Below are 72,089 nucleotides of genomic sequence, written 5' to 3'. Positions count from 1 at the left end.
CCACAGGACAACTATTAGTCATGTTCTCCACAAATCTGACCTTTATGGAAGAGTGACAAGAAAAAGACATTGGTGAAAGAAAGTCATAAGAAGTCCTGTTTGCAGTTTGTGAGAAGCCATGTGGAGGACACAGCAAACATGTGGAAGAAGGTGCTCTGGTCAGATGAGACCAAAATTTAACTTTTTGGCCTAAAAACAAAACGCTATGGGGTTGATTTACTAAAGGCAAATAGACTGTGCACTTTTGAAAGTGCAGTTGCGCCCTGCATGAGCAGTTGTTCCAGAACTTAGTAAATGAGGGAGAACTCTGCTGACATCCACCATCCAATCATGTGCAAGCAAAAATGCTGTTTTTTTTGTTTTCCTTGCACGTGATTGGGTATTCTTTGCAAAGTGAATCTTTACCTCATTTACTAAGCTCTGGAGCAACTGCACTTGCTGAGGGCAACTGCACTTTCAAAAGTGCACAGTCTATTTGCCTTTAGTAAATCAACCCCTATGTGTGGTGGAAAACTGACACTGCACAACACACCATCCCCACCGTGAAACATGGTGGTGGCAGCATCATATTGTGGGGATGCTTTTCTTCAGCAGGGACAGGGAAGCTGGTCAGAGTTGATGGGAAGATGGATGGAGCCAAATACAGGGCAATTTTAGAAGAAAACCTGTAATGCCACGTACACACGATCGGTTTTCTCGTCGGAAAAAGATATGACGGCGTTTCCGACGGGATTCCGCTCAAGCTTGCCTTGCATACACACGGTCACAAAAAAGTTTGCTGAAATTACGACCGTCAAGAACGCGGTGACGTACGAAACTACGACCAGCCGAGAAAATGACGTTCAGTGCTTCAAATTGTTTCCGAGCATGCGTAGGGATTTTGCGCGTCGGAATTGCCAAAGACGATCGCATTTTCGGATAGGAACTTTTCCCGACCGAAAAACTGAGAGCATGCTCTCAATCTTTTGGTGGCTGGAATTCCGCCAGCAAAAGACTGATGGAGCTTACGCACAGTCGCATATTCCAACGAAAAACTCTCACCGGTCTTTTGCGGGCCGAAATTCCGACTGTGAGTACGCGGCCTTAGAGTCTGCAAGAGATTTGAGACTGGGGCGGAGGTTCACCTTCCAGCAGGACAACGACCCGAAACATACAGCCAGAGCTACAATGGAATGGTTTAGATCAAAGCATATTCATGTGTTAGAATGGCCCAGTCAAAGTCCAGACCTAAATCCAATCGAGAATCTGTGGCAAGACTTGAAAATTGCTGTTCACAGACGCTCTCCATCCAATCTGACAGAGCTTGAGATATTTTACAAAGAAGAATGGGCAGAAATGTCCCTCTCTAGTATTGACTCCGGGGGGGCGCCATACAAATGAACCCCACACTTTTCACATATTTATTTGTAACAAATGTTGAAAACCATTTATAATTTTCCTTCCACTTCACAATTATGTGCCACTTTGTGTTGGTCTATCACATAAAATCCCAATAAAATACATTTACGTTTTTGGTTGTGACATGACAAAATGTGGAAAATTTCAAGGGGTGTGAATACTTTTTTAAGGCACTGTATATTGTGTTTGTGTGCACTAAAAGTGTACTTTTTCCCGAAAATATGCATTGACAAGGGCTGCGCAAATATAAATTAGTTTGACATAATAAACCCCAACTGCCACCATAAATATAATGTTTGGGGGCTGTAAGTAATTATTGATATTAAAAAAATAAATAAAATGCTGATTTTAACAAGTGTGGCAAACAAAAATTGCCCGACAGCACGTGGTTAAAATGTGCAATGGTCATTGCGGGATACTTTACTGGCCGTTCAAGTGTCTGTAAAAAAGTCACTCCTGAAGCCAAGCCTTGAGAAACCCCCTGGGGAATGCCACACCATCACATGAGAATCACAAAACAGGAGTGATCAATGTATATATATATACACACATAGCCACTTCTCTCAGAAGATCGGATTCAACAATGACCACTCAGGTCTTCCTCGCCGTCTTCCTCTGTGTGGGCATCTCTGCAGGTCAGTGTCACATTTATTAATAAAATGATGATTATTATAGCTTAGAAGGCAATAAGGTCAGACCCAAATATAATTATCAGTCTATATGTTACTCTTTTTATGTTTTTTTTTTCTCCACCTTTATTTTCCATATGTGTTTATTTTCATTTGTTTTCTTAAAAGTTTATTTTTTTCCTTATGTGTTTATTTTTATTTTTAGTGTATATGTTTATTTTTTTTTTTATATGCTTATTTTTATTATTTATGTTTTTTTTTCATATAAGTTTCGTTTTCTTCCTTTTTGTGTTTATTCTTATTTTCTCCCGTCAGTGATTCTCAACCAGGGTTCAGTGAAACTCTCGGGTCCCTCCAGCTATTGCTAGGGGTTCCTTGAGCTTTTCCTGGTTTGACCTCCTATTTAATGGTGCCTGCATAGCTCCAGGCCCAATGCCACTTGGTAGAGCCAGCAGCATGGCACCAATCATCTTTTTAGCTGCGGCATTCTGACCACCACCGAAGGGGTTCAAACCTCCTACTGATCATTCACGTAATGAGCATTTTTTCGAATGAACTTCGATGAGTTAGTTTTAGTTGAGAAAGGTTGTCCTACCCTGTTTCCCCTAAAATTAGACCTAGCGTGATTGTCGGTGATAGCTGACATATAAGCCCTACCCCCCAAATAAGCCCTAGTTAAAGTCCTTGTAGGTCTTATTTTGAGGGTAGGGCTTATTTTCGGGGAAACAGGGTAGGGCTTATTTGGGGGGTAGGGCTTATATTGCAGCCATCACTGACAATCACGCTAGGTCTTATTTTCGATGAAACAGGCTTTGTGTTTCATTTTAATCTTTTTCCTTTATGTGTTTATTTTTACTTTTTTTCTTTATGTGTTCGTTTTTATTTTTCCCCTTATGTGTAATTTTTATTTTTCCCCTTTTAGTTTTAGTTAGGGTTTCCCTAGACATTATTTTAGGGGTTCCCCTGGGGTAAAAAGGTCGAGAAAGGCTGCCCTATGGGGGGTTATTTACGAAAGGCAAATCCACTTTGCACTACAAGTGCACTGAAAGATAAATGTGAAAAAGGGGTTCCCCTAAGGGCACTGATGTTTGGCTTAGATAGAAATATGTCAAAATGGCCGAACGGCCAGCTTTAGGACGGGTTCTGGTCGTCCCAAACCTCTTCCATTTAAGGATTATGGAGGCCACTGTGCTCTTAGGAACCTTAAGTGCAGCAGAAATTTTTTTTGTAAACTTGGCCAGATCTGTGCCTTGCCACAATTCTGTCTTTGAGCTCTTCAGGCAGTTCCTTTGACCTCATGATTCTCATTTGCTCTGACATGCACTGTGAGCTGTAAGGTCTTATATAGACAGATATGTGGCTTTCCTAATCAAGTCCAATCAGTATAATCAAATACAGCTGGACTCAAATGAAGGTGTAGAGCCATCTCAAGGATGATCAGAAGAAATGGACAGCACCTGAGTTAAATATATGAGTGTCACAGCAAAGGGTCTGAATACTTAGGACCATGTGATATTTCAGTTTTTCTTTTTTAATAAATCTGCAAAAATGTCAACAATTCTGTGTTTTTCTGTCAATATGGGGTGCTGTGTGTACATTAATGAGGAAAAAAAAAGGAACTTAAATGATTTTAGCAAATGGCTGCAATATAACAAAGAGTGAAAAATTTTAGGGGGTCTGAATACTTTCCGTCCCCACTGTATATGATACTACCATCAGAAGTCTATTTGATTGAGGTTATAATGGCGCAATGAATTGCATTCAGCTGGAGCTGGAGGTGGTTGGCAGGGAGACCTGGGACTGCCCCCTGGGTCGAGTGTGCGCGACGCATTCCCCTGCCGCGCATGCGCGTGCGTCAGCACGCAGGAGAAGCGTCACGCACACCTGACCCACCGACACGAAATACCTCGCCGGTGGACTGAGTGGTAAGATGGAGGTCGTGGGCGGTGTTGTTACACGCCCAAGATAGCCTCCATAGACGCCGCCCGGAATAGGCTCTGTGGCGGCTTTCCGTGCCGGGAACTCACTAAGGGCGGCCACAGCGCCGGGGGCGGCTAGAGGGGAAAACACATTTTTTCAAGACAGAAACGATATTTTAGATGTGGATGGAGCAAAGGGTAATCCATCCACATTGTATAATGAATGTATTATCTGATGCCCAACTAAACATTGGCGTGAGACCAGCAAAACCAGTTTACAGTTGACAGCAATATGGTTACAAAAAACGTGAGATAACATAACATATTGTTTTATAAATAGTAGCTTTGATCAGACAAGTTTAATTATATACCATAATATATATGCATCAATAATGAAAGGAAGTACCAAAATGGGAAAATAGGCAGACATAAATGGGTAGTTGATTTGCCGCTTATCTCTTTGGAATAATGGCTATGTATCTGTAGTATAATATACTCACAATCAGTGGCATCGCTAGGGGGTGGCTTTTGGGGCTATAGCCCCGAATCTGGAGCCCATAGCCCCGAGTCTCTGCAGGGGTCCCCAAGGGGAGGGGAGGCTCTCTGGGGACCCTGATTTAAGTGAGGGGCTCTCTGGGGACCCTGATTTAAGTGGGGGGCTCTCTGGGGACCCCAATGTAAGGGGGAGGCTCTCTGGGGACCCTGATGCAAGGGGAAGGGTCTCTGGGGACCCTGATTTTAAGGAGGAGGCTCTCTGGGGACCCTGATTTAAGGGGGAGGCTCTCTGGGGACCCTAATGTAATGGGGGCTCTCTGGGAACCCTGATGTAAGTGGGGGGCTCTCTGGGGACCCTGATGCAAGGGGGAGGCTCTCAAGGGACCCTGATGTAAGGGGGGGTACTCTGGGGACCCTGATGTAAGTGGGGGGCTTTCTGGTGATACATACACATACACATGTATATTACTGTATATACATGTGTATGCCCGCCCAAGCGTATTACTTTCTTTACTACGCTGCTATGGGCTCTAGCCCCAGATCTTTTGTAGACCTAGCAACGCCCCTGCTTACAATCAACTAACATTTGATAATAGGGCATGGGTGTGTATCCGCATGTGCACGAACTTAGTCATGCACACACGGACGCACAGACCAGTCCATAGGTGCTAGAAATACCAAAAGGAGAATATAGATCTTTTGAGAGGGATATACAGAGCAAGAGGTGCGAGAAAGCTAGCAGTTGAATATAGTGTCACTAAACGTGTTTCTAGATATGTATGGAAAAATATGACAATACCCTATATACTGGAAAGGAAACTTAAAGAAAGTAACAACAATAGTGCAGCATGTTTTAACAGAGAAATCAGTAGGAAAAAAGCATCCTTAGGATATAACGAAGAGGATGAAATTTTATCCTTATTTTTCCATTCCACCAGAACTAAATCCCTCAAGGAATGATTTGAAGCATATAGCTTCGTTTAGGCCTGGGGGCAGAGTGGCTTTCAATAAATAGATCCATCTCAATTCCCTTTGGAGGAGGGTCTTGTTCCAGTACCCCCCCCCCCCCCCCTGGGATTGGGATGTACCCGATTGAGAATAAGGAATTTAACTTTGGGAAAAATCCCGCCGTGTACTAGGGACACGTGACGTCCTAGAGGTAGATCAGGGTCACAAGTTTGCATACTAAGGATGTGTCTGTACGCTCTCCTCCAAAATTCTAATGTCGTCTTTCCAATGTAAAAACAATTGCAGCTGCACTGTAACATGTACACCACTCCTGGGGTTCTACAATTAGCGAAATGTCTAGAGTAGAATGTTTTGCCGTTAGGAAGACTGGGGTTTCTCTGCGTAAGCATGTATTTGCAGTAGTGGCAAGAGCCACATATATAGGTCCCTTTATATTTGCAGTGTGTTTTAGTTGTTTCACTTCTGAATTCGCTGCTGACAATTTGGTCACTGAATCGAAGTAGCTCTCCTGAAAGTAAAGAATGGTCTTGCCGGGACAAATTGACCCAGAGATGGATATGTCGTTTCTTAAATAAAATTTGTTTATTATTATACTGTTGTACATTTTGACATATTTCTATCTAAGCCAAACATCAGTGCAACAAAAGTCCTCTTTTTCACATTTGTCTTGCATATTGGATGCGGCACTGCTTTAATGATGTAGGTAAGCCTCTGTTCACTGTAGTTCAGAGTGGATTTCCCTTTAGTAAATCAACCCCTATGTGTTTTAATTAATTTTTCCTCTTATTAGTTTATTCTTTTATTTTTTTTTGTGTCCTTATTTGTTTATTTTTTATTTTTCCCCTTATGTGTTTATTTTTGCATTTTTTTTTATTGTTATATTTTTCCTTTTTCTCTTCATTCCTTTTCTTTTCTTTTCTTTTTTCTTTTTATCTCTCGTTTTATTTGATTTCTTTTTTTTTCTGTAGGAAATTATTATGTCCTATCAAATCACAGGCTAGTGCTGTATTTGGTTTTCAGAAGCTATCACTTTTTTAATAATGTACTTGGTGTAAAAGGGAAGGGCTATTACTAAAATTTGCTACGGATTTTTACTTTCTTGCAGAGGCCAATGTATCTTCAACATCCAACACATTTGGGTGTTTTGGATGGTTGGTCCCAGCACTGTAACAGCAGCCTAAGCAGACCATGCTACTGCTATGGGGCCTGGGATAGGAAGGGGGCCCCCTATTAGAGAGGCTGGTCCAGGAATACTAAGCTGTGAAGTCTCCAGTGTAGAAGAGATGAAATCAGACCTCGGGATCATCGCTAGTCACAGATCTGTGCAGTAGGAAGCATGTGATTGGCTGCCTTAGTAGTGCAGATTTAGTGTACATATATTTGAAGCATTTTCCATGCCCAGTACAAATTCTCTTATGCTGTGCCCCTCATCTCTAGGCGTGGGAAAGTACTGGGAATTTACGCTCGGCATGGGGAATGCCTGAAAAAATCCCCATGTGCGCGAACCCTTATTGTCCTCTGAGCTTCTTCTACAGACGAAATTTAACCCCATATGTCCAACGTTGTCAATATTAGCAAAGTCTCTCCTGATAGGACAGCTGAGGATTGTATTTCTTCAAAAAAGGATAAAGATGCCAAAGTTTGAAGAAGATTGTATTAGGGATATAGAATCATTGTGTGTGAGAGCATTATTATTATTATTATTATTATTCAGAATTTATATAGGAGGGCCATGGTCCTGAGAGCTTACAATCTAAAAGGGAGGAAGAAGTGATACAAAAAGGTAATAACTGGGAGGGATAAGAGTTGTTGAAGAAAATAAAAGTACTAGCGATATGCACGACAGAAAAAACGCGTTTCTTTTCGGATTCGTTCGTTAAGTTAATCATTTCGTTTCATCATATTTGTTATGTTAGAATGATTGATTCATTTTCAAAATTAATTTAGTATATTCAGAATCGGTTAGTATATTCCTTATTTTCCAATCGATTTGCGTTTCGAAAGACGGCTATATTTGTTCTATTTTATTTTATTCTATTCTAACTTATTTTATTTTTTTTTATTCCATTCTTTTCTATTCTATTTGAATTGATTCGAATTTCAGAAGTTGGCTATATTCGTTCTAGTTTATTATATTTGAATATATTTTTATTTTAGATTCAACTCTATTCTTTAATTTTATTCTGATCCATTCTTTTATTTTATTTTCTATTTTAATATATTCTATACTATTCTTTTCTATTTTATTGTTTCCCATTCTATAAAGCAGCCTAAGGGCTCTTTCTCACGGGGCGGATCAGTGATGTTCAAATTCATTTGTTAAGTAATAATTTCGTTTCATCATATTCGTTACGTTAGAATGATTTGTTTTTTAATTAATTTGGTATATTTGGCTTCAGTTTAGTATATATATATATATTTTTTCTAATCGATTAGAATTTTGGAAGCGGCTATATTTGTTCTATTTTATTTTATTCTATTCTATTTTAATCTATTCTATTTTTTTCCTATTCTATTCTTTTCTATTTTACTCAAATCAGTTCAAATTTCAGAAGACAACTATATTTGTTCTACTTTATTCTATTCTTTTTTTTTTTTCTCATTAGAAATTTTGATTTATTTTAGGTACACAAATAGTAGAAATATTCTATTCTAATCTATTTTATTTTTTTCTATTTTATTTTATTCAATTATTTTAATTTTGTATTCTATTTTATTATGTCCCATTCTATTCTTTTCTATACTATTTTATTTTATTCTATTCCATTCTTTACTTTTATTTTCTATTCTAGTGTTTTATTTTCTATTATATTCTGTTTTATTCTATCCTATAAAGCGGCCCAAGCAGGCATCATCATCTTATTTCACTTCTATATCTTACTGTATTTATTGCATTTTTTTAATTGGGTTTCAGACTCTTTTTTGAATTTGAATTCATTTTCTAATTTGTTATTTCGTTACGTTATTTAGTTTCAGTTTCTTTTAAAAGCATTACTATTGTGAATCGGAAATTCGAATGCATCCAAATCTCCAAATAGGGCATATGTCATCTGAATTTCAACTCATAACGAAACGAATTGCACATGTCTAAAAAGTACAGTCTATTAGGCAGACGTGGTAAAGGCCTCTTTAAAAAGACATTTTTTTGGCGATCAGCTAAAGGTGGACAGAGTGGTAGATAGACAGATTGGAGTAAGGAATTCCAGAAGATGGGAGAGGCTCTGGAGAAGTCCTGGAGGAGGTGATGAGGGAGCTAGAGAGCAGGAGGTCTTGAGAGTAGTAGAGAGGATGGTTTGGTTCATTCTTTTGGGTTGGGTTGATAATGCAGCTCAGGGCAGAGTTGTAGATGGCTTCATATGTTGTTGTCATTATTTTGAACTTTATTTGCTAAACCAATTGAGGGATTGGCAGAGGTGGGTAGTAGACAATGAGTATATTGGACAATGAGTGGTTGGGGTAAAATATAAGTCTAGAGGTAGCATTCATGATAGATTGAAGTGAGGATAGTCTGGGTAGAGGTAGGCCAAGGAATTGAGTAACTTGATGGTGTCATTGGTTGAGAAGAGACGCATTTTGGAAATATTATAGTGACAGCGAGATCAAAGTCCAGGATTACACCAAGCACCGGGGTATGAAGACAAGGTTGTGGCTATTGTTCTCAATAGAAAAGTTGAGAAAGGAGGCAAAGATGTGAGGAAAAATGATGAGCTCAGTTTTTCATGAGGTGGAAATAGGAAGTGGTATGATATCCATACGGATATGTCCGTAAATTAGTGATGCGTGAGATGAAGAGAGATATGTGTGGCTGTCAGCAGCACAGAGATGGCATTGGAAGCCATAGGGGGCAATCAAGTGACCCAAGGAGGAGGTGTAGATAGAGAATATAAGGTGTCTGAGAACGGAGCTTTGGGTGACCTCTATGGAAAGAGGATGATGATAGAGTAGAGTTGAGATAGATAGGAGGAGAACCAGGAAAGAACAAAGTTTTGGAGTCCAAAGGAGTTGAGTTTTTTGAAGAGGGGCGGGTGCTCAACTGTATCAAAGACTGCAGGGAGGTCTAATAGTATGAGCATGGAGTAATGGCCATTAGATTTAGCAGTTAGTGAGTTGTTAGTGAGTTTTAGGAGGGCAGGGGTAATTGCCCTTTATTTGTTGTCCCTCCTTCGATAATGTAGTGGGTGGAGTTAGTGCCCTTTTTTATACCAATTGTGGGTGGGGCCCTGGCAGAGTTCAGGTTATAGGATCAGGACTACCCTGACCAACAACATGTAGGACTGTGTTCAGTGCAAGGGACAAGGGGGCTGGTTGGGCTGAACTGCCAGGAGTGGCAGCTATGGACATGTTAGGGCACGGTTTCTCAACCAGGGTTCCTCCAGTGGTTGCTAGGGGTTCCTTGAGCAATGAACAATTTTTACCTCTCAGATAAGTTCCCCCTTGACACCATTGATCTTTTTAGCTATCTGTAAAGGGGGAATTTTTTCCAATGACCACAAGTGTAACGAGCCTTCTTCCCACTGACCATCACACTAATGTATCATGAGCTGTAGATATATTTATTTTTTAGCTGAGATTCTGGAACGTTATTTCAAGGGTTCCTCTTTGTTGAAAAGGTTGCTTTAGGGTGAAGATGGAGGAACCTTGCCACCCCTGACCTTCATTTAGCAGGCCCTGTGGCTTGACTCAGGATGGCTTCAGGGCCCGAGGAGCACCCTAAGTTTGAGAGAGGAACACCCTATGTGTGAACCACCTGCAGGAAGTATCAGGTAACATCAGGGAATATGGCTGCAATGGTTCCATGACTATATAGAGTGTTCTGTGCTATAGACTAGTCTTGTTAATGACTGTTGTACTGTAAAGAAGGAGAAATGTCATTGTGCCAGTGGGACCTCATGGAGTTTCCATAGAGTTTTGTGGGCAAAAAGACAGACTTCAAGCCTGTTATCAGGGGCTCAGACACTTGTAGACTAGGCTTTCTAGAAGCTTGGAGGTAAGCAGGAGTAAGGAGATGAGTCTTCAGATTGTTAAGTTTGGTGGGGGCCAATGAGGGCTTTTTAAGTATTGGAGTCACCAGAGGGTAGGGGAAAATCCCAAAAGAAAGGGAGAGACTAAAGATGTTAAAGAGTTAGGAAGCATAGTGTAGAGAGGGTAGTTGAGAGGGGAAAGGGTCCAGGGGGCAGGTGGTGTGGTGGTTGTCAGTAACAAGATCAAAAGAGGAAATAAAGAGTTTATAGGTATACATCAGTCCCCGAACAAGGTCATCCAGCGCTCAGAGCAAAGGTACCAAACTGCACCCACAAACCCCCCCCCCCCCTATTCATGATGTACATGCTTAGGGGATCCTATGTCCAGCAGTCACTCCCTTGTCAAAATCACTGCCTCTGCCACTACTCCTGTCAGCTTTATAACAGAAGGAAGGTGCTCCCATCCCTACACTAGAAAAAACGTAAAACCTCCTTGGTGGGTGGGACTTTGAAAGTGACCAGAAACAATAATTTTATTGTATAAAAAAGGTTTATTACAAAAATAGTATATTCAATAATAGAAACTGATCATAGAGGACAAAAGTATACAATAGCTTTTATATGGATTACAATACATATACAAACACATGTAGGCTGTCTGATGAACCCGACGTTTCCGGCTTGATGCCCTTCTTCAGGGGTTTTATAACATACAGAGCCAGGTGTCTATTAAAGAAGCATATATATCAGTAAAGAAAAACATTATACAAACAATATATGTACATCAAAGAATGAAAAGCACACAAAATAGAGAGCATAGGTAACGTACCAAAGAATATCATTAACCTATAAAAATGTAAGAGTTAAGAAGGTCTGATAAAACAGAGACGTTGAATAACAACTGCTCCCAAGTAGCCCCGACAGTCTATGCGAATATCTCAGCGAAGGTCCAAAAAAGGCCCCTAGCAAAAAATCAGATCGGATGATCTGAAATGAAAAAACAGGGTATGTTACTATATTGCCAACAGGATTATATTGGGATTTTGAATATGTGAGGCATACTCAGCATACATACCTGAATGGAAATCATACAAAGAGATGTCACCCAGAACAGGAAAAACACATCCTATATTTGCAAGTCCCAAAACTTGGCTGGAAAATTTCTATGGATATCCAGCCCAGGGAGTCTGCCTGTAGGGATGTATACGGACGGTAATGTAGGGGGTGAAATCATACATAAAAAAAATAGGATAGAAAGGCACTGAGAATTCCCAAGTGTTACAGCTTACCTTTATTCGGCTGCACGCCGAGTATGCCGGTAGTCAGAGCCGTTGCAGCTGTGTTTGCATGCTGCAGACGGCTCTGATAAATACCCTGGTGGCATCTGCGCATGCGCACTGGCGCAGCGACATCGCGGCGCATGGCAAGCATCACACAGGTGGCCCGGACCAACTGTTCTCCAAGCGCAGGACGCCGCCCCAATTGAACATGCTGGCGCCCTGCGCTTAGGGAACACCAGCGCACAGGTAACAGCCAAAACAGCAATGAGCTCAGAAAGAGCCAGATCATGCCAAAGCTGTGATAAATAGAGGGGGCATTCCACGCTCAAAGGCACCGACTGTCCCCCCAGTAAACGGTAAACCATTGCGCCCAGGGCAGCTTCCCCTCCCACCCACCCCTTGTCCTGGCCCTGACCTTGGTAGACATGGTATGTTTGGTGGAGATATCTATTTTCAAGCTGTTCTGTGAAGCCATCAGAGGTTTATTAGAGAACCTTAGTGAACAAACATCATCATGAAGGCCAAGGAACACACCAGACAGGTCAGGGATAAAGTTGTGGAGAAGTTTAAAGCAGGGTTAGGTTATAAAGAAATATCCCAAGCTTTGAACATCTCACGGAGCTCTGTTCAATCCATCATCCAAAAATGGAAAGAGTATGGCTCAACTGCAAACCTACCAAGACATGGCCGTCCACCTAAACTGACAGGCCGGGCAAGGAGATCATTCATCAGAGAAGCAGCCAAGAGGTCCATGGTAACTCTGGAGGACCTACAGAGATCCACAGCTCAGGTGGAAGAATCTGTCCACAGGACAACTATTAGTCGTGTTCTCCACAAATCTGACCTTTATGGAAGAGTGGCAAATAGAAAGACATTGTTGAAAAAAAGACAAAAGAAGTCCTGTTTGTAGTTTGTGAGAAGCCATGTGGGGGACACAGCAAACATGTGGAAGAAGGTGCTCTGGTCAGATGAGACCAACATGTAACTTTTTGGCCTAAAAACAAAACGCTTTGGGGTTGATTTACTAAAGGAAAAAAGACTGTTCACTTTGCAAAGTGCAGTTGCACTCTGCAAGTGCAGTTGCTCCAGAGCTTGGTAAATGAGGTAACGTTTCACTTTGCAAATAGCACCCAATCACGTGCAAGGAAAATAAAAAAGACAGCATTTTTGCTTGCACATGATTGGATAAGAGAAGTCATCAGAGCTTCTGCTCATTTACTAAGCTGTTGAGCAACTGCTCTTGCAAAGTGCACAGTCTATTTGCCTTTAGTAAATCAACCCCTATGTGTGGTGGAAAACTAACACTGCACATCACCTTGAACACACCATCCCCACTGTGAAACATGGTGGTGGCAGCATCATGTGGTGGGGATGCTTTTCTATAGCAGGGAGAGAGAAGCTTATCAGAGTTGATGGGAAGATGGATGGAGCCAAATACAGGGCAATCTTAGAAGAAAACCTGTCAGAGTCTGCAATAGACTTGAGACTGGGGCGGAGGTTCACCTTCCAGCAGGACAACGACCCTAAACATACAGCCAGAGCTACAAGGGAATGGTTTAGATCAAAGCATATTCATGTGTTAGAATGGCCCAGTCACAGTCCAGACCTAAATCCAATCGAGAATCTGTGGCAAGACTTGAAAATTGCTGTTCACAGACGTTCTCCATCCAATCTGACAGAGCTTGAGATATTTTGCAAACAAGAATGGGCAAAAATGTCCCTCTCTAGATTTGCAAAGCTGGTAAAAGACTTGCAGCTGTAATTTCAGAGAAAGGCGGTTCTACAAAGTATTGACTCGGGGGGGGGGGGGGGGGCGCCATACAAATGTACACCACACTTTTCAGATATTTATTTGTAAAAACAGTTGAAAACCATTTATCATTTTCCTTCCACTTCACAATTATGTGCCACTTTGTGTTGGTCTATCATATAAAATCCCAAATAAAATACATTTATGTTTTTGGTTATAACATGACAAAGTGTGGAAAATTTCAAGGGGTATGAATACTTTTTCAAGGCACTGTATATTCCTGAAAATATGCATTGACAAGGGCTGTGCAAATATAGTTTGGTTTGACATAATAAACCCCAACTGCCACCATTTTATTCTCCGGGGCCTCTGCTATCAGGAAATATATAATGTTTGGGGGTTGTAAGCAATTATTGATATAAAAAAAAAATGCTGATTTTAACAAGTATGCCAATAATAAATAAATGCCCCAGATAGCTCACAGATTTTCTCACAGATATGTAGTCACCCGTTTCCAGTGTCTGTAAAGGTCACTCCTGGAGCCAAGCCTTGAGAAACCCCCTGGGGAATGCCACACCATCACGTGAGGATGACAAAACAGGAGTGATCAATGTATAGACATCCACATACCGTATCTTCACATCTCTCAGAAGATCGGATTCAACAATGACCGCTCAGGTCTTCCTCACCGTCTTCCTCTGTGTGGGCATCTCTGCAGGTCAGTGTCACATTTATTAATAAAATGATGATTATTATAGCTTAGAAGGCAATAAGGTCAGACCCAAATATAATTATCAGTCTATATGTTTCTCTTTTTATTTTTATTTTTCTCCACCTTTACTTTCCATATGTATTTATTTTCATTTGTTTTCTAATAAGTTTATTTTTTTCCTTATGTGTTTATTTTTATTTTTAGTGTATATGTTTATTTTTTATGCTTATTTTTATTCCTTATGTTTTTATTTATTTTTTTGCATATAAGTTTAGTTTTTTCCTTTTTGTGTTTATTCTTATTTTCTCCCATCAGTGATTCTCAACCAGGGTTCAGTGAAACTCTCGGGTTCCTCCAGCTATTGCTAGGGGTTCCTTGAGCTTTTCCTAATTTGACTTCCTATTTAATGGTGCCTGCATAGCTCCAGGCCCAATGCCACTTGGTAGAGCCAGCAGCATGACACCACTGATCTTTTTAGCTGCCTGTAAGGGGGGCATTCTGGCCACCACTGAAGGGGTTCAAACCTCCTACTGACCATTAAAGTAATGAGCATTTTTTCGAATGAAGTTCGATGAGTTTGTTTTAGTTCAGAAAGACTGTCCTATGTGTTTAATGTTTTATTTTTTTCCCTTATTTTTTAATATTTACTTTTTTTCTTTATGTGTAATTTTTATTTTTCCCCTTATGTGTAATTTTTATTTTTCCCCTTATGTGTAATGTTTTATTTTTTCCCCTCTTAGTTTTAGTTAGGGTTTCCCGAGACCTTAAAATGTGTTTTAATTAATTTTTCCCCTTATGTGTTTATTTTCTTATTTTTTGTCCTTATTTGTTTATTTCTTATTTTTTCCTCGTGTTTTTTTTTTTTTTTTAATTGTTAGATTTTACCTTTTTTCTCTTCATTTCTTTTCTGTCCTATTTTTATCTCTCGTTTTATTTTATTTCTTTTTTTTTTCTGTAGTAAGTTATGCCCTATAAAATCACAGGCTAGTGCTGTATTTGGCTTTCAGAAGCTATCACTTTTTTTTTTTTTAAAAGTACTCGGTGTAAAGCAGAAGGGCTATTGCTAACATTTGCCGCAGATTTTTACTCTCTCGCAGAGGTCACAGAATGTTCAACATCCAGCACATTTGGGTGTTTTGGATGGTTGGTCCCAGTGCTGTAATAGCAGCCTAAGCAGTCCCTGCTACTGCTATGGGGCCTGGGATAGGAAGGGGGCCCCCTATTAGAGAGGCCGGTGCAGGAATACTAAGCTGTGAAGTCTCCAGTGTAGAAGGGATGAAGTCAGACCTCGGGATCATCGCTAGTCACAGATCTGTGCAATAGGAAGCATGTGATTGGCTGGCTTAGTAGTGCAGATTTAGGGTACATATATTTGAAGCATTTTCCATGCCTACCATGTTTCCCTGAAAATAAGACCTAGCGTGATTGTCGGTGATGGCTGCAATATAAGCCCTACCCCCCAAATAAGCCCTAGTTAAAGTCCTTGTAGGTCTTATTTTCAGGGTAGGGCTTATTTTCGGGGGAAACAGGGTAGGGCTTATTTGGGGGGTAGGGCTTATATTGCAGCCATCACTGACAATCACGCTAGGTCTTATTTTGGGGGAAACAGGGTAGTACAAATTCTCGGCACTTATGCTGTGCCCCTCATCCCTGGGCGTGGGAAAGTACTGGGAATTTACACTCGGCATGGGGAATGCCTGAAAAAAATCCCCATGTGCGCGAACCTTTATTGTCCTCTGAGCTTCTTCTACAGACGAAATTAACCCCATGGGGTTGATTTACTAAAGGCCAATAGACTGTGCACCTTGGAAAGTCCAGTTGCTCTAGAGCTTAGTAAATGAGGTAAAGCTTCACTTTGCAAAGAATACCCAATCACACCCCAAGAAAATACAAAAAACAGCATTTTTGCTTGCACATGATTGGTTGATGAAAGTCAGCAGAGCTTCTGCTCATTTACTAAACTCTGGAGCAACTGCTCTTGCCATGTGCTACTGCACTTTCCAAAGTGCACAGTCTTTTTGCCTTTAGTAAATCAACCACCATATGTCCAACGTTGTTAATATCAGCAAAGTCTCTCCTGATAGGACAGCTGAGGATTGTAATTCTTCAAAAAAGGATAAAGATGCCAAAGTTTGAAGAAGATTGCATTAGGGATATAGAATCATTGTGTGCGAGAGCATTATTATTATTATTATTACTATTAATATTATTATTATTATTAGTATTCAGAATTTATATAGTAGAAATATTCTATTCTAATCTATTTTATTTTTTTCTATTTTATTTTATTCTATTATTTTAATTGTGTATTCTATTATATCCTATTCTATTCTTTTCTATTTTGTTTTATTTTCTTCTATTTCATTCTTTTCTTTTCTACTCTATTTATTCTATTCTAGTGTTTTATTTTCTATTATATTCTGTTTTATTCTATCCTATAAAGCAGCCTAAGCAGGCATCATCATCTTATTTCACTTCTATATCTTACTGTATTTATTGCATTTTTTGAATTGGAGATCCGATTCATTTTTGAATTTAAATACATTTTCAAATTCGTTATTTCGTTATGTTATTTCAGTTTATTTGAAATTTATTACTATTGTAAATTGTAAATTCGGATGCATTCAAATCTTCAAATAATGAATATGTTATCCGAATTTCAACTCATAATGAAACGAATCACACATGTCTAAAAAGTACAGTCTATTAGGCAGACGTGGTAAAGGCCTGTTTAAAAAAGACAAGTTTTTGGCGATCGGCTAAAGGTGGACAGAATGGTAGATAGACAGATTGGAGTAAGGAATTCCAGAGGATGGGAGAGGCTCTGGAGAAGTCCTGGAGGAGGTGATGAGGGAGCTAGAGAGCATTAGGTCTTGAGAGTAGTAGAGAGGATGGTTTGGGTGATTCTTTTGGGTTGGGTTGATGATGCAGCTCAGGGCAGAGTTGTAGCTGACTTCATATGTTGTTGTCATTATTTTGAACTTTATTTGCTAAACCAATTGAGGGATTGGCAGAGATGGGTAGTAGACAATAAGTATATTGGACAATGAGTGGTTGGGGTAAAATATAAGTCTAGAGGTAGAATTCATGATAGGTTGAAGTGAGGATAGTCTGGGTAGAGGTAGGCCAAGGAATTGAGTAACTTGATGGTGTCATTGGTTGAGAAGAGACGCATTTTGGAAATATTATGGTGACAGCGAGGTCAAAGTCTAGGATTACACCAAGCATCGGGGTATGAAGACAGGGACTGATAGCTGTGATATTGTTCTCAATAGAAAAGTTGAGAAAGGAGGCAAAGATGTGAGGAAAAATGATGAGTTCAGTTTTTCATGAGATGGAAATAGGAAGTGGTAGACATCCATACGGATATGTCCGTAAATTAGTGACGCGTGAGAAGAAGAGAGATATGTGTGGCTGTCAGCAGCACAGAGATGGCATTGGAAGCCATAGGGGGCAATCAAGTGACCCATGGAGGAGGTCTAGATAAAGAATAGAAGGTGTCCGAGGATGGAGCTTTGGGTGACCTCTATGGAAAGAGGAAGAGGAGAAAGTAGAGTTGAGATAGATAGGAGGAGAACCAGGAAAGAACAAAGTTCTGGAGTCCAAAGGAGTGGAGTTTTTTGAAGAGGGGCGGGTGCTCAACTGTATCAAAGACTACAGGGGGGGTCTAATAGTATGAGCATGGAGTAATGGCCATTAGATTTAGCAGTTAGTGAGTTGTTAGTGAGTTTTAGGATGGCAGGTGTAAGTGCCCTTTATTTGTTGTCCCTCCTTTGATGATGTAGTGGGTGGAGTTAGTGCCCTTTTTATACCAATAGTGGGTGGGCCCCTGGCAGAGTTCAGGTTATAGGATCAGGATTACCCTGACCAACAACATGTAGGACTGTGTTCAGTGCAAGAGACAAGGAGCCTGGCTGGGCTGAACTGACAAGAGGGGCAGCTATGGACATTTTAGGGCACGGTTTCTCAACCAGGGTTCCTCCAGAGGTTGCTAGGGGTTCCTTGAGCAATGAACAATTTTTACCTCTCAGATAAGTTCCCCCTTGACACCATTGATCTTTTTAGCTATCTGTAAAGGGGGAATTTTTCCCAATGAACACAAGTGTAACAAGCATTCTTCCCACTGACCATCACACTAATGTATCATGAGCTGTAGATAAATTCATTTTTTATCCGGGATTCTGGAACGTTATTTCAAGGGTTCCTTTGTGTTAAAAAGGTTGCTTCAGGGTGAAGATGGAGGAACCTTGCTACCCCTGCCCTTCATTTAGCAGGCCCTGTGGCTTAGCTCAGGATGGTTTCAGGGCCTGAGGGACACCCTATGTTTGAGAGAGGAACACCCTATGTGTGAATCACCTGTAGGAAGTATCAGGTAACATCAGGGAATATGGCTGCAATGGTTCCATGACTATATAGGGTGTTCTGTGCTATAGACTAGTCTTGTTAATGACTAGTCATTGTGAAATGTCATTGTGCCAGTGTGTGGTTGACTAACAGCTTGCAGTAAAGCCTTGAAAATGCTTTTGGACTGGACATTCTTTAATCTGGGTTACAGGCCTCTTGCCGGGAATATATAGGCCTCAGGCCAGGAGAGCGAGTCACACAATATGGCAGAGTGACTCCAAAATGACAGGTAGGTTACTCTCCCAACCAAGAAGTGAGGTGGGCCCAGAATCAGTTTGGCGGGAACCACCATCCAATGTGGGACCACAACAAGTTTCTATGGAGTGTTGTGGGCAAAAGGCAGACTTCAACATTGTTATCGGGGGCTCAGACACTTGTAGACTAGGCTTTCTAGAAGCTTGGAGGTAAACAGGAGTAAGGAGATGGGTCTTCAGGTTGTTAAGTTTGGTGTGGGTCAATGAGGGCTTTTTAAGTATTGGAGTCACCAGAGGGTTGGGGAAGATCCCAAAAGAAAGGGAGACTGAAGATGTTAAAGAGTTAGGAAGCATAGGGTAGAGAGGGTAGTGGAGAGGAGAAAGGGGCCAAGGGGGCAGGTGGTGTGGTGGTTGTCAGTAACAAGATCAAAAGAGGAAATAAAGAAAGAGTTTATAGGTATACATCAGTCCCTGGACAAGGTCATCCAGCGCTCAGGACAAAGGTACCAACTGCACCCACAACCCCCCCCCCCCCCTATTCATGATGCACATGCTTAGGTGATCCTACGTCCAGTAGTCACTCCCTTGTCAAAATCACTGCTACTGCCACTACTCCTGTCAGCTTTATAACAGAAGGAAGGTGCTCCCATCCCTACAGTAAACCATTCCCCTCCCACCCACCCCTTTTTCTGGCCCTGACCTTGGTAAAAATGGTATGTTTGGTGGAGATATCTGGACAGTGGAGATCTCATCATTAATTGTTTCAATCTTGTTTTTATAGAGCATTTATTCATATATATTTCATTTAATCATACTATAAATTATTATACAACATAACTGTATATTCCTCCCTCCCCCCCCTTTCATTAACATGGTGATGATTTTTTCTTTTTTAATAAACCCATTGCATACTTTATTTTAGACCTAGTAATGCAACTGGATCTCTATGCTTTTCTATGCAACACAGGCAAATGATAGCTGGTGGGAGGGGCTGGAAGGACACTGTACATAGCCTACTGAAAACATCCCAGCACTCCTCTCATGAGCCCTCAGCTCTGATGCAAGCAGAGGGCTGGCTCTTGGGAGGAGTTATGTAAATATCATGTATTGGGTGGTCCTAAGTGGGCTACATTTTTATGTAGATCATCCTAGGTAACACCCACATGTGATGCTGAGCTTCAATGCCTGAAAGAACTGAAATCAAATGAATGAGGACGGGCCAGGGGCAGTCAGGCAGTAAAGGAATTGGCTAGATCAGTGGTTTCCAAACTGCAGCCCAAGGACCAGATGTGGCCCTTGCTTGCCTTTATCTGGCCCTAGGGGCGCTATTACTCCCACTCAGGGCTTTTTTTCCCAGAGAATAGCTGCTTGAACTCCCCCCTTCTCAGTCACCCCAGGTCTCCACCCCCTACCCACCTCTGAGCACCGTCCCTTGGTTCCATCCTCTACAAACCTCCATAGTACCACCCCTTTTAGAGAATACAGAACAATAGATCCCCCACACAACAAAAGACCCCCCACACAGCAACAATGGAACACCCACAGCAAAATACCACACCCAGCAACAAAACACCCACCCCAGCAACATTAGACTTCCCCCCGGCTTCAACAACAGATCTCCCAGCAGCCAGCATCAACAGACCCTCCAGCAGCCAGCAACAATAGACCTCTCCTTCAACAGTAGATCCCTCCCAGCAACATAAGACCCCCCCAAGCACCAATAGGTCCCCCACCAGCAACAATAGACCCATACACAAAAACAGATCCTCACCAGTGACAATAGATCCCCCAGTAACCAGCATCAATAGACCCTCCAGCACAGGCCACACCCCTTCCTATTATATACATCCTGTGCTGAAAGTACCCTAACTGCGTTCCCCTGCTTTCCCGCTGAAAAAAAAGCCCTGCTCCCACTGATACCAGTAATGGGGCAGAATTCTTCCCTCGAATATCAAAGATGATGCTGGATGTCCTTAAGCCAGGAAATGAGGCAGAGCTCTAGCTGACTTGCTGCGGCTTCTAATGCACAATGTGAGAAGCTCACAGTGTGCAGTGAAATCACAGTCCAGGAGAGGAGCCGGCAAGACTGAGGGGGGGCTGGAGGTCAGATTTAAATATCATGGTGCAGCCCCTGTTTGTTTTACAGGGAGGATCACATGGTTAGGTGGTTACCCCCCCCCCCCCCTTCCCCCAATAGGTGACAATAAGTTCACTTAGCAGGTTTTCTTTACTTTTGCTTTAGCAGCATGTCATTCTTTCACACCACTTCTCCATAAAAAATCCCCAGAAGGCTGACATGCTCAGACATGTTAACCCAATGTGTAAAATCTTACAGAAGCTTTAACATGTTAATGTCATTATAAAAGTCATTTTTTCAAAATATTTTAATTATTTTTTTATTTTTTATTTATTTATTAAAATAATCCCTGGTGATCCGGCCCTTAAAGGGGTCCTTTATTCAGGCTCTTCTTGTTGTAAGGTGACAACAATTTGTCCTCCAATTGTTCTTTGCCCTGTGTTGTCCCAGTGGGAACTACAGTGGGTGAACCAATGCACATTTTGAAGACAAGGTCCACTGTTGTTACCAATCGAATTTAGGACACATGGTGCTTTAGCAATCTAGCTGAAGCAAAAGTCTAACAGCCACCCACAGCAGGTAGCACCCCCTTGTGGTGGGTTGTTATGCTGGGGTACGCCAACTGTACAATGTTTCCAGTGGTGGAGTGTCCAATATACTCTGGTTCCATCACTCCGGCTCTACAATCGTTGACCCATTTACTTATAAGGTGACCCTCTGTTGGGGGGGTACATGCAGAATACCTAGACCAAAAAATCACTAGGGTCACAAGTTTCAGGGCATGTGTTTTTTTTACTGGGAAATTCAACTCACCCCTGGCAAGACCACCACCCATTCCCCAACAGAGCCGGCCTCGTGCTTTTGCTCCCCAGGTATAGGATGACCCTCTATTTCATGCAATTAAAGAGGTATTAACCACGACACTACCTGCCTGGAGTTTGTATATTCTCCCTGTGCCTGCGTGGGTTTCCTCCGGGTACTCCGGTTTTCTCCCACACTCCAAAGACATGTTGGGAGGTTAATTGGCTCCTGTGTAAATCGGCCCTAGTATGTGTATGTATGAATGTGAGTTAGGAACCATGGATTGTAAGCTCCTTGGGGGCAGGGACGGATGTGAATGTATAATATAAATGGAAAGTGCTGCGTAAATTGACTGTGCTATGTACTGGAAGTACCTGTAATAAATACATATTAAACTCAAAACCAAAAATGACCGTACAGTATTTTGCAACCGTTAACCCTTTCACTGCCAGGGCCATTTTTACACATGTTAAAATGCACATTTTAGGCCAAATGGTGGTTGCTCCAATTTTTTATGTTGCAATGTTAGTGCAATGGTTTATCAAATGCAAATTTTCAGTAAAAATTACTCTAAAGTTAATTTTAGTGCATACAAATACAAAACTGCCTAATATTTGGAGCAATATAAAAGATTAGGTTGCATTGAGTAAATAGACACCCAACATGTCAAGTCTTAAAATCATTTGTGCCCGTTAAATGATGCTGTAAACGCCTTTACAGGTCATAAAATAAAATTTACAGGTCTTAAAATTAGAGTTAGCCATAAATTATTACCCTTTAGCTGCAATATATATATATGAAGCACAGCTGATGTTTTCATACTTACAGTAGCATATGTGACTTTAAAAAGGCAGAGACTATAGTCAACAGTTTGTAGGGCAGTGTACAGGGGTCAGCGGGGCAGAAAATATGGTTAGCAGTTTGTAGGGCAGTGTACAGGGGTCAGCAGGGCACAGGATATGGTCAGCAGTTTGTAGGGCAATGTACAGGGGTCAGTAGGGCAGGGAATGGGGTCAGCAGTTTGTAGGGCAGTGTACAGGGGTCAGCAGAGCAGGGGATAGGGGCAGCAGTTTGTAGGGCAGTGTACAGGGGGTCAGCAGAGCAGGGGATAGGGGCAGCAGTTTGTAGGGCAGTGTACAGGGGGTCAGCAGGGCAGGGGATATGGTCAGCAGTTTGTAGGGCAGTGTACAGGGGGTCAGCATAGCAGGGGAAAGGGTCAGCAGTTTGTAGGGCAGTGTACAGGGGTCAGCAGAGCAGGGGATAGGGTTAGCAGTTTGTAGGGCAGTGTACAGGGGGTAGGCAGGGCAGGGTATAATGGTCAGCAGTTTGTAGGGCAGTGTACAGGGGGTCAGCAGGGCAGAGGATAGGGTCAGCAGATTGTAGGGCAGTGTACAGGGGTTAGCAGAGCAGGGGATAGGGTCAGCAGTTTGTAGGGCAGTGTACAGGGGGTCAGCAGAGCAGGGGATAGGGTCAGCAGTTTGTAGGGCAGTGTACAGGGGTCAGCAGGGCAGGGGATATGGTCAGCAGATTGTAGGGCAGTGTACAGGGGGTCAGCAGGGCAGGGGATAGGGTCAGCAGTTTGTAGGGCAGTGTACAGGGGTCAGCAGAGCAGGGGATAGGGTCAGCAGTTTGTAGGGCAGTGTACAGGGTGTCAGCAGAGCAGGGGATAGGGTCAGCAGTTTGTAGGGCAGTGTACAGGGGTCAGCAGGGCAGAGGATAAGGTCAGCAGATTGTAGGGCAGTGTACAGGGGTCAGCAGAGCAGGGGATAGGGTCAGCAGTTTGTAGGGCAGTGTACAGGGGGTCAGCAGGGCAGAGGATAAGGTCAGCAGATTGTAGGGCAGTGTACAGGGGTCAGCAGAGCAGGGGATATGGTCAGCAGTTTGTAGGGCAGTGTACAGGGGTCAGCAGAGCAGGGGATAGGGTCAACAGTTTGTAGGGCAGTGTACAGGGGGTCAGCAGAGCAGGGGATAGGGTCAGCAGTTTGTAGGGCAGTGTACAGGGGTCAGCAGGGCAGAGGATAAGGTCAGCAGATTGTAGGGCAGTGTACAGGGGTCAGCAGAGCAGGGGATAGGGTCAGCAGTTTGTAGGGCAGTGTACAGGGGGTCAGCAGAGCAGGGGATAGGGTCAGCAGTTTGTAGGGCAGTGTACAGGGGTCAGCAGGGCAGAGGATAAGGTCAGCAGATTGTAGGGCAGTGTACAGGGGTCAGCAGAGCAGGGGATAGGGTCAGCAGTTTGTAGGGCAGTGTACAGGGGGTCAGCAGGGCAGGGGATAGGGTCAGCAGTTTGTAGGGCAGTGTACAGGGGTCAGCAGAGCAGGGGATAGGGTCAGCAGTTTGTAGGGCAGTGTACAGGGTGTCAGCAGAGCAGGGGATAGGGTCAGCAGTTTGTAGGGCAGTGTACAGGGGTCAGCAGAGCAGGGGATAGGGTCAGCAGTTTGTAGGGCAGTGTACAGGGGTCAGCAGGGCAGAGGATAAGGTCAGCAGATTGTAGGGCAGTGTACAGGGGTCAGCAGAGCAGGGGATAGGGTCAGCAGTTTGTAGGGCAGTGTACAGGGGGTCAGCAGGGCAGAGGATAAGGTCAGCAGATTGTAGGGCAGTGTACAGGGGTCAGCAGAGCAGGGGATAGGGTCAGCAGTTTGTAGGGCAGTGTACAGGGGTCAGCAGAGCAGGGGATAGGGTCAGCAGTTTGTAGGGCAGTGTACAGGGGGTCAGCAGAGCAGGGGATATGGTCAGCAGTTTGTAGGGCAGTGTACAGGGGTCAGCAGAGCAGGGGATAGGGTCAGCAGTTTGTAGGGCAGTGTACAGGGGGTCAGCAGAGCAGGGGATAGGGTCAGCAGTTTGTAGGGCAGTGTACAGGGGTCAGCAGGGCAGAGGATAAGGTCAGCAGATTGTAGGGCAGTGTACAGGGGTCAGCAGAGCAGGGGATAGGGTCAGCAGTTTGTAGGGCAGTGTACAGGGGGTCAGCAGAGCAGGGGATAGGGTCAGCAGTTTGTAGGGCAGTGTACAGGGGTCAGCAGGGCAGAGGATAAGGTCAGCAGATTGTAGGGCAGTGTACAGGGGTCAGCAGAGCAGGGGATAGGGTCAGCAGTTTGTAGGGCAGTGTACAGGGGGTCAGCAGAGCAGGGGATAGGGTCAGCAGTTTGTAGGGCAGTGTACAGGGGGTCAGCAGAGCAGGGGATAGGGTCAGCAGTTTGTAGGGCAATGTACAGGGGTCAGCAGGGCAGAGGATAAGGTCAGCAATTTGTAGGGCAGTGTACAGGTCAGGTGGTGAGCAGGGCAGAGGATGGGTGACCAGCAGAGGGCTGAGGTGTGCATAATTAGTTATGGGTCCTGGAACTGCAGGGTCCTTGCCTTGGGTGGATAGATATCCAGTCTGGAGGGGCTGCCTGCCCTCTTGGGCTACCTAGCTGAAGACTACAGGAGGTTCAATGAGGTCCCAGCTCAGGGGTCTATTGCTGAAGTTGTTGAGAGCAGTCTCCAACCTTTCTCCAAAATCTGCTGGGGATATAGCCTGGAGGCTCATGGTACAGGGTCTGGCTGGTAGTGGACAGAAGCATCCATGTACTCCAAGTACTCAGGGACACAGTGAGAGATCCTCAAGAGACTGTTTTGACCTCTTTTTGAGAGACTGTTGTCTAGATATTAACCCTTTCCCAGCCAGTGTCATTAGTACAGTGACAGTGTATAGTATTATCACCATAGGTGCGCGCAGCCTATTGCATTAGGGTGTGCAACCTTTATTTCTTTTAAAACATTTTTAAGGAGCCCCTTTTCGGGGGCTTTGATGAAACATCGTGGGTTTAAACAGACCCCTAATATTTCACTTCCACTATCTCACAAAGTAAGGGATTGAGCACAGAGATTCGCCAGTCCCCTTCTCTCCAGCCAGGCAGCAGGCGGAATCTGCGCAGCACAGGATGATTAGGGTGTGTGCCCAGACACACCTGGCACACCCTGTGCACATGCCTATGATTGTCACTGATCACTGTATCGGTGTCACTGGTGATGTCAGTTAGTCAGTTCCCTCCCCCCAGACTCAGTTCGTTTCAGATTGCCCGCTACACTATCGCTGTTCCAATATGAATCGCTGGTCACTGCTATCAGTAGTATAAAAAAAATCCAGTATATAAACCATGGTTTGCAGATGCATTAATTGTCATGCAAAGCAATCAATATACAGTTATTGGGATTTTTTTTAACAAAGACAAGTAGCAGAACGCATTTAGCCAAGATTTTTTTTTTTTTATTGGGTATATTTTAGAGCAGACAGTAAAAAAAATATTGTTTATTTTTTTCCAAAATGTTCTCTTTTTTTGTTTATATCAACAACAAAAAAAACAAAAATAAAAAAAAACAGTGATGATCAAATACCACCAAAAGAAAGCTCTATTTGTGTGGAAAAAAAATGATATAAACTTCATTTGGGTACAGTGTTGCATTACCACGCAATTGCCAGCTAAATTAGCGCAGTTCTGAATAGCAAAAAAATGGCCCGGTCATGGAGAGAGTAAAACCTTCCGGAGCTGAAGTGGTTAAAATGAGGCAATAATGTATTTGAGGAAAATGCATAAGTGTTTTCTAATGTGATGGTGTAAATAGGGCTTATTGGAACACACCGTGCGAAGATTTTTACAGATTATATTGGTTGCGTTGTAGCACACATCAAATGCAATGGTGAGAATTGGTTCCCAGGAAAGCAGGAACCAAAGTCCTTCTTCATAAAGTCATATGGTAACTTCAAGAAAGTGTGTTTCACTTTCTAAACAAAACATCATGTTATGCTAATTAGTTGATGCATTTACTGGCACAGGTTGGGTAATTCTGGACTTTCCTAAAGGAACTTTCACCGCAGGAAAAAACAAAAGTCACGTTCCATTACAACATACTTAATGTATCTGTGTGTGCAAGGGTCAGGACTGTGGGCTGTGGACTGTGGACTGACATTTCTGACATTTCTGCTTTGATGCCAAACGGTCCTCCTGATCATCCTGTTAATGGTTAATGGAGAACTCGGATCTAAATAATGATTTCTGCATGGACTGCACTAAAGAAATTGTTACAACGGAACTCCAACCAAACTTCTTCTTAAGTCGTTTATAGTAGGTTAGAGACAGTTGAGGTTAAAGGTGTTTTTTTTTTTAAAGCAGATAAACCGCGTTCAGGACTGTCGTTTACCGGCATTTCGAAATGCCAAATGCTTGCAAACATTAAGAGACAGCGTTAAGCTGCGCTTTCCCATTGATTTGAATGGAAGTTGCATCCAATTCGGATCATCATGATTCGACTTGTGGTGCGACTTCTGTTCTGAATGTCTTGAAGGGGAACCCCTACACCAAAATAAAAAAACAAACAAACGGCGTGGGGTCCCCCCCCACTAAGATCCATTCCAGGCCCTTTGAGACTGCTATGGATCTTGAAATAGAACCCCACACCAAAATGGAAAAAAAATGGCGTGGAGTCCCCCCACGAAGACCAAGGGTCTGGAATGGATTTTGAGCGGAAAGCCCACGCCAAAAAAAAAAAAATGGCATGGGGTCCCCCCAAAATCCATACCAGACCCTTTTCTGAGCATGGGTCTGGTAGGAAGACCATACCAGGGCACACGCCCTCAACATGGGGTGTGCGGGTGCTTTGAGGTGGGGGGGGTCTGCGCCCTCCCACCCCAAAGCTTCTTGCTCCCATGTTGATGGGTACAATGGCCTCTTCCCTACAACCCTTACCGGTGGTTGTGGGGGTCTGCGGCAGGGGGCTTATCAGAATCTAGAAGTCCTCTTTAAGAAAGGGGTCCCCAGGATCCTGCCCCCCCATGTGAATGAGTATGTGATACATTGTACCCCTACCCATTCACCCCAAAAAAAAGGCAGTGTAGTGTAAATTAAAACAAGAGACGGTTTTGACAAGTCCTTCGTTAAAAATCTTCCTCTGGGCTTCTCCCTCCGGTGTTTTTCCTCCAGTCTTCTTCCTTCAGTCTTCTCTGCCGCTGCTGACTTCTCTACCGCTGACCTGGTCCTTCTCCAATGCTGTCTCCCGTTTGTGCCAGCTCTGCTCTCTGCCTTTTCTTATACAGCCATGGGGCATGGCCATCTGGTGATGTCACATGGAGACCCCGCCCTTGTGACAGTACGTGACGTCCCAAGGGGCGGGGTCTCATGGTGATGTCACCAGATGGCCATGCCCCATGGCTATATAAGAACCGGCAGAGAGTGGAGCTGGCACAAAGACAGGAGAAAACATCGGAGGACCCGGACGGCGGCAGAGAAGATCGGAGGAAGAAGACCGAAGGAAGATTTTTAATAAAGGACTTGACAAAACTGTCTCTTGTTTTTATTTACACTACAGTGCCTTTTTTGGGGTGAATGGTTAGAGGTACAATGTACTCTATACTCATTTACATGGGGGGGAGGATCCGGGGGCCGCCTTTCTTAAAGGGGGCTTCCATATTCCGATAAGCCCCCTGCCCGCAGACCTCCACAACCTCATCCCAGGATTGTGAGGAAGAGGCCCATGTCCCCATCAACATGGAGACAAGGTGCTTTCTGGGGTGGGGGGCGCAGAGCCCCCCTGTCCTAAAGCTCCCACACCCCCCCATGTCAAGGGAGTGTGGCCTGGTATGGTCCAGGAAGGGGGGAGCCTACTCCCCCCCCCTTTCCTGACCTGCCAGGCTGCATGATAAGGGTTTGGTATGGATTTTGGGGGGGCACCCACATTTTTTTCTTCCATTTTGGTGTGTGGTTCCTTTTCAAGACCCATACCAGACTCAAAAGACCTGGTATAGATCTTGGGGGGGGGACTCCATGCCATCTAAAAAAAAAAAAAATTGGTGTGGGGTTCCCCTTCAAGATCCTCAAAGCACAAGTTGCACCACAAGTCGAATCATGTTGATACGACTTGGATACAACTTCAATCCAATTAATGGGTTCAAAGTCGGATCGGTAGACGGCTCTCATAGGGAACCATTCATTTTTAATAGAGGCAGAGAAACACTGCTAAAAGCTAACGTGGCCAAACGCGCATTAATGCCAATGCAAAAAGCTACTAAAAGCGAATTTTTACAGCCGCTTTTTCCTGCCGTTAATAGTGGCTTTGCAGCTTGTTTTTTCTAACGCCTCGTGTACATCAGGCCTTAGATTGTCTGCCAGAATTTTCATATTCAATAATATATGATAGGACACTATCCCTCCCACTGACATCATTGATGGGGCATTATTTCTCTCACTGATACCAATGATGGGGCACTATTCCTCTCATTAACACCAATGATGGGGCACTATTCCTCTCATTAACACCAATGATGGGGCACTATTCCTCTCAGTATACAAGTATAGGCGCAGAGAACTGGAAATGACAATAAGAACAACAAAAAAAGGGGGGGGGGAGGAAAAACTGAAATCTTCCCTGTCTTACAATAAATTAAATGGATTAAATAGATAGTATCCACATGTATAGAGGAAAAATGTATCACATGTGGAGCATAGTCTCACAGTCATATGCAGATAAAAAGATTCAAGGATCCAAGGGATGGTAAGTCCACAAACAGTACTGCCTTCATCGAGAAACGAAACCACATTCCAAATCCTAAGGAGAAACAGAAGAGAGAGGCGCCTCTGGGTGTAGACTAAAAACAGTTTTATTCATAAAAGGTAGTGATGGTCAAACTCACATGTTAGAAGTCATCAGAAAGGCATATAGATGTGAGCAGGTACTGGAGAAAAAAAAATTAACACCAATGATGGGGCACTATTCCTCCCACTGATACAAATGATGGGATCACTATTACTCCCATTGATACCAATGCTGGGGCTCTATTCCTCCCACTGATATTCCTCCCACTAACACCAATGAAGGGGCACTATTCCTTTCACTAACACCAATGAAGGGGCACTATTCCTTTCACTAACACCAATGAAGGGGCACTATTCCTTTCACTAACACCAATGATGGGGCACTATTCCTTTCACTAACACCAATGATGGGGCACTATTCTTCCCACTGCCACCAATGATGAGGCACCATTCCGCCCACTGATACCAATGATGGGGCACTATTCCTCCCACTGATACAAATGATGGGGCATTATTCCTTCCACTGATACCAATGATGGGGCACTATTTCTCCCACTGATATCAATGATGGGGCACTATTCCGCCCACTGATACCAATGATGGGGCACTATTTCTCCCACTGATATCAATGATGGGGCACTATTCCTCCCACTGATATCAATGATGGGGCACTATTCCTCCCACTGTTACCAAAGATGGGGCACTATTCCTCCCACTGATATCAATGATGGGGCATTATTCCTTCCACTGATACCAATGATGGGGCACTATTTCTCCCACTGATATCAATGATGGGGCATTATTCCTTCCACTGATACCAATGATGGGGCACTATTTCTCCCACTGATATCAATGATGGGGCACTATTCCTCCCACTGTTACCAAAGATGGGGCTCTATTCCTCCCACTGATACCAATGATGGGGCACTATTCCTCCCACTGATACCAATGATGAGACACTATTCCTCCCACTGATACCAATGATGGGGCAATATTCTTCCCACTGATATTCCTCCCACTGATACCAATGATGAGGCACTATTCCCCCCCACTGAGACCAATGATGGGGCACTATTCCTCCCACTGATATCAATGATGGGGCACTATTCCTCCCACTGTTACCAAAGATGGGGCTCTATTCCTCCCACTGATACCAATGATGGGGCACTATTCCTCCCACTGATACCAATCATGAGGCACTATTTCTCCCCACTGAGACCAATGATGGGGCACCATTTCTCCCACTGATACCAATGATGAGACACTATTCCTCCCACTGATACCAATGATGGGGCAATATTCTTCCCACTGATATTCCTCCCACTGATACCAATGATGAGGCACTATTCCCCCCCACTGAGACCAATGATGGGGCACTATTCCTCCCACTGATATCAATGATGGGGCACTATTCCTCCCACTGTTACCAAAGATGGGGCACTATTCCTCCCACTGTTACCAATGATGAGTCACTATTCCCCCCCCCCCCATTGGGACCAATGATGGGTCACTATTCCTCTCACTGATATCAATGATGGGGCACTATTACTCCCACTGTTACCAAAGATGGGGCACTATTCCTCTCACTGAAGCCAATGATGCGGCACTATTCCTCCCACTGAGACCAATGATGGGGCACTATTTGTCCCACTGATACCAATGATGGGACACTATTACTCTCACTGACACCAACGATGGGGCACTATTCCTTCCAGGTGGTTTACCAGTGGAGAGGAAATGGTCAGAGGGATCACCAGTGGAGAGGCAGAGGACCGAGGGAGAGGCAGAGGACAGGGGGATCACCAGTGGAGAGGCAGAGGACAGGGGGATGACCAGTGGAGAGGCAGAGGACAGGGGATCACCAGTGAGAGGCAGAGGTCAGAGGGATCACCAGTGGAGATGCAGAGGTCAGAGGGATGGCCAGTGGAGATGCAGAGGTCAGAGGGATCGCCAGTGGAGATGCAGAGGTCAGAGGGATCGCCAGTGGAGAGGCAGAGGATGGGGGGTTTACCATTGGAGGGGCAGAGGACAGGGGGATCACCAGTGGAGAGGCAGAGGACAGGGGGATTACTTGTGGAGGGGCAGAGGACGGGGGGATTACTTGTGGAGGGGCAGAGGACGGGGGATTACCTATGGAGAGGCAGAGGACGGGGGGATTACCAGTGGGGAGGCAGAGTACGGGGAATTACTTGTGGAGAGGCAGAGGATGTGGGAATTACCTGTGGAGAGGCAGAGGATAAGGGGTCACCAGTGGAGAGGCAGAGGACAGGGGGTCACCAGTGGAGAGGCAGAGGACAGGGGGTCACCAGTGGAGAGGCAGAGGACAGGGGGTCACCAGTGGAGAGGCAGAGGACAGGGGGTCACCAGTGGAGAGGCAGAGGACAGGGGGTCACCAGTGGAGAGGCAGAGGACAGGGGGTCACCAGTGGAGAGGCAGAGGACAGGGGGTCACCAGTGGAGAGGCAGAGGACAGGGGGTCACCAGTGGGGAGGCAGAGGACAGGGGGTCACCAGTGGAGAGGCAGAGGACAGGGGGTCACCAGTGGAGAGGCAGAGGACAGGGAGTCACCAGTGGGGAGGCAGATAACAGGGGGTCACCAGTGGGAAGGCAGAGGACAGGGGGTCACCAGTGGAGAGGCAGAGGACAGGGGGTCACCAGTGGAGAGGCAGAGGACAGGGGGTCACCAGTGGAGAGGCAGAGGACAGGGGGTCACCAGTGGAGAGGCAGAGGACAGGGGTCACCAGTGGAGAGGCAGAGGACAGGGGTCACCAGTGGAGAGGCAGAGGATGGGAGGTCACCAGTGGAGAGGCAGAGGACAGGGGGTCACCAGTGGGGAGGCAGAGCACAGGGGGTCACCAGTGGGGAGACAGGGGGATCACCAGTGGCAGGTCTCTCAGCAGAGCTCCTTTCTCTTCCCTACACTGAACAGAGCTCTTCCTCCTCTCTCTGCACCTAGCTGAGATTGCATTCCTTTACACACAGCCACGATCTGCACAGTGTGTAATTGGCTGCTATGTTGCAGTGCTGACCTGTGATTTTTCTGGTCAGAAGGGCAGCACAGCTCCAGTAGCCACCTAAATGTCCCAGCACCCTCCTAGATCCGGCCATGGATGAAAGTCTGGTGTTTGAGGAGAAGAGCGAGTGGCCCAGTGTGTCCATATTTTTTTTTTTTTTTTTAATCCTTATGCTGCTATCCTTAGTAAATATATAGGAAGGGTTATTATATTATTATATTTACTTGCTTTAAACTTTTTTTGTTGAACATTTCTTCACTTACTTTCTGGTTTCTGGCCTAGGCCAAAATGATGTCATACATTTCAGGAGCCTCCAGGAGGGGAGGAGGGGCTTTCTTAGCTAAACACACTTTCCTGTCTGCATGCCTGAGTGCTCTGAGGAAGAGAGGACGTTCCCCTTGAAACGCGTCAGCCAGCAGTGATTTCTTGTGAGCTCTTCCAGCACCTCTGGCAGGCTTTGCTGTTCACTGACTGTATGCTGTGATTGGAAGATTGTTCTTACACACTTGAGATCTTCTACTACTGTTTGTAAGTAGTTTCTTTTTATCATTAGTTTTAATAAAATTTATTCAAAAGATAATGCACATGGCTGGTGCGCCCTTTCTCTCCCTTTTTTACGTTTTTCCAATCCTCTATTGTCCAATTTTGGTGAGCCTGTGAAAATTGTAGCCTCAGTTTCCCGTTCTTAGCTAACAGGAGTGGCCCCCGGTGTGGTCTTCTGCTGCTGTAGCCCATCTGCTTCAAGGTTGGATGTGTTGTGCGTTCAGAGATGGTATTCTGCATACCTCGGGTGTAACGAGTGGTTATTTGAGTTACTGTTGTCTTTCTATCATCTGGAACCAGTCTGCCCATTCTCCTCTGACATCAACACAGGCATTTTCCTCCACACAACTGACGCTCACTGGATATTTTCTCTTTTTCCCACCATTCTCTATAAACCCGAGAGATGGTTGTGTGTGAAAATCCCAAAAATACTCAGACCAACCCGTTTGGCACCAACAACCATGCCACATTCAAAGTCACTTAAATCCCCTTTCTTACCCATTCTGAGGGCAAGTCGTCTTCGCCACATCCAGATGCCTAAATGCATTGAGCTGCTGCCATGTGATTGGCTGATTAGCAATTTGTGTTACCAAGCAATTGAACAGGTGTACCTAATAAAGTGGCCGGTGAGTGTATAACTCTCAGGAGGTCTACTGTAGGTGCAAGTGGTTGCCTATGGGGTCCCAGAAGAGAGGAGCACATAGAGGCCAGAAAGTTAGGGCCCCTCCAGTATTCTTCCACATGCAATGCCTTCTTTAATAAATGACCCCACATAAGAATAAAAGGGTTATGTTATTAGTACCGGGTAGTGTTGTCCAGCACCCAGGGTAAGGATCCAGCATTGCGCCCCCCTCCCCCACTGTTAATACATGCTGCAGAATGAGTGTACCACCCTGCATCTATTCTTTGCCCCCTTGCTTCTCTTCACCCAGGGCAGCTGCCCCTCCTGCCAATACCTTGTTCCAGCCCTGTATGTTATAAGTAACTGTAACATCCTGACCCACGAACACTGACCTGCCTGATTCTCAATGTGATTGTAAACGATTGTAAAACAACCCATTCAGTTTAAAATAGAAATTAATGGTAAAACATTTTTGTAAACATTAGGTTTGCACCGATACCGAGTATCAATATTCGTGCAAATGCTCTGATACCTGAAACTGATACTTTGTGGCTCGGATCTATCAGCTGTCAGCAGGATTCCCCCACTGACAGCTGAAATGTAAAAAAAAAAAAGCCGGGGTTCCCCTGTTGACAGCTAAATTGTAAACTAAGTCTCAGCAATTGGAGCTGTCAAACAAAAAAAAAAAGCAGCCAGGCAATGTTTATCAACAATGTTTATCAACAGAGATTCGGTCAATCCCCAGAAGACGTCCAATCGTGACGAAACGCGTAGGGTGGAGCCTCCGACGGTGACGTCATTACGCTATCCTTCCGCTACGGTGGTGAGACGCGCAACATAGGAAATAGGGTGAAGCTAACAGAGACGCCGCGGCTCTCATATGACACAACCGCTTGTTACCATACTTCGTTCCTGTAAGTGCAAACTCTTCTTTTAATAAATTATTTTAATTGATATACTGCACTATGGGACTTTTTGTTTTCTATCTCTGAGCGACAATAGAACATCAATGGCTGTTTTCTGGATGCCATATTGGTCTTGGGGAGACTGTTAATTCCCTGTGCTGGGTGAGACTGTTATCAGCAGTCACGGCTTTTTGGTAAGCAGGCTACCTTACACTTTGGGCGTTGACCTGAATACATGTTTGATTTTTGGGAAGATTGGTGTCACAACTTTTTTCTTCTGCAATTCATCTTTTCCCCTCTGGAAGTTAACTTTGCACTGACTTTTTCACTGATCATTATTTTGATGGGACATTGCTTTAGTTTTCTCTTTTATTTTTAAATATTTTTTCTTAAATACTTTTTTTTTTTCAGTTTTTTTACATAATAACTTCTTTCATGAATCTATTGTTTAATAATATATTGATCATTCAATTCTTTATCACGTATTGATATAACAATCACTCTCACACCATATCTAGCGCTGCACTCACTTTTGCTATTTATAATGTTTATCTACAACATTGCTCAGCCTGAAACACTAAGATAAAAAGGAACATTGTTTCTTTTTGTATCTTTCTGTTTATTCATCTACAGATCAAAGGGATGAACTTCGATCTGCAGATGAAGTCAGTTTAATCACGTCACCCCCGGAAGGTTTTACCCCCTTCATGACCAGGCCATTTTTTTGCATAGCAGCAAAAACAACAAAAAAACAATTTTTTTCCTCAGTTTAGGCCGATATGTATTCTACATATTTTTGGTAAAAAAAAAATTGTAATAGGCGTATATTGATTGGTTTGTACAAAAGTTATAGCTTCTACAAAATAGGGGATAGATTTATAGCATTTTTATTAATATTATTTTTTTTTACTACTAATGGTGGCGATCTGCGATTTTTATCGTGACTGTGACATTGCTGCGGACACATCGGACACTTTTGACACTATTTTGGAACCATCCACATTTATACAGCGATCAGAGCTATAAAAATTGCACTGATTTACTGTATACATGTCACTGGCAGGGAAGGGGTTAACACTAGGGGCGCTGAAGGGGTTAAATGTGTGTCCTAGGGAGTGATTCTAACTGTGGGGGGAGGGGACTGATGAGAGGAGGAAACCGATTGGTGTTCTTATATACAAGGAACATACGATCAGTTCACCTCTCCCCTGACAGGATGTGGATCTGTGTGTTTACACACACAGATCCACGCCCCTGCTCTGTGATGAGCAATCGCAGGTGCCCGGCGGACATCGCGGCCGCCGGGCACGTGCATCGGGTCCCCAATGATGTGGCGCGTGCCCGCATTTCCACAATGCCGGGAGGCCGAGGACGTCATATGACGCCCACCCGGAGGGAGGAAGGGTTCCTGCGGCTGTAATTTTACTATGGCCCGGTATGGAAGTGGTCAAGGTAATAAGTCAGACAACTCTGTGCGTTTATGTTCTTGTAATGTTTACTGGAACAGTTCAAAGGGGACGTTGTCACAAAGAGGAGGTAATAGATCTGCTGAGTTTTGGGCAACAGCGTCAACTCAGCAAAGGTATTCCTCCAAATAACATAAACAAGTATTTTCAAGTAAACAGTCTAGTATACAGTATACACGTGTACGGTGGAACTCTGCTAGCACCTGAAAGGATAAGCAAGTGTCAGAAACCATGAAATCAGACCGAGGCAGAAGTACAGTTAAATCACACTTGTTAAATAATAAAAGTAAGTAGAACAAAAGTAGTCAAAACATAAGCTCAAGAACCGGAACGGATAGTCAGACAAGCCAAACGTCAGGGTGCTGGAGATGAGCGGAGTAAAACAGCAAGCAGGATCTGAACCTAGAAGGGATGTCAGCCAAGCAAGTCTTGTAACAGGCATGCAGGAGATAGTCTCTAAAGATCTTCTGGGCTGGACGGCTTAAGTAGGCAGGACTGACGAGCAGGATATCATCAACAGCTGAGTAACTGTGGAGAGATAGGAGCTGGCAATTAGCCGACAGCTGAGTGGCCAGCTCAGAGAAGGAAGGGCTGAGCCCAGCCCTGACAGCAAGTTTGATGATTTTACTGACAAACTTCTAAAGGGGGAGACCTCGGCCAGCCTATAAACCTTTTACCCTAATGAGAGGTCAGACTTAATGGCAATGGTATCAGGACCCTTATAGCAATAATGACAGTAATGTCCCCGTTGAAGATCTGATGGTCTTCACCGGCACGTAGGAGCTCTTGAATTGTATCCAATAAGGTGTAATAGCAAGCAATAAGATATCTTGAAATGGTGGAAGCTAAGGGTGTCTATGCACAGTGTTCAAATTAGGTTCAGTAAAGTATTCTCAGAGGTAAAGAAGTCTGAGCAAAGTGTCCCAGTGAAACTGTGAGAAAGGATTTGGCCGATGCAATGCCCTCCAGACGACAGGTCCTGTAGCGATGGATCCTCCGTTTCGATCTCCTGATGCAAAGCTCTGAACACGGGTTGGCGGGCGGCTGAGGTGGTGCTGAATGTATGTCCGATGAACAGTAAGCAGTGCTAGGTCCCCCTCGTCCAGGTTGGAATGTTATACCCCGCGTGGTAGGATGTGACCTCTCTCTCCATACACGGGGAGGTCCGTCTTGCGTCAGGCCCAGGAGGAAGAGACCTCAGGGTTGGGCTTTGACTTCTTATATAGTTCCTCCCAGCAATCTCTCCGATGGCAGCAAAGATCCCTGGGATATGTAGTCCAGGTACAGAGTCATGTGAAGCAACTAACAGTCTGAGGAACTACTCATCCCACAATCCCTCTAGCTTGGCTCACAAATATGATGTCAGTTGATAACACTGGGCACTAGAGGGACAAGTGATGCATTGAAATACCGGAGGAATACTGTACTTTATAATTGTAGTCCAGTAAAAGAAACAAAAAAACAATAAGTGTATATTGATTGGTTTGTGCAAAATTTATAGCGTCTACAAATTAAGGGATATATTTATGGACTTTCTATTTTTTTCATTGTTTTTACTAGTAATGGCGGCGGAACCACTGACACCAATACAGTGATCAGTGCTAAAAATAAAACAACACTGTCACTGTATAAACGACACTGGCAGGGAAGGAGTTAACATCAGGGGCGATCAAAGGGTTAAGTGTGCTCCTAGGGAGTGCTTTCTAACTGTGTGGGGGATGGACTGACTTGAGGAAGAGAAACATCTGTGTTCCTGATTAGCAGGAATCTATCCCTCTCTGACAGAATAGCGATCTGCCTTGTTTACATAGGTAGACCGCGGTTCTGCCTCACCTACGAATGATTGGCGAATCCCAGAGGCCACCGGATCCGCTGGTTGGCTCCCGATGTGTCCAATCACAGCGGGAGCATGGCTCCGGTGGCGCGCGACCCAGAGCCAATGCGAGGAATCACGGACAGGTACATGATTACATGTGTAAGGGCCACCCTTCGGAAATTGGAAATCGGGAAAGTCGAAATTTCAAAAATTCGAAATTTCGGAAATTCGAAATTCAAAAATTCAGAATGCCAAAATTCGAAATTTGAAAATTCGTAATTCGGAAATTTGAAAATCTGAAAATTCGGAATTCGAAATTCGGAAATTTGGAATTAGAAAATTCGGAAACTTGAAAATTTGGGAATTCAAGATTCGGAAATTTGAAAATTCGGAAATTCGGAATTCGAAAATTCAGAATTTGAAAATTCGGAAATTGGGAAATTTGAAAATTCAGAAATTTGAAAATCTGTATTTTCGTTTTTCCGAATTTCTGAATTTCTGAAAAAAACAAAAAAACGAATGAAACGAAAACGAACAAATTTTTTGTCAGTGCACATGTCTACTGTCAAGTAAAAAAAAAAAATTATGTTTTTTGATAAATGTTTTTCTATTTAACCCTTTATTAACCCTTAATTTACTCTAAAAAACCTTAATTAACTCCTTATTATCCTTCTCATTTTAATTATTATTTTCCTGCTGATTTTTAATTTTTTTTTTTTTTACTTCTCTTTTATAAACTACTAATAATTAAAACTTTTTTTCTGTTTGCTTTGTTCAATATCATTTTTATACCTTTAACATATATTTTACATGTTTCACATTTGTAAATAACTTTTCAATGCATTGTAATTGCTGAGATCTGAAGTGTAAACAGAACAGTTGCGGTAGGTATCGGTGATTACTAAAAAAAAGTATTGGCACTCGTACTCAGAAAAAAAAAAAAAATGGTATCGGTGCATCCCTAGTAAACATTTTTTAAAAAAGCATTATGAATACCTTTTTTTATAAGTGATCACATTCCCTTTCTTTTCAGCTGCATAAGAGTTGGGGGAGGAGAAACAGCAGTAAACTGATCTTCCCAGTGACTGTCTGTGCAGGGCGGTGTGTCAGGACAAGTCTGATCATTGGATGAGAGTACACTGAGTTCCCAGCACAGCTAGAGAACTGACCATGGTGTGCTCCCATGCCTAGTGTGGCCATTTTTTTTTTTTAATGGGAAAGCAGAGGGAGTGGCAGGAACACCAGAGATTTCACACAAAGGAAGCAATACAAAGAGAACAGGAGACATTTTCATGCAAGTACATGGTACAGCAGCCACATATCAGGAGTATAAAATGCTGGGTTTACATACTCTTTAAGTTGCTGATAGCTAAAATACAGAGAGGGAAGCTGTCCTCTCCTTGGGGAGGCCAAAACCTGGCCTTGGGGTAGTTTATTATCACATAACCCTTTTCTTATTTTGAGGGATCAGTTACTAAAGAAAGTAGTGTGTGTGGAAGAATATCTCTGGTATGTTGGAGGGACCCTACCCTTCTGGCCTCTCTGTCCTTTATCTGGCCCTTGGGGCCAGTGCCGGGACAAGATCATCTAGCACCCAGGGCAAATATACCAAACTGCGATCCCCCTTCTTACCTTTGGTTTAGGGTCAGGGCGCCCCACATCTCTGCAATAAACTATGGCACCCAGGGCAGCCGCCCCTTCTGTCCACGTCTTGTCCCTGCCCTGGCACTATTCCTCCCACTGATATGAATCACTACTCCTCCCACTATCATCAACACTGGGGCACTACTTCTTCCACCAATAGCAATTTCTCCTACTAATAGGGGCACTACTCCTTCTCCCTTTGACCACCAACCACGAGGCCATATTTATTCTCACTGATATTTTCTGCCCCCACTGGCCACAATCTGGCCCTCCTAAAGTCTTCAGGACAATAAACTGGCCCCTTGTTTGAAAAATTTGGAGATCCCCCCCCCCTGCTGTAGACAATCATCAGTGCCCACAGCAGACCTTCTAAGAATTAGATACGATATCTCCAATGGCCCTCCTAAAGTCTGAAGGACAGTAAACTGGCCCTTTGTTTGAAAAGTTTGGAGACCCCCCCGCTGTAGACAATCGTCATTGCCCACAGCAGACCTCCTGAGGGTTAGATATGTTATCTCCAACAGCCCTCCTGAAGTCTGAAGGACAGTAAACTGGTCCTTTGAAAAGTTTGGAGACCCCCCCGCTGTAGACAATCATCAGTTCCCACAGCAGACCTCCTGAGAGTTAGATATGATATCTCCAACAGCCCTCCTAAGGTCTGAAGGACAGTAAACTGGCCCATTGTTTGAAAAGTTTGGAGACCCCCCACTGTAGACAATCGTCAGTTCCCACAGCAGACCTCCTGAGAGTTAGATATGATATCTCCAACACCTGCTCCTGAAGAAGTACACTGAGTTTCAAGAAACGCGTTGAGCTATAACACTATAACAATACTATATCATTGAAAGTCATTTGAAATCATCTGGTGGGGATGAATGAGTGTAATATCATGACATATATTCATCAGATGGGGGTGGTTGAGAGATATAACTAATGTTGAGCTTTTATCAAAAGTTTTTAAAACTGCTGGCACTTTATAAAGCTGGATGATTAGGTGAAAATAAGGGAAAAAACACATTTAAGTTCATGCAGTCATGTGGATTTATAGGGCTGTTACCCATTCTCTAATTTGTGTACATTCTGTGGGTTGCAGTGGGACATACGGTGGTGACCACATACTACATTTACCGCTCGACTGGCTCATCCGTGCTGTTCCCAGGACTGGAGTCCGGCACGGTGGAGTTCAACGATAATATGATACACGAGCTGAAGAAGATCGACGGGCCTGAAAAATGGCTGGCCCAGTTCCACGGAGGGGCCATAACCCACAGCGCCTACACCACACGTGGCCATTTCTTTCACCAAAATAAGTCTTTTCTGCTGGAACGTCTGACCAAGGAAGACAGTGGGGTGTACGAGCAACGGGTGAATCATGTCACTCTGATCCAAGTCTTCCTCAGCGTGATTGGTGAGTGACAACGTGTATTATAATAAAAGAGATGGGTTATTCCAATTTTAAATTAAAAAAATTAAAAGGCTATTTTATAAGAAGGTGTAACTAGGTTTCTTCTATTATGGTCTGTTTCAAGTACCACGTTTTGCATTGACATACCTACATAGACCCAGTTTTCCAGACAACTTATGCCGCGTACACACGACCGTTTTTTCCGTCGGAATAAACTCTGAAGGTTTTTCCGACGGAACTCCGACGGAATTCCGCTCAAGCGGTCTTGCCTACACACGGTCACACCAAAGTCCGACCGTCCAGAACGCGGTGACATACAGCGCATACAACGGGACTAGAAAAAGGACGTTCAATAGCCAGTAGCCAATAGCTTCCATCTCGTACTTGCTTCAGAGCATGCGTCGTTTTTTGGTGCGTCGGGACAGCATACAGACGAGTTTTCCCGATAGGCATTGCTTCCGTCGGAAATATTTAGAACATGTTCTATTTCTAGGTCCGTCAGAATTTTCGTAAAAAAAAAAGTCCGATGAGGCCTACACGTGATCAGAATACAACATGAAAAGCTTCCGTCTGTATTTTTCTGTCGGAGATTCCGCTCGTGTGTACGCAGCATAAGTCACCTGCTGACTTGGCACCTTCTACGGGCAGCTTAATTCTTCGATAGGAGGAAGAGGAAGTTTTTCCAGTATTGTTAACCACTTCAATACATCTTCCTGATTATCAGCGGTTTCAGATAGTCTGAAACCTGGACACACGATTCAAAACCCAAACTGTCTGGGTGAATCCCTGACAGGTGTCAACCCTACTTTACACGCACATGAACTTTAATGGCATCCCAGCCTTAGTCCGTAGGGTTCAACATTGAGTTGGCCCACCCTTTGCAGCTATAACAGCTTCAACTCTTCTGGGAAGGCTGTCCACAAGGTTTAGGAGTGTGTCTATGGGAATGTTTGACCATTCTTCCAGAAGGGCATTTGTGAGGTCAGGCACAAGAAGGCCTGGCTCGCAGTCTCTAATTCATCCCAAAGGTGTTCTATCAGGTTGAGGTCAGGACTCTGTGCAGGCCAGTGAAGTTTCTACACCCCAAACTCGCTCATCAATGTCTTTATGGACCTTGCTTTGTGCACTGGTGGGCAGTCATGTTGGAACAGGAAGGGGCCATCCCCAAACTGTTCCCACAAAGTTGGGAGCATGAAATTGTCCAAAATGTCTTGGTATGCTAACGCCTTAAGAGTTCCCTTCACTGGAACTAAGGGGCCAAGCCCAACCCCTGAAAAACAACCCCACACCATAATCCCCCTCCACCATATGATTTGGACCAGTCCACAAAGCAAGGTCCATAAAGACATGGATGAGCGAGTTTGGGGTGGAGGAACTTGACTGGCCTGCACAGAGTTCTGATTTCAACCTGACAGAACCCTATCAGTGCCCATCAGTGAAGGAAAACATTTTTTTTAAATTTTATCACAAACTACTGTATGAAAAGGGTTTTTCTTTTCAAAATTTCTGGTCTTTTTCGTTTTTTTAGCAAAAAAATAAAAAACCCAGTGGCGATTAAATACCACCAAAAGAAACCGCGCAATTGTCATTCAAAGTGTGACAGCGCTGAAAGCTGAAAATTAGCCTGGGCAGGAAGGGGGTAAAAGTGCCCGGTAGGCAAGTGGTTAATAAACTGTTTGCCCATTGCGATCAGACAGGACAGAAAAGTGCCCAGTGACCAGAGATGACATCTCTTTGTTCCTTTACCAGATCCTGTGCCACAGCCAATGCTGAGAAGACAAGAAGATGACAATGGAAGTTGTCTCATACTCCTGGAGTGTTTGCACTCCGGCCGGGATCAGTATAACGTCACCTTCTTCATTGATGGAGAAACAATTAATGGAACTGTCTCCAAGAATTCTGATATCAGCATTCTGCTCCTGAACGGCACCAACCCCCAGCACTGGGGCACCTACACCTGTAATGTCAGCAACCTGATCGATTGGAAATTGTCCAGAGAGCTGCTGGTAGAACCGCAAGGTGAAATATTATTATTATTATTCAGGGTGCTGGTTGGGATAGTGCTGATCAATGCTTCTACTGATAGGACATTGCATTCAAATGTATACAAACAGTGAGGAGAGGAGCCTGTGGCGAACAACCGGTAAGTAGAGACACCTCTGGACAGTTTACAATGCAGTACATGTGAAACCTGAAATGTCTTCTTCTCAGAAAACAAATATTAACCCCTTATTTTCTTTAATATACAGTGCCTTGCAAAGATATTCACACCCTTTGGCTTTTTACCTATTTTGTTACATTACAGTTCAATTTAGTTCAATGTTTTTTTAATCTGAATTATATGTGATGGATCAGAACACAATAGTCTAAGTTGGTGAACTAAAAGTAGTAAAATATATACATAAAACTATTTTTCAGAAATAAAAAACTGATAATTGGCATGTGCGTATGTATTCACCCCCTTTGTTATGAAGCCCATAAAAAGCTCTGGTGCAACCAATTACCTTCAGAAGTCACATAATTAGTGAAATGATGTCCACCTGTGTGCAATCTAAGTGTCACATGATCTGTCATTACATAGACACACCTTGTTGAAAGGCCCCAGAGGCTGCAACACCTAAGCAAGAGGCACCACTAACCAAACACTGCCATGAAGACCAAGGAACTCTCCAAGCAAGTAATGGACAATGTTGTTGAGAAGTACAAGTCAGGGTTAGGTTATAAAAAAAAATCCAAATCTTTGATGATCCCTAGGAGCACCATCAAATCTATTATAACCAAATGGAAAGAACATGGCACAACAGCAAACCTGCCAAAAGACGGCCGCACACCAAAACTCACGGACCGGGCAAGGAGGGCATTAATCAGAGAGGCAGCACAGAGACCTAAGGTAACCCTGGAGGAGCTGCAGAGCTCCACAGCAGGGACTGGAGTATCTGTACATAGGACGACAATATGGCTTTATGGCAGAGTGGCCAGAAGAAAGCCATTACTTTCAGCAAAAAAACAAAATGGCACGTTTTGGCATGTGACTCCCAAAATGTATGGAGGAAGGTGCTCTGGTCTAATGAGACTCAAATTTAACTTTTTGGCCATCAAAGAAAACGCTATGTCTGGGGCAAACCCAACACATCACATCACCCAAAGAACACCATCCCCACTGTGAAACATGGTGGTGGCAGCATCATGCTGTGGGGATGTTTATCAGCAGTCGGGACTGGGAAACTGGTCAGATTTGAGGGAAAGATGGATGGTGCTAAATACAATGATAGTCTTGAGCAAAACCTGTACCACTCTGTGTGTGATTTGAGGCTAGGACGGAGGTTCACCTTCCAGTAGGACAATGACCCCAAAAACACTGCTAAAGCAACACTTGAGTGGTTTCAGGGCAAACATGTAAATGTGTTGGAATGGCCTAGTCAAAGCCCAGACCTCAATCCAATGGAAAATCTGTGGTCAGACTTAAAGATTGCTGTTCACAAGTGCAAACCATCTGACTTGAAGGAGCTGGAGCAGTTTTGGAGGAGGAATGGGCAAAAACCCCAGTGGTAAGATGTGGCAAGCTCATAGAGACTTATCCAAAGCGACTTGGAGCTGTGATAGCCTCAAAAGGTGGCTCTACAAAGTACTGACTTTAGGGGGGTAAATAGTTATGCAAATTGATTTTTTTTGTTATTTTGTCCTATTTTTGTTTGCTTCACAATAATAAAAAAAAAAACTTCAACGTTGTGGGCATGTTCTGTAAATTAAATGATGCAAATCCTCAAACAATCCATGTTAATTCCAGGTTGTGAGGCAACAAAACATGAAAAATGCCAAGGGGGGTGAATACTTTTGCAAGGCACTGTATTTTACTTCAGATCTCTGAATTAACAGCATACACTGATTATATTTCCTTCTTCAGGAATTCAGGAAGAAAAGCTGCTTTTCTACCTCTTTGTTGCTGGGCTTGGCATCTACGTGGCCTTTCTCCTCACTCAGGCTCTTTGGAGCCTAAAACGACTTAATGGCAAGTACTACTGAGCTAATTCACTAATTAAATGGACTTTCAGCCTACAATTAATATTCTGAATGCAGTTTGGCTAGCCTCTAACGTATTTTGGGGACCGATCAACTACACCACCATCCCGGGTTGCCAATCCTCTTACTACATTGTATGCACTATAGCCCACTCAATGCGTGAAGACCACTCATGATGATTGCAGCACCTCAGATCTTGCACCAGTATCTCTGAGAGGTTAAGCAAGCTGGATATTATTCATCATGTCAACATCTGAAACGTAAATATTGTTTTTTGGGGGACTGAAACTATTGACCATGATAACATTATTAATGAGGGTCTTGTATTGGACCAAAGAGATATTAGGAGTTATAAGAGAGATAATGTGCTCTGAAGGCAGACTAACTATGTTTTTGGTTTGGAGCCCTGTTACCCAACCTGCAGCCCTTTGACACTTATGCCCTGTACACATGGTCGGACATTGATCGGACATTCCGACAACAAAATCCATGGATTTTTTCAGACGGATGTTGGCTCAAACTTGTCTTGCATACACACGGTCGAACAAAGTTGTCGGAAAATCCAATGGTTCTGAACTCGGTGGCGTAAAACACGTACGTCGGGACTATAAGCGGGGCAGTAGCCAATAGCTTTTGTCTCTTAATTTATTTTGACCATGCGTGGCACTTTGTGCGTCGGATTTGTGTACACATGATCGAAATTTAATCGATCGGATTTTGTTGTCGGAAAATTTTATAGCCTGCTCTCAAACTTTGTGTGTCCGAAATTCCGACGGAAAAAGTCCGATGGAGCCCACACACAATCGGAATTTTTTTTATTTTAGTGTGTTGCTCTCTGGGCCTCTGCAGACAGTAGTCCGTGTTTCCATTATCTAGGTCGGTGGTCTCCAAACTGCGGTCCAGGGGCCAGATGCGGCCCTTTACCTGCCTTTATTGGGCCCTTGGGGCACTATTACTCCAACTGATACGAGACACTATTCTGCCAACTGACATCAAAACTGGGTCACCATTTCTCCCACTGTTGGGCACTATTCCTACCAATGATACCAACAATGGGGCACTATTCCTCCCACTGACACCAGCGATGGGGTACGCTTCCTCCCAATGATACCAGTGATGGGGCACTCTTCCTCCCATTGATACCAACAATAGGACATGATTCCTCCCCTAATACCCAATGTGGTGGTTTACACCCATTGATGACCAGGAAAAGTTCCACTCCCGCTGGCTACAGCCCGGCCCCTCTAAAGTCTGAAGGACAATAAATTGGCCCTTTATTTAGAAAGTTTGGAGAACCATGGTCTAGGTGCTTATTAAGGCCAATGAAGGAAAAATATTCTTTCCTGCCAATGCAGCTACTTGATAACAGTGACAACAAGAGGAATACAGAGGTAGGGAAGGCTGACTCCCCCTCCTTCCTAAATTACTCTTGCCACCTCTTGTCTCTGGTAAGTGCTTTAACCAGTTCAGCTCTTTGGACGTACTATGTACGTCCAAAGAGTGAACCGCTGATCACAGGCCAATGGCCTGTGTATATTTTGTACAGCCGACGACCAGCTTCAAAGTGAAAGTGATGCAGCAGCTGTCCAGTGCTTACCCAGAACACTTCCGCTGGCGGACAGAGAGACTCTACAGTGAGACGAGGCAAATTCATGCCTCAATCACATCTGCAAACAATGAAACTGGGAGTGATGTCACTTCCAGTTTCATATGCACTCTTTCCTGGCCAATACAGCCAGGGGACACATCTAACCAAGCCGATCTGTGCTTAGTTAGATGGTGTGAATGGCAGGGTAGACATTGGGGTCTATTAGATCCCTAATGTCTACATAAAGAGTACCTGTCACCTGCCCAATGCTATCACATAGGGGTTTATGAACCCCTTGTGATAGCAATCACTTGAATGGGTCTGCCTGGCCCTGGGCTGGGAAGGCAGAGAGTTTGTGGTTTCATTGCCCCCTGGAAGTTGGTCGTCCAAGGAGTGCTCATTAGTATCACTGGGGCGTGGGAAACCCACTGTGAGAAAGAGCACATGGTCACATCACCTTTTTTCTGCACATCACCTCTTTCACACTTGCAGTGGTGCTACAAGTGTTACCGGCTCATTTAGGTCTACAGTGCATGGAAAAGTAGGCTTACTTACCCGAGCTTTCGTTCCTCCATGCTTCTAGACCGGTCCTCACAGCACATTTCCCCCCTATGCTCCAGCAATCTAAGGTGCTGAAGTCACCACGACTGATACAGGGACCATAGACTGCAATGGATGTAACGTCAAGGGACATTCCACTAACTGAGATTAGTGAGCACCATCTGCTGGGGGGGGGCTTGCAGTGTGGATGCAAGGGATAATTATCGAATTTCCTGGAGTTGGGCTTTAAACACACCACTGTGTGAAAATATTAAAATCAGTGGATGAGACAGGCAAAATAAATGTCCAGAAACAGTTTTAGCAATGGCAGCCTGATTTTTTATAACATATATATCAAATGGTGTTCCTTAATTAGGAAACTATTAGATAAACTCTGAATGTTTTTTTCTCTCCAGGTTACATAACTCTGAAAAAATGTATCGCCAAGGCTCGAAACTTCTGTAGTTTTGTCCTGGAGAGCGCAGCCCTCCTCACCATGTGTTATTACGGTAAGAAATTATCTTCTTGTCCTGCCGCATCCTGCCTTTTCTATAACTGGCCTTAAAGCTGAAGATTAATCTGCTTAGATTGTGTCTTCCCTGGTTCCTCCTGCCCACTTCATCCACATGATCAAGACATTTTTCAATAAAAATCTTTCCATTTTTCATTACATACCTTCATTTGCCCTCACAGGCAAAAAAGGGGCAGCACACCAGAAAAATGTATGCCTGGAGCTGAGAAGGAACAAATTCATCAGAGGGCATACATGACAGGGTGGAAGGGGAACCAGGCAGAAGGAGTTAACTGATTTAAAGTTATGTGGTCAGCACTGACACTTACCTGATTGGTGGAGTAGATGGGGTGATTGTGAGGAATTAGTAATTATAGTTGCTGGGGAGGCTTGGTTTAGGTTCACTTGCAGAACAGAAATCGTTGGATGAACGTCCCTCCTTCCAGCCCTTAGTTTTTAGTTTTCCAGTTGTCATGTTTATTATTTAATTTGTTGTTCTTTGGCGGTTTGGGCTCCTTGACGGGGGTCTAAATCTGGTTATTGGGTAAATGGTGGGGACCCATCTGAGGTATGGCATCCCCTAGTTGGTACAATTTAATGCGTAGTGATCGGGTAGTGGACCGGTGAGTGGTCAACTGGGTTAGTCCCCAAGGACTTGGCGGCTGGGGTCACAAAGCTATCTGGTGCCACAGACACAAAGTTTTGGCTTTATGGTGCCATCACGTACCTCAAGCCATTGTTGTCTGGATTGAGACATTTATTGTTATATTTTGTTTTTTAAAAAAAGCTTATCTTTAATAAAAGGCTGATTAAGAAATTTAACTCCACTTACGAGTAGTGTGTTTTTTTCCTAAGGGGTATGGGGAAGTGGAGTTTTGGGAAGGCTTGGGTGAGAGGTCAGGGATGGAGGTGAGCTCGAATCAACCCTAGTCTAGAGAATCTCAACTATTTTCTGAGTTCTCATTAACAAAGCATGCATTAAAAACAGAGACTTATTTTGGAAACTTGCAGGTCCTCGTATGCAGGATGACAGACAATGTACAAGCAAAATAGATACTCACCAAACTTGAAACACAACCTGCCTGTGGCTTTCCAGTGCTTTTTTCCTTTTCACCCCCTATGATTGTGGCACAGGTATGGCAGAGCTCAATACTATTTGCCACACACAACCCAAAACTGCCAAGAGGGAAACAAAGCTGGGACAAATTTTATACCTATTTAAAGGAATATGGCCAAAGCTCTTGTGGCTATACTTCTCCTATGCAGAGGCGTACCTAGGGTCTCCAGCGCCCTTGGCGAGAATCTGTATCGGCGCCCCCCCCCGGCACCCCCCTTCATTAAAGAGTTAGTTAATTGTCTGCATATCCATTAAAGATAATGTTTAGGCTATACAGTCCCTTTTCAACAGCCCCTTTTCAATTGTTTTGACTTTTGAAAAGAGATATGCATATAAACATAGTAGTCAGATGAGATTTAGGATAAACAAGTGGTATCACATTCAGAAGAACTATAAAACCTTATACACCTTAATAGGTTGTCAGGTCACCTGAGACCAGGTGACAGATGCACTCCGTAGGAGTCGGAAGTGCACCACTAAGATAGTGGACCCTAGGACTGACTGCTGCGGATAGTACCCAGGGAGGTTCAGGAAGCAGGTCTACTGAATCACTAACACAGATCCCACTGGGAGCTAGAGCATAGATTCCCCAGGGCGCGGAGTCTAAGAGCCAGCAGGTGTTCACCAGAGCCTCTAGTGGTGAGGATGGACTGCGCTGCAGTCTGGCTCCAGGTCGCGGCCCCTAGGGTCTCACAGCTCAAGGTAGACTACAGGAGAAGGAAGTAGCAGGCTGGAACAACAAGGATAGTAAAGGGATAAGGCAGAGGTCAGAGCGACTAGCAGACAGGAACAACAGAGTACACGCCAAAGGTTCAGGGTCACAGGCAAACAGGGATAGTCGGGGACACGCCAAAAGGTCAGGGTCACGAGCAGTCAGGAATGGTCGAGAACACGCCAAGGTCGATAACAGAGACTAACGAAGAGCACACGGCAAGCAGGAAACAGGAAGCCAAACACACAATGAATACACAATGGTTGATCAGCACTGCTGGCTTGCAGTGCACAGGTTAATATAGGGTTCCCTGATAGGGCCTGGGGTGGGGCCATGCTTAGAGGAGAGGTTATAGAAACAGCCAGGTGAGAGTGGCTGGCCTCTTATGCTGCGTACACACGAGCAGACTTTACGGCAGACTTTGCCCGGCGGACGGGATTTCGTCAGACAATTCGAACGTGTGTGGGCTCCAGCGGACTTTGTTTTCTCAAAAGTTGGACGGACTTAGATTTGAAACATGTTTTAAAAATTCTGAAGATATAGCTGACATGGCCTCATATCGTGACTTCATTTCGGTTAAAATTCTGTCATATACTGTATTTATTTCTCTTCTAAAGCTTTGTTCAGGGGAAAGATAGGGGTCTTTCTCAGAAGCACTGTCATGAAACAATTTCACTTTCTTCACCCTCACGTTCGAAAGGTCGCCTTCTAATTCCATTTCTGAGGATTTCTCTTTGGCAAACGTTATGCCTGGTTCTGTTCCATAATCTCGCATTTTCTGCAATTATTCTGTGAGACCCTTTAACATTTTGTTTGCTACATCAAGAGAAATAGCCTTGCTTTGAAGAGACTGGTTGACCTTGTCAATGCAACACAGTATTCTTTCCCATATGTGAAGAAGGCAAAGAAACCTGAAGTCTATTTGTCTCATCAAAGTTTGTGCTCCAAAAGCTGTTTCTTCATTATAAATTGTGCGATCTGTCATGTCACTCAGTACGTAAAAAAAATGATTTTACAGACTTTTTTAGGGCGCTAATTGCTCTCTGTTTGGATGACCACCTCGTATCACTGTGGCCTTTTAAACTAACTTCAAGTTTCTGCATTAAAACTTGCCATCTTCCTGTGGAACCACTGAAAAATTTGAAGATTTGCTGTACAGTTCCAAAGCATGTTAACATCATCGGTGAAACACTTGCAGCATGGGAGCCAACAAGATTTAAACTGTGGGCAGCACAGGGTATATATCTTGCCAATTCATTAACCTGAGATAATCTTGCTTGTACTCCACTATATTTTCCAACCATGTTATTATTATTATTATACAGTATTTATATAGCGCCAACAGTTTACGTAGCGCTTTACAACTTGAGGGTAGACAGTACAAATACAATACAATTTGATACAGTAGGAATCAGAGGGCCCTGCTCCTTAGAGCTTATGTTGCTTCCGTTATCGTATCCTTGACCACCGCAGTTATCGATTTTCAGACCTTCTGCCTGCAGTTTTAAAAAAATAGTATTTGAAAGGCCCTTTCCTCTTTTTTCATCTGTATTAATAGAATCAAAACTACTTTCCTCAATTTGACAAAGGCCATCCGAGAGGTCTACAAACAGTATAACTTCACTCATCTGCTCCATCCGAGCACTATCTGGGGTGCAGTCAAACATGATAGAAAAATATTTTGCTGCTTTCAATTTTTTCAGCATCTCCTCTTTTACTTTTCTGGCTATTAACACAATTAACTAATTTTGAATTTTTGGTGAAAAATAACTGACAGCGTGTTTACTTTCTCTCACGTAGGTCATGTGAGCTGCTAGCTGAGGGTGATAATGGCTTAACAATTCCAAGGTACTGGGGAATATACCGCATTCAGGCTCCACTGCGATTCCCTTTGAGTTGCTTCCACGAAATGCCAAATTGTTTTTGGCACAAAACAAAATAACGTCAACAACTTTAAAAATATTGCGCCATTTCTCCTTTGTATTTCAGCATCCACAGTTTGACCTTTTTTTTTTTTTTTTTTGCAAAATCTTTTTATTAGGTTTTATAAAGTGGCAACAGACCACTCCTCCAGGGCACATCCTTTAACATATACAAACTTGCTTATCTATACCTCAATGGGGGAGAGGGTTAATTCAGGAAACATTGTTCTCTGTATTAAAATGACAGGATAATGTGACAAGAAAGGTTGGGTCAACTTGCTAGCATACTATAACCATTATGTTAATTTAGGAATTTAATTAGTTCATTTAGTTATCGCATCAGACGCCGTGGCATTATTGTCTAGCCAACAGGACCACACCTTATCAAATTTCTGTGGGCAAACCCCTGCTCAAGTAGGTGGCTTTATAAAGGGGCAAACTGGCGTTGACAAGGCTTTTCCAGAATTGAACTGAGGGGGGAGATGACTGTTTCCAGGTCATCGTGATGGCACAGTTTGACCAACTTTTAATCTCCTTTCAAAGTCTTTACAGGTCATGTACCAATCTCTGTGATGGGATGAGTTTTCATGAATTGGAAGAGAGGGATTTAAGTGTTTCCAATCCTGAAAACCTTTGTCAAAGTCAGAAAAAATTGTGAGTTTTGGGCTCTTGGGAAAAAGTAGACATGGAAAACAAAAAAAAAGCATCTTTAGATCATCCATTGTCTTCTGACACATTTTTAAGAATCTTATAAAACCATTTGGCGTCAAGATGTCTTCCATCATCTGAGGTTGGAAATTTAAACTTGGATATATCGATTGTTTCAGGGCCATGGTCAACAACAAGCTGTGTACGAACACTATCAGAGATCTTAGGTATTCCCAGCCACTTGGCTGGATCTTCATAAGCAATCACTTTTAGTTGTACTTGGTTACAGTTGCCATTTGAATCTTGTTCTTTGTCATTCAAACCTGTTACAGGCTCACTGCTCTTTGTCTTTGTAGATGTGCATGAAGAAGAAGCCACAGCGAAGTCTTCGACCTGTGGGATCATATTCATTTCCTATAGGTTCTGTGAAACAATTTTCAGCTTCATGGCTCCGACAGTTGCTTGCTTCTTTTTCTGTTAAAGGATGCATTTGTATTACAACCACTAGCATATCCCTCGTCGTTTGGGTGCAGCCAGTTATTAAGACCTCCAGATAAAGCAATATTTTTTTCTCTTTCTCTTTTCAGCTTCCTAAATGCACTACCAGATGGCTTTTTAGGTCCCATGTTGCAGGCGCTGTTTTGCCTCTCGGCTTCAAAAAAGTACAGGAAACACCTCTGCAGACAGTCAGATTACCAATATATGTTAAATGGGCACAAAAAAAAAAACAAAAAAACTTATGTTTAATTGAAATATTGCATCAAGTGTATTATTTCATTAAATGATTGCTATTAAAATTGCTTAAACTTGATGCAATCTTTCCATTAAAAATACCATTCAACAGCACGCACCTTTCTACTTCGTACAAGGTATTGGGCACCCTTGAATGACCTGGGTCATTAAACAACTCCCCTATCACTTCGTAAACAGTACAGGAAACACTTCTGCAGGCTTCACTTGCAGCACAAAAATCCTAGGTAAGGCAAAATGCTTTTTTGAATGCATAGATAACACACAAAACCATCATTAAGAGTGACAACTCACATCATTAAATAAAGCTTAGTACTGTTTAAACTAATGCTAAAGCACCACATGGTGTAATATTGTCATACAGGACAGCAGCACCCAACATTGATTTTACTAATTCCCCTAGATTTTCAAGACTAATAGTAAATATTTTGAGGGCCAACCAATTTGCCTGACATTATTTAAACCATTAAAATTTGGTCTAAGTGTGTTCGTCCAAGCACTAATACACTGCCCAACAAGAACTCTCCTGCCTTTGTGGCTGTGTGTGATGAAGAGATGAGCTTGGGCGTGTTATTTGGATAAACCATATTTATCGGCTTATAACACGCACCTTCACTTTAAAAAGGAAGTTTCAGGAAAAAAATCTTACATTTTAAATAAAGAACTGTGAAGCAAAATAAGAGTCAGTGCCCATCAATGCAGCCTAATCAGTGCCCATCTGCAGCCTCATAAGTGCCATAAATGCAGCACCCACCGTTGCCATAAATGCAGCACTCACCGTATTGCCATGAATGCAGCACCCACCGTATTGCCATGAATGCAGCACCCACCATATTGCCATGAATGCAGCACCCACCATATTGCCATGAATGCAGCACCCACCGTATTGCCATGAATGCAGCACCCACTCCATTGCCATGAATGCAGCACCCACTCCATTGCCATGAATGCAGCACCAACTCCATTGCCATGAATGCAGCACCCACTCCATTACCATGAATGCAACACCCACTCCATTGCCATGAATGCAGCCCACTCCATTGCCATGAATGCAGCCCACTCCATTGCCATGAATGCTGCACTCCATTGCCATGAATGCAGCACCCACTCCATTGCCATGAATGCTGCACTCCATTGCCATGAATGCAGCACCCACTCCATTGCCATGAATGCAGCACCCACTCCATTGCCATGAATGCCGCACTCCATTGCCATGAATGCAGCACCCACTCCATTGCCATGAATGCAGCACCCACTCCATTGCCATAAATGCAGCACCCACTCCATTGCCATGAATGCCGCACTCCATTGCCATGAATGCAACACCCACCATATTGCCATGAATGCAGCCCACTCCATTGCCATGAATTCCACACTCCATTGCCATGAATGCAGCACCCACCGTATTGCCACCCACAGGCATGCTGCCTGTGTGCTTGCTAGCTGGCATTAACACGTGGCATGGCCGTGGCGTGACTCTCCCTAACTGCTGATGACCAGCGGCTGCTCCCATCTGAGATGGCTCCCTCACAGGCTCACACACACACACTCACCTCCTTTTTTTGTTCTCCATCGATCACTGTATGCCACACTGCCGACAGGGAATGATTCCCAGTACCAGATGAAGTCCCACTGCACTTTCAGATCCGGCGTGGTCAGGAGGAAGGGTGGAGGAGAAGACGGCGGCAGCTTGCAGAAGCACGGGTGGGACTCCAGGAGCAGCCTTTGCGCATGCGCCACCCGCGTTCAAGGACTGGCCAGCCCTGCCGCAGCACATGACCACATTTGCCCAATCACAGGGCGCCAGCTGCCGCAACATGGCAACCGGATCGCAGGGGACACAGTTAATGGAAATTCAGAGAATTGAGACAAAGTGACACATACTGGTGCGGGATTTCGTCCTCCCTCAATGTTGCGCCCGGTGCCACGGCCCCCCCCTGCCCCCCCTGCTCCCCCCATGCTATGCCACTGGCTGAACTTAATGAACAAGAACAACTTAGAAGAGCAGTAGAACACTGCCAATTTGCGCCCCCCCTCGGCCTGCGCCCCTCGCTGGCGCTGGTTTCGCCAACCTGTTGGTACGCCCCTGCTCCTATGGGTAATAGGAGTGCACTCTCCACTCCTGTGACCCAGATTTAGCTGACATCGGAACACTTCCAGTTAATGGAGCACACAGACATGCTTAATAATTTTTTACTGTTTCAAATTTTACAGAGTTAGTTAGGTTTTGGAAAGACAAAGTGGGTTGTGTGATTCTTGATTGGTTCCTGCATAGATTGCTAAATTGTTTCTACTTATCTGTCTTCCTGTTTTAGGGGTTGTGGGGAAACGGGAACTCATCTCCACATTTGGTGGACGTATCCCCTGGTGCAGTTCTTCTGGACTGAAGGCTTTGGGATTCTTTCAAAACTATTCTTCAGACCTCTCTCCCCTGAGCCTACCATGGCACTTCTTAACAGGAATACCTTTGATCTTCCTAAGTGGCAGTTCAAAGTTCTTGCACAGGTCACCATGGCTGCTAAGATGATATTGGCAAAGGCCTTGAAAACCCTTAGGTTGTGCCTCACTGAAACAAAAAATAGGGTCACACAGGTCACAATTCTTGGAAAAATAGAAGCCTTACCAGGTAGAGTGTCTGAGTACACCAAGCTTTGGCGCCCTTGGGTGACCCAGTTTCCACCGAGTTTTTGCTTGAGCCCTGACTTTCCTGAGCACTAACGCCTGATCGGTGTTCAGTTTGTGTCTACAGACTAACCCCCGGGACCCCTCTTTTATTTGTGAAGTCAGCGCAGTTTGGATGAAAATGACATTTAATTATTTATTTTGTTATTGCAGCTTATCAATTCAGAGATGAGTGGAGAAGCCTGATTGGTGGAACACTTCTTTTCCTGTTCATTGTAATGGTCCGGATAGCTTGGTGTTATCTAGTTCAATGTGAGTATCATATAATAATCCCTGTCAGTGCTCACTCCTCCGGCCTCACAACTACATGAGCTTGCACATCCTATAGCAAAACCAGGTGCATATAATCAAGCACAGAGCCACACTGTCTACATTGGCAACGATGAGCAAACATTGATGTTTTAGACAATTGTGTATTCCAACCTTGTGATAACAGTTTGGTGGGACCATTTTCTTTTCCAGTATGACTGTGCCCCTGTGTACAAAGCCAACTCCATTAAAGACAAGGAACTTGACTGTCCTGCATAGAGCCCTGGCCTCAACCCTACTGAACACTTTTGGGATGAAGTGGAATGTCGATTGTGAGGCAGGTTTGCTCATCCTACATCAGTACCTGATCTCACAAATGTTCTGTTGGCTAAATGAGCAAAAATTTCCACAGACAATTCTTGTGGAAAGCCTTCCCAGATGAGTGGAGGCTGTTAATGGTACTGTAGGCCAGCTTCATATTAAAGTCCATCATGTTGGAATGAGTTGTCCAGCAAGCCCATATAGCTGTAATGGTCAGGTGCCCACATATACAGTAGTGTAGACAATAACCACACTCGGGTACCAATCTCATCTTTAGAAGCTACACATGCCACTGTACAACCAGTGGAGCAAAGTATGTTAAATATTCATGGGCCAAAAAAATACCCATCAGAGTCCCCTTTACATCAAAGCCACCATCAGAGTTTCCGCTACTTCAGAGTCAAAAAGTGTAGCTGCTGACTTTTAATAAACAGACACTCACCTGTCCCACGGTCCAGCGATGCGTGCATGGTAGCCAATCAGCTGCCAACTTCAGCTTGTTCCATTAAGCTTTGATAATAAAACCTGGAAGCTGATTGGTTTCTATGCAGATTTGCAGCAGATTTTGCTCTCTAGTTTTAGTAAATAACCCCCATTATTTATTATTTTGCCTACTGAACACACAAAGGTACCATGAGATGTAGATATAATCATGTGTTGCACTGGTTCGCCAAGACCAGAAAATTATTTCTAGGGTTCCTCAGCTGGAAAAAAGCTTGAGAAAGCCGGCTCTAAACCTTCCCAGTTATTTCCATGCCTAGAAAAAGAGCTTCACATTCATTTCAATTCTTCCTTGTTACAGCACTGACCTATGAACCTGATTTTCTCTTCTCATATTTCCTGACAGGTAGCCTCCTAATGAGATGCATCACCGCAACGGAAGAAGCCTTCCTAGTGGCTGACTTTCTGTTTGTTCCCTTGCTATTCATAGCAGAAATTGTTCTTATTTATCAAGGTGAGCCACGTCTATACCCTCACCATATACTCTACAGTATTTATACACCTTACAATGAGAAATGGACCAGTTTGAAGCTTCTTGGTGATCCGTGTGGCCCTGAGCGTGAGGTTAAGGGCCACAATGTGAAATCTTGACTGACAGCAGATCCTCTGTGTTTCTGGCAGATGATGATCTATGCGGGATGAAGACGAAGACAAGATGGAAGTGCCACTTCTACTTGGGGATAGTCATGGCGCCCATTTTCTTGGCTGTGTGCCTGTCCAGACTCTGTAAGTGCCAAGTTATGAGTGTAGTTTTGTATTATTTGTTGGTGTCACCTGAAATGTCCCCAACTTGTGTTGTGTAGTAAAGAATATGTAAAAATGACCATTCTATGTTACCTTAGAGAACTACCATACATCTTATCATTGTAATGCCGCGTACACACGATCGGACTTTCCGGCATACTTGGTCCAGCGGACCAGAGTCTGCCGGACAATCCGCCCGTATGTAGGCTCCGGCGGACTTTTCCGGCGGACTTTTTCCTAAAAGCCCGCCGGACCTAGATTTGAAACATGTTTTAAATCTTTCCGTCTGTGTGCTGGTCCGACGGAAAGCCCGCTCGTGTGTATGCTGGTACAACGGACCAGATACGACGCGGGGGCAGGGTATTGCATTTCGCGCTCGCTGCAATAGGAAAAACAAATTTTCCTATTGCGGCGAGCGCGGGGCATACAACGCCCTTAGGTTTGGTATGGATTATAAAGGGAAACCCCTACACCGAAAAACAGGTGGGGTCCCCCCTAAAATCCATACCAGACCCCGATCCGAGCACGCAGCCTGGCCGGTCAGGAAAGGGGGTGGGGACGAGCGAGCGCCCCCCCCCCTCCTGGACCGTACCAGGCCGCATGCCCTCAACATGGGGGGTGGGTGCTTTGGGGGAGGGGGGCACCCTGCGGCCCCCCCACCCCAAAGCACCTTGTCCCCATGTTGATGAGGACAAGGGCCTCTTCCCGACAACCCTGGCCGTTGGTTGTCGGGGTCTGCGGGCGGGGGGCTTATCGGAATCCGGGAGCCCCCTATAAGAGGGCCCCCAGATCCCGGCCCCCCACCCTATGTGAATGAGTATGGGGTACATGGTACCCCTACTCATTCACCTAGGGAAAAAGTGTCAATAATAAAACACACTACAAAGGTTTTTAAAATAATTTATTAAACAGCTCCGGGGGGGGGAACTTCCTCCGGTTTCGGGGGTCTTCTTCCGGCTTCGGGGGTCCCTCCGGTTCATCTTCTCCTGGCGTCCGGTTGGTTCTTCTCCGCTCTCTCCGGCCTCTTCTCCTGGTGTTCCAGTTCTTCGGCCGGCTCCTCCGCTGTCTTCAGGTAGCTCTCTTGCCAGCGGTGGTCTGGACTTCTGGGATTCTTGTCTACTTTTCTCTTCTGCAGATGTTGACACGACGCTCTCCCTGGCTGGACTGCTCTCTGAGGGCTCCGTTGTGACTTATATAGGCGGAGACCCCGCCCCCTATGATGTCACAGTCCCTGGGCATGCTGGGACTGTGATGTTTTAGGGGGCGTGGTCAACATCATCCAGTGACCACGCCCCCTAAAACGTCCCAGTCCCAGTATGCCCAGGGACTGTGACATCATAGGGGGCGGGGTCTCCGCCTATATAAGTCACAACGGAGCCCTCAGAGAGCAGTCCAGCCGGAGAGAGCGTTGTGTCAACATCTGGAGAAGAGAAGAGAAGACAAGAAACCCAGAAGTCCAGACCTCCGCTGGCAAGAGAGCTATCTGAAGACAGCGGAGGAGTCGGCTGAAGAACTGGAACACCGGGAGAAGAGGCCGGAGAGAGCGGAGAAGCACCAACCGGACGCCGAGAGAAGAGGAACCGGAGGGACCCCCGAAGCCGGAAGAAGATGCCTGAAGCCGGAGGAAGATCCCCCCCCAGCTGTTTAATAAATTATTTTAAAAACCTGTGTAGTGTGTTTTATTATTGACACTTTTTCCCTAGGTGAATGGGTAGGGGTACCATGTACCCCATACTCATTCACATAGGGTGGGGGGCCGGGATCTGGGGGCCCTCTTATAGGGGGCTCCCAGATTCCGATAAGCCCCCCGCCCGCAGACCCCGACAACCAACGGCCAGGGTTGTCGGGAAGAGGCCCTTGTCCTCATCAACATGGGAACAAGGTGCTTTGGGGGGGGGGGGCGCAGGGCGCCCCCCTCCCCCAAAGCACCCACCCCCCATGTTGAGGGCATGCGGCCTGGTACGGTTCAGGAGGGGGGGGCGCTCGGTCGTCCCTACCCCCTTTCCTGACCGGCCGGGCTGCGTGCTCAGATCGGGGTCTGGTATGGATCTTAGGGGGGACCCCACGCCGGTTTTTTGGCGTAGGGGCTTTCCTTTAAAATCCATACCAGACCTAAGGGCCTGGTATGCACCGCGACGGGGCTCGCAAGGTGTCAATCTCGCCGATAAAAGCGGCAAGATTGACTTCCTTTTCTAGTCCCGTCGCACCTGAGTCACGTTCAAAATGAACGGACTTGTCCGTGTGTGGGCAAGTCCGTTCATTCTGAAAGTCCGCCGTAACTCCGGCGAAAGTCCGTCGGAAAGACGGGCGGACTTAGCCCGTCGGAAAGTCCGGTCGTGTGGGCAAGTCCGTCCGTTTTAAAGTCCAGCGCACCTGGCGGACAAAGTCCGTCAGAAAGTGTGCCGGACCAAGTATGCCAGAAAGTCCGATCGTGTGTATGCGGCATAAGAATCAAAAGGAGCAAACTTAGCTTGTATGTGGCCTTCATTTGTATCAAAACTTTCCTTTCAGGCTGGCTTCACACTATAGCACCACATTACCATGTTGTATGGTACGTGTTAAGGTGCGCTGTTTATGATCTGAAGATGATACCTGCGTCTTTGTAAGCAGGAGACCATTATGTTGCAGAGTGTGACTGCTACAATGTTACAGATTGAGACCACTACAATGTTATGGCTTGTAAGTGAGGATGAGCTCTTGGGTCGATCCGCACACACTGCTTGCTTGGGCGTTTGTCCAGATTATTAGTTTGTTGCTGGAAGCCTACTATCATCTGTAGTAAAAGTTGGTCTACAGCTACTATATATGACAGCTTCCTTTGTCAATGGTTGTTGTGGAAGCAGCAGGGACAGGGATAGCAGCCATCATCACTAACCAAATATGGCCAAATGGCCATATTTGGTCAATGATATCACTGGTACATCTGCCCCTGGAAGCAGGGCCGCCATCAGAGGGGTACAGCCGATACAACTGTGAGGGGCTCGCCCGGGCCAAAAGAAGGCAGGGCGGGTGAAGGGGAGCTGTGTTGTGCACTATAGAAACAATCTTGCAGCTTCTGCTCAGACATCAAGCTCTTCACTGCCACCTCTGGCTACTATGTGCATGTGCACCCCTCGTGTGAGCTGCCTGTACTGTGCTCCTCTGTGTCAGCAACATGTCAGCTTTCTGAAAATGAGCTGGGACTAGGTAGGAAGATTGCCTTTACAAGTAGGGGCTGTGAAGGAAAGGGAGGGGGGCTGTTTGTGTACAGGGAGGGGCCAGAGGCTTGTGGGTTTACAGATTTGTGTATGTGAGGGGCTGACATATAAATATATATATATATATATATATATATATATATATATATATATATATATATATATATATATATATACACACACACACACGTGGGGGGGCTGACATATATACAGGTGTGGGGGGGCTGACATATATACAGGTGCGAGGGGGGCTGGCATATATACAGGTGTGGGGGGGCTGGCATATATACAGGTTGAGGGGGGCTGGCATATATACAGGTGTGAGGGGGGCTGGCATATATACAGGTGTGGGGGGGCTGACATATATACAGGATTGTGGGGGGCTGACATATATACAGGTGTGAGGGGGGCTGGCATATATACAGGTGTGAGGGGGGCTGGCATATATACAGGATTGAGGGGGGCTGACATATATACACGTGTGGGGGGGGGCTAACATATATACAGGTGTGTGGGGGGTCTAACATATATACAGGTGTGGGGGGGGGTGGAGCTGACATATATACAGGTATGAGGGGGCTGGTATATATACAGGTGGGGGTGGGTCTGACATATATACAGGTGTGAGGGGCGCTGGCATATATACAGGATTAAGGGGTCTGACATATATACAGGATTGAGGGGGGGACTGAGTGTGTACAGATGAGGTGGCCGGTGTGCGGATTCGGTGGGATGGCCGTGGGCAAGCCCTGGGGAATGTTGGTGGTCAGGCTTGGGGGCCCAGGCCTAATGTAAAAATTTCTGATGGCTGCCCTCATCAGAAGTGTCCATCAGTGAGTGGAATTTTCCTTTTAGTGACCTGTTGGGCACCATTCATCCTGATTGATGAGTGATCTGCATCACTGGACAATTGACAGTGACAATGGATTTACTGTACATTGTGGGACTTTTTAAAAATGATTTAAAAAAAAACTGGCCTGCAGACCCCCCACAACCACAGTTGTGGGGAAGAGGCCCTTGTCCTCATCAACATGGAAACAAGGTGTTTTGCCAGAACGGTTTCCCCTTACAAGGTACATCCCCCTACATGTTGAGAGCATGTGTCCTAGTATGGTTCTGTCCCTCACCTTTCCTGGTCTGTCAGGCTGCATGATTGGAGAAGGGTTTGGTATGGATGAATGGAATCCCCGGCCCAATGCTGGGACATGGTCATCTAGAGCCCAGGGCAGATGTGCCAAACTGCGCCCCGCCCCCTACAAAATGTATGAGCATTATATGTTAGCAAAAATCCCCCCCCCAAAAAAAAATGTAAGCACTAATCTGCATGCTTACCCCCTAAGCATAAATCCCCCCTTCACCCAGTACAAATCCAATCCCCCTGCTGAAATACCCTCTCCCAGCACAAAATTTTGACTTCCCATCTCCACTCCCAGCTTAAATCCCCTCTCTCTGCAAATCTCCCCCCGCACAATTTGACCCCCCCCCCCCCCAAAAAAAAAACACTCCTCTTAGCACAAATCCTCTACCCCTCAAATTTTCCCTCCCAGTAAACATCCCCCCCAATCCAAATCTCCCCTCCCAGCACAAATCCCCCCCATCCACCCTCCTAGCACAAATCCCCCCCCCCAATTTCAACTTCAAGCACAAATACCCCCAAACATCCTTACTAGCTCAACTCCCCCCCCCCAAAAAAAAAATATTCCCCTCCCCTCTACCATATCACCTCTTCTAGCAAAAAACAACCAAATCCCCCCTTCTAGAAGCACAAGTCCTCTTCGCCCCTCCCAACACAAATGCCCCAAATCACAACTTCCAGCACCCCCCAAATTCTCCCTCCTAAAACAATTCATACCCCCTAGCGCAACACTAATCCCCTCCCCCGCAATGTCATTGCAGCACCCCCCCCTTATGATATCGCAGTGCCCAGGGCAGCCATCCCTCCTGCCCACCCCTTGTCCTGGCCCTGCCCAGGCCATTTGTTTGCGAACAGAAGTAAAAACCAGGAACTTCCCTTTACTGACAATTTATTTGGCTCCCATTGCCTTCAGTGGGGTTCAGATTCTGCACCCGAACTTCAGTAAGGTTTCCCGAACCTGCCTCGAATCAAACACAGGTATAACAACTCATCCCTACATGCAAGCCAGAAGGGGACAGGCCAGGCTTGACTGTTACAGCAAAAGTCAAGATTTGCAAATGACCTTGCTGCCTTGACCTTAGAGTTTAACTCCTAATTTTGATATGTGGCTTTTACTGATGGTAATCCTTATCATGTGCTCGGTTTACACTGAGTGGGTTTATGAATGGCTCACTTTAAAGCTAAATTCCGGTCTTTTGGTATCTCCCCTTTCCATTATAAGGCTCTAATGAGCTTGTTTCGTGTAAGGGAATCAAAATACTTGCCTTATTCCTTGCTTCCACAGGTTTCGTCTTCTCTGGATGCCCAATTCAATGACGCTCCCTTTCTCCCTTTCCTTTCACCCCACCCTTTACCAAAATCATTATACCTAATGCAGGCCAAGTAGTCTTGCATTGTACACGAGGGTGAAGAAGGCCCGTCCGTAGTACGGAGGAGTGCCAAGTTTATGATGAAGAAGGTAAGTGTAGCACCCTCTAGAAGTGGGCTAAAATTAATTTAGGTTTGTTAGTGTAGGTCTACTAGGGCAGCCAAAACATAGTTAGCTCAGGGCTAAGCTTGAGCTGTGTAATCTGGGTCAGGGTTACTTTTGTTCAGGGCTGGGTGACTCATCCTAGCAGCTTCTCTGGTGCCACCTCCTATTTTCTGGAACATTAGAGAATGTCCTAGACATAGTGGGTGGAGGATAAGAGGAGCTGCTTGGAACATTTATGAGGACCTCAGCCATACCCAGTAAAGGGCATGCAGGGGGCAGGCCACCTCATAAATAAGCATGGGGCAGTTGGGTGGAAGATGGAGTGCTGAGGAAGCTGTTGGTGGTCCTCGAGGTTGCCCCCTAATCTGGGAAGATTCCTACCAAAGCAGACAGAGGAAACCCTTCCTTTAGGCATGGGAGCAAGGAAAGTGGACAGCAGGAGTAGGTCAGCATGTCTAAGAGATCTCCTGAGAGTCAGCCGGGTGGGCTGGTGAGTGTCAGTCTGGAGGACTGTGAGGAGAAGTTAGCCCAGAGAGCTAGTAAAAGGGCAGTTGCAGCCAGATGTTGCTGAGATCAGCAGCCACAGGAATGATGCAAACTGGACACAGACATTTTGCTACACACCTAAGGGGCCTTGGGTTCCTGTCTGTAATGGACCATTGCTTCATCTGACTGAGTGACTGTCAGGTACTCACAGTGTTCCAACTAGGTTCTGTGTGCTGGAGCGAAGAAGAGGAGATATATATATATATATATATATATATATATATATATATATATATATATATATATATATATATATATATACCGTATTTATCGGCGTATAACACGCACCCCAAGTTTAGGAGGGAATTATAAGGAAAAAAATGTTTTAAGGAAAAAAACTTACATTTAAATGCCCATCAATGCAGCCTTGCACAGCGTCCATCTGCATGCTTGTCCAGTGTCATTTGCAGCCTTGCAGTCAGCAGCCTTGGTGTCATTTGCAGCCTTGCAGTCAGCAGCCTTGGTGTCATTTGCAGCCTTGCAGTCAGCAGCCTTGGTGTCATTTGCAGCCTTATCAGTGTCCATTTGCAGCCTTTGCCAGTGCCGATCTGAAGCTTTTCTGTGTCCTTTTGCAGCCTTGCCCAGGTTGCAGTTAAACTGCAGTGACATGTCAGTGTCACTGCAGTTTGAAAATGGCGCCGAAATACACAGAGCCGGTCCTCGGCTCTTCTCGGCGGCTCTCGTTGACTTTCGGCCACTTTCGGCTCCACTCGTAGTCCCGCCCGGGATGGGCGTGACAGTGAGCGGAGCTAGCCAAACCTAGCCGAGTACACTCGGCTAGGTTCGGGCGGCGCTCGAGTGAAGCTGAAAGTGGCCGAGAAGACCCGATGACCGGCCCTGTGTATTTCGGCGCCAGCGGTGCCATTTTCAAATCGCGGTTGGCGATCGCTCCGCTCAGTCAGCGGGGGATCGCAGGGGATCGGCGTATAACACGCACCCGCGATTTTCCCCTGATTTTAAGGGGAAAAAAGTGCGTATTATACGCCGATAAATACGGTATATAGACTGGATATAGGAAATGTTGTCCCTAAAGTTGTTTTTGAAAGCCAAATGGGCATCCCATAACCTCCCATCCCTATCCAAGTTATTACGCTCAATAAATAACAAAAAGCAGACAGACTGTTCTCTGACTCTGGAGTGCCTGTGAAATTTCGGTGTTCCTGGCTGTGCAGGGTGGGGGATCCCAGTTTAATTGCAGCTACTAAAAGGGATGTACTACATTCAGTAAGTATTTTTCTCTCTCATAGCCCCCTAGATTTAGCAAGCATTAGATCGTTACTAGAGAAGAGCAAGGAGGCTACCAAAAGGCCAAAAAGACCAACAGACTGGAGCTCAGCTTTAAGCCTCAGAGGACTAATATATTCAACAAATAGTTCTTTCAGATCTGATGTTAAAAATAGACTGTAGTATTAGTACCACTAACTAATCATGATTTATCTGATATATGTTATATTCATAGGCAGAAAACCAGATCCTACACCCTCAGCCCAAGCATCAATGTCAGGAGAACAGGGACAAAGGAAAGGCCATATTGTAGGAACCCCGGACAATGATGGAACCGCAGAGGACAACGCTGAAGTCAATGTAGGACCAACGAGGAGGAATAATGACTCATCTATGGACAATGCCCAGAGAAGAGAGAGTGAGGAGGAGGAAGATGAGGAGGAAGAGAATGGTGCAGAAACAGAAGATTTAGGACTATACTATGGCTGCCGAGACATTATGGATGACAAAGATTCGATTTTTGATACCGAGAATGTGCAAGGCGATGAGTCAGATGAGTCAATGGAAGGAATTCCTCTGCAGGCTCAGAGGTGTATAGAGTGACAATCCAGATGTACTTTATATACTGTACATCATTTTAGATTTTGCTATCATTTACAGTGCCTTGAAAAAGTATTCACACCCCTTGAAATTTTCCACATTTTGTCATCTTACAACCAAAAACGTAAATGTGTTTTATTGGGATTTTATGTGATAGACCAACACAAAGTGGCTCATAATTGTGATGTGGAAGAAGATAAATGGTCTTGAAATTTTACAAATGAATATGTGAAAAGTGTGGGGGGCATCAGGGCCATCTTAATAGCATCATGGGCCCCTTGACAAAGTAATGCTATGGGGCCCCTATAAGCCTGCCCAATTTACGCACTTACTCCTAAGAATTAAAGTACAATATTTTCTACTTTCTGCTATGAAACATATCAAATTACAAAAATTGAAAACATGTATTCTGCTACATGTCTTTGGTATAAAAAATCTGAGAGAGTTGTACCCTCGCAGCCCCCCTAATGCCTGTACGGTCTCATCCCCCCCTCACATGTGTATATATATATATATGACACACATGCACACACACACACGTACACAGGCACACACACACACACACGTACACAGGCACACACACGTACACAGGCACACACACACACACACACGTACACAGGCACACACACATACACAGGCACACACACACACACACACGTACACAGGCACACACACATACACAGGCACACACACACACACGTACACAGGCACACACACACATGTACACAGGCACACACACACACGTACACACACACACACACACACGTACACAGGCACACACACACACAGGCACACACACACACACCTACACAGGCACACACACACATGTACACACACACACGTACACAGGCACACACACACATGTACACACACACACACGTACACAGGCACACACACACATGTACACACACAAACGTACACAGGCACACACACGTACACAGGCACACACACACACACACACACGTACACACACACACACACACACAGGTACACACACACACACACACGTACACAGGCACACACACACACATGTACACAGACACACACACACACACACACACACGTACACAGGCACACACACACATGTACACAGACACACACACGTACACAGGCACACACACACACACACACACGTACACAGGCACACGTACACACACACACACACGTACACAGGCACACACACACGTACACAGGCACACGCACACATGTACACAGACACACACACACACACGTACACAGGCACACACACACACACACACGTACACAGGCACACACACACACACACGTACACAGGCACACACACACATGTACACAGACACACACACACACACACACACGTACACACACACACACACACATGTACACAGACACACACACACACACACGTACACACACACACACATGTACACACACACACACGTACACACACACACACATGTACACAGACACACACACACATACACACGTACACACACGTACACAGGCACACACACACACACGTAAACAGACACACACACACACACATGTACACATGCAGGCACACACACATGTACACAGAAACACACATGTACACACACACACATGTACACAGACACACACACAACACCCCCCCCCTACTTGTAGACCAGCCTTTACTTGTTAGGTGGTGTTTCTTGTCCCAGCTCTTGTGCAGGACACATGAGGGGTGCACATGCAGGAATTTACCAGAGGGGGCAGCAAAGAGCCCGATGTCAGCTCAATGACTCTCACACACATTCCAAAAGCCAGCGCAGCCATGGAGCCCTCCTGCACCAGCCCCTGCCTTCTCCCATCTCCGCCAGACAGCCGGGCCCTTCTAGACGCTCGGGCCCTTACTAGTGAATGGGCTCTGTACCCCCCTGATGGCGGTCCTGCCCGCCGGACTGCCTGTGCCCGCTAAGCCTGACTCCCTTGCCCCACTGCTACTTCTATTTGTCTGGCTCTGATGGGGCCCCAGGTGAACTGCTCAGTAAGACGGCCCTGGGGGGCATTTGTATTCAGCCCCCGGAGTCAAAACTTTGTAGAGCCGCCTTTCACTGCAATTACATCTGCAAGTCTTTTTGGGGATGTCTCTACCAGCTTTGCACATCTAGAGAGGGACATTTTTGCCCATTCTTCTTTCCAAAATATCTCAAGCTCTGTCAGATTGGATGGAGAGCGTCTGTGATCAGCAATTTTCAAGTCTTGCCACAGATTCTCAATTGGATTTCAGTCTGGACTTTGACCGGATCATTCTAACACATGAATATGCTTTGATCTAAACCATTCCATTGTAGCTCTGGCTGTATATTTAGGGTCGTTGTCCTGCTGGAAGGTGAACCTCCGCCCCAGTCTCAAGTCTTTTACAGACTCTAACAGGTTTTCTTCTAAGATTGTATTTTGCTCCATCCATCTTCCCATCAACTCTGATCAGCTTCCCTGTCCCTGCTGAAGAAAATCATCCCCACCACATGATGCTGCCACCACCATGTTTCACAGTGGGGATGGTGTGTTCAGGGTGATGTGAAGTGTTAGTTTTCCACCACACATAGTGTTTTGTTTTTAGGCCACAAAGTTAAATTTTGGTCTCATCTGACCAGAGCACCTTCTTCCACATGTTTGCTGTGTCCTCCACATGGCTTCTCACAAACTGCAAACGGGACTTCTTATGACTTTCTTTCACCAATGTCTTTCTTCTTGTCACTCTTCCATAAAGGTCAGATTTGTGAAGAACACGACTAATAGTTGTCCTGTGGACAGATTCTCCCACCTGAGCTGTGGATCTCTGCAGCTCCTCCAGAGTTACCATGGACCTCTTGGCTGCTTCTCTGATAAATGATCTCCTTGCCCGGCCTGTCAGTTTAGGTGGACGGCCATGTCTTGGTAGGTTTGCAGTTGTGCCATACTCTTTCCATTTTCGGATGATCAATTGAACAGAGCTCCGTGAGATGTTCAAAGCTTGGGATATTTATTATAACCTAACCCTGCTTTAAACTTCTCCACAACTTTATCCCTGACCTGTCTGGTGTGTTCCTTGGCCTTCATGATGCTGTTTGTTCACTACGGTTCTCTAACAAACCTCTGAGGGCTTCACAGAACAGCTATATTTATACTGAGATTAAATTACAAAACAGGTTGACTCTATTTACTAATTAGGTGACTTCTGAAGGCAATTGGTTCCACTAGATTTTAGTTAGGGGTATTAGAGTACAGGGGGGCTGAATACAAATGCACACCACACTTTTCACATATTTATTTGTAAAAAATGTTGAAAACCATTTATCATTTTCCTTCCACTTCACAATTATGTACCACTTTGTGTTGGTCTATCACATAAAATCCCAATAAAATACATTTATGTTTTTGGTTGCAGCGTGATAAAATGTGGAAAATTTCAAGGGGTATGAATACATCTTCAAGGCACTGTATAGGGCTCGCTGTAATTCTTTTATAGGCTAAATAGACACTTTAATACAAAAATATACAAAAATACTATATGCTGTAAATAGAATATCCCACAGCAAAAGGGGGCATTATAAAAATCAAGTTATATTAATGTGTACCACTTTAAGAACGGGCCTATTTTTCAAACTTGTTGTTTCTTACTTAGAACCCCCAAACATTATATATATATTTTTCTAACAACCTAGAGAATAAAATGGCGGTCATTGCAATACTTTCTGTCGCACCATATTTGCAGAGCGGTCTTACAAGCGCACATTTTTTGGAAAAAATACACTTTTTTAAATTAAAAAATAAGACAATTATAAAGTAAGTACGATTTGTTTTTATATTGTGAAAGATGATGTTACACCGAGTAAATTGATACCCAACATGTCACTCTTCAAAATTGCGCCTGCTCGTGGAATGGCGACAAACTTTTATCCTTGCAAATCTCCATAGGCGACGTTTAAAAAATTCTACAGGTTGCATGTTTTGAGTTACAGAGGAGGTGTAGAGCTAGAATTATTGCTCTCGCTCTAACGATCGCGGTGATACATGTGTTTTTGGATTCCGTTTTCATATGCGGGCGCTATTCACGTATGCGTTCGCTTCTGCACGCAAGTTCGGCGGGACAGGGCACGATAAAAATGTATTTTTTTCTTATTTATTTTACTTTTTATTTATTATTTTTACACTGATCTTTTTTAAAAAAAAAACAAAAAAACATTATGTCACTTTTATTCTTTTTACAGGGAATGTAAACATCCCTTGTAATAGAAAAAAAGCATGACAGGATCTCTTAAATATGAAATCTGGGGTCAAAAAGACCTCAGATCTCATATTTACTCTAAAATGCAATATAAAAATAAAATATAAAAATAAAATAAAATAAAAATGTTGTTTGAAAAAAAATAAAAATAATAATGTCTCTTTAAGAGCTATGGGCGGAAGTGACGTTTTGCAATGGTATGGAGGCCATCTTCCCCTCACTCAGCTCCATACCAAAGAGGGAACAGGATCCGATCGCCTCCGCCGGTGCCGACGGTCCCCGTAAGCGGTGGAGGGCACCAGAGCGCGGCGGGAGGGGGGGTTCCCTCTCCCACTGACGGTGAAAGTGATCTCGTGATGAATCCGCCGCCGAGACCACTTTTATCTTAAAGCGGACCACCCGCTGAAGAAGTGAATACCGGGGTTATGGCAGCTGCCATAACAACGATATTCCTCTTCAAAGTGCCGCCATATAATGATGGCGGGCGGTCTGTAGGTGGTTGAAAATATTAAAGTTATATAAAAATACAAAGTGAGGTGATGATTATTTGTGCTGGAATTATCTTATTTGTACTCTTGTTTTAATAAAAGTTTATCTGCACTCTTTGTAGCGCTTTTCTCTTTTCATCTATATGCCAACATATGCTAAATGAGGCATTGCAGTAGATGTATGGCCAGCGGATATCTGTTTTGGAGGTCCACTCTCTCTGGGATACCTGAGATACCTCAGTTTGTCTGGAGACCACCTCTCTCTGGTAAGACAGAAGACATGTTTCGCCCCACCCTCTATGATTAAGCCCCTTGGGTGGGGTGAAACACGTCAGAGGAGTGTAGTCAGGAGGAGCTTAGGCTTAGGCTGAAGGTGTATCTCCACCATTCTGTACACCTTCTGTCTTGAACGCTGGCACGCATTTGTGCTTTGGACTGCAAGGGGAGGTTTGTATTATCAGCAAAGGTCCTGATAGGAATCCTAGCAGTGATACCTCCAGATGAATGTTGCAGCAAAGTCCCATTGCAGGGGTACCTGGGGATGATGTTGTGTCTGTCTTTGTGTTGAAGACCTGGAGCACAATTGTCAAACACAAGTCCCGCGGGCCGAATCCGGCCCTCTAGGCCATTTCTTGTGGCCCTCACACCTCTCCTGCAGCTGCAGGAGAGCTCCAGCCCTCCTCTGGTCCACCTCCAGACCCCTAATTTCTGCTTTCAAGCAATGCATCCAGCTTCTTCCCAGCAGCAGCATAAGGAAAGGGGGTGCACTGTGATGTTAGGGAGAGTAGGGGACTCAACTTCTGATGGTGGGGTGGCTCTTGACATCTAATGTAAGGGGAGGGGATGCGCTGGACATCTAATGTGACAGATACAACCGGCCGTTTTAAGGACAATCATAATGCTGATGCGGGCCACGATGAAATTGAGTCTGACACCCCTGACCTAGAGGCAAGATCTGCTGTAATGAGGAAACCCTCCATCTGTTACCCTACTATCCTGGAATGCAGTTCTAGTTATCTGGCACTGTTCATGTGAGATATTAATAGAACAGAGATACTCTGGAGGAGATGGACTAAGACTGGTGCACTCAGGATCTGGTGCAGCTGTCCATAGTAACCAATCAGCTTCTAACTTCAGCTTGTTCAATTAAGCCTTGACAATAAAAACCTAAAAGCTGATAGATTCTGGGGTGCAACTGTGCATAATAATCCGTATCCACCAGTCTTAGTAAATCTCCCCCTTTATTTGTCACGAGGATTCAGCAGCACACTCAAGAAGCTATGGGTAGCTGCATTAAAGCTATTAGAAAACAGAAATACTTGCATAATCATCTCTTCTGATCTGGTATTAGTAGCATGGACAGGACATGTGACTGAGACTTTCTCTCTCTCTCTCCACTTTCTCCTTTCAGGATCTTTTCTCAACGACCCTAGAGTCAGGAAGTGACATACATAATTATAGATTACAGAGTGATACTAACAGTTGACAGTAGAGGGCAGCGTAGCCTACACAAAGAGATCTTTATTTGTTTTGTTTTTTTATACCTGCCTGGAGTTCAGCTTTAATATTTAGCTTATGTGAACATATGACCTCTGGAGGATTTTACTTTTTAGATATTTAACACGCAGACTTGCCTTGAAAAATACACGTGTATGACTCTGAGAGGAAGACACTAAAAACTCTAGATAGACTTTAAACCAAACCCAGTAACCTATGCATGCACAGAGCAGTACTGCAGCTATATGTGCAATACATTGCTGAATCAGGGGGTGTTATGTTGCTTTTGGTTTACTGTAAATATTTCATTTTTAAAAGAATACTGTCTGCTTCATTTTTTTTACACCCTCTGGCAAGGTTGTAGTCTATGCCAGGCCCTGTCACCGCCATGTTTGCAGGCCAACTTGGCCAGAATGTAAGTGTGGAGAGAGATATGAACAAGGACGTTAATAAAAAAAATAAAAGTATTATATATATATATACACACATACACACACACACACATACACACAGTGCCTTGAAAAAGTATTCATACCCCTTGAAATGTTACACATTTTGTCATGTTACGACCAAAAACATAAATGTATTTGATTGGGATTGTATGTGATAGACCAACACAAAGTGGCACATAATTGTGAAGTGGAAAGAAAATGATAAATGGTTTTCACATTTTTTTTACAAATACATATGTGAAAAGTGTGGCGTGCAGCCCCTTTTAGTCTGATACCCCTAACTAAATAGAGTCCACCTGTGTGTCATTTAATCTCAGTATAAATACAGCTGTTCTGTGAAGCCTTTAGAGGTTTGTTAGAGAACCTTAGTGAACAAACAGCATCATGAAGGCCAAG

The 72,089-nt window shown here is 44.5% G+C and overlaps 2 protein-coding genes across 2 annotated transcripts; both read left to right on the top strand.

The window, feature by feature from the left end:
• The first annotated feature begins 13,855 nt into the window (after positions 1–13,855).
• Positions 13,856–44,660, top strand: LOC141130422 (natural killer cell receptor 2B4-like). Its single transcript, XM_073618134.1, has 4 exons — positions 13,856–14,119; positions 40,254–40,568; positions 42,315–42,584; positions 44,470–44,660. Exons 1-4 carry the CDS (start codon positions 14,068–14,070, stop codon positions 44,586–44,588), a joined length of 756 nt encoding a protein of 251 aa, XP_073474235.1. The 5' UTR covers positions 13,856–14,067; the 3' UTR covers positions 44,589–44,660.
• Positions 44,661–46,107: 1,447 nt separating this feature from the next.
• LOC141130770 (uncharacterized) lies at positions 46,108–66,294 on the top strand. The gene is made up of 6 exons (XM_073618164.1): positions 46,108–46,219; positions 47,130–47,222; positions 55,209–55,307; positions 56,473–56,580; positions 56,748–56,852; positions 64,682–66,294. Exons 1-6 carry the CDS (start codon positions 46,108–46,110, stop codon positions 65,047–65,049), a joined length of 885 nt encoding a protein of 294 aa, XP_073474265.1. The 3' UTR covers positions 65,050–66,294.
• The last annotated feature ends 5,795 nt before the right edge of the window (positions 66,295–72,089 follow it).

This window comes from Aquarana catesbeiana, linkage group LG01, assembly GCF_042186555.1.
Source record: "Aquarana catesbeiana isolate 2022-GZ linkage group LG01, ASM4218655v1, whole genome shotgun sequence".
NCBI lineage: Eukaryota > Metazoa > Chordata > Amphibia > Anura > Ranidae > Aquarana > Aquarana catesbeiana.
This window is presented reverse-complemented; position numbering and strand designations above follow the sequence as displayed.

Bases quoted from the DNA above. Each gene is read 5' to 3' on its own strand.
- LOC141130422 (XM_073618134.1), top strand. From the start codon at position 14,068: ATGACCGCTCAGGTCTTCCTCACCGTCTTCCTCTGTGTGGGCATCTCT. The intron at 40,569-42,314 runs GTGAGTGACAAC...TTCCTTTACCAG, and splicing joins AGTCTTCCTCAGCGTGATTG to ATCCTGTGCCACAGCCAATG. The intron at 42,585-44,469 runs GTGAAATATTAT...TTCCTTCTTCAG, and splicing joins GCTGCTGGTAGAACCGCAAG to GAATTCAGGAAGAAAAGCTG.
- LOC141130770 (XM_073618164.1), top strand. From the start codon at position 46,108: ATGGCCTGTGTATATTTTGTACAGCCGACGACCAGCTTCAAAGTGAAA. The intron at 55,308-56,472 runs GTGAGTATCATA...ATTTCCTGACAG, and splicing joins TTGGTGTTATCTAGTTCAAT to GTAGCCTCCTAATGAGATGC. The intron at 56,853-64,681 runs GTAAGTGCCAAG...TTATATTCATAG, and splicing joins TGTGTGCCTGTCCAGACTCT to GCAGAAAACCAGATCCTACA.